The sequence below is a fragment of the Lactuca serriola genome, chromosome 4 (assembly GCF_051521515.1).
Source record: "Lactuca serriola cultivar US96UC23 chromosome 4, Lser_US96UC23_V15, whole genome shotgun sequence".
Lineage (NCBI taxonomy): Eukaryota > Viridiplantae > Streptophyta > Magnoliopsida > Asterales > Asteraceae > Lactuca > Lactuca serriola.
The window spans coordinates 349,879,266-349,951,354 of record NC_136411.1 but is presented as its reverse complement, the minus strand read 5'-3'; the positions used below and the strand labels follow the sequence as shown (position 1 = coordinate 349,951,354).

The 72,089-nt window shown below is 40.9% G+C and overlaps 1 protein-coding gene across 1 annotated transcript; it reads right to left on the bottom strand.

The window, feature by feature from the left end:
* Positions 1–29,596: 29,596 nt before the first annotated feature.
* LOC145099668 (UPF0481 protein At3g47200-like) lies at positions 29,597–30,961 on the bottom strand. Its single transcript, XM_079037200.1, has one exon. It carries the CDS (start codon positions 30,959–30,961, stop codon positions 29,597–29,599), a length of 1,365 nt encoding a protein of 454 aa, XP_078893326.1.
* Between the last annotated feature and the right edge of the window lie 41,128 nt (positions 30,962–72,089).

Sequence of the window (72,089 nt, the reverse complement as noted above, 5' to 3'; positions counted from 1 at the left end):
CAGCGTGTGCCTCCTCGGCTGTCACCCGTGCCGACGTTGGGGTCGGCACCGCCGTTGGCGCTGCTGCTGTCAATCTAGGGCAGTTGGCCTTTTTATGGCCCCTCTGATTGCAATGAAAGCAAATCATGTCTGATATATGAATCGTAGGAGCAGGGGCAGTACAATCCCTGCCAAAGTGTCCAATCTGACCGCACTTATAGCAACTGGAACCCGGCCTAGTGCAGCAAAATCCCTCATGTGATCGACTGCACCTTCCACAGCGGTCCCGCCCTTGTTGGCCCTTCGACCTCGCATCGAATCCCTTGGGTTTCTTCCCCGAAACCCCTGCAACTTGCGCATTCTCTGATTTCCTCTTCCTGAGGTGCTCTAAATCAATCTCCCTCTCCCGCGCCCTGGAAATCATGGAATCCAGGGTCAGGCAGGCTGAATAGCTGATATGCTCCCGGATATCAGCCCTCAACATATCATGTTAGCATGTCTTCCGCATCTCCTCATCCCCCGCATACTCGGGTACCAACAATGCTCTCTCTCGGAACGTGGCGGTAATCTCCGCCATAGTCTTTGTAGTCTGTCTCATATCCAATAACTCCCTGGCTAGCTACTGAAGCTCCATAGCTTGTGCAAACTCAGCCCTGAATCTAGTCACGAAATCTGACCAAGTCATAGCCTCGACGGCTGGGGATCCCAACGAATCACCAACTAACTCCCATCAATCTCTGGCTCTATCCCTCAGATATCCCGCAACAAAGAGGACCTTCGACCCATCTGGGTAGAATCTCGTCAACTGCTTAGAATCAATGTCTGCGATCCATCTCCTGGCAGCAATGAGGTCCTTCACCCCGTGGAAATCCAGCGCACCACTCCCTCGGAAGTCCTTGAAGGACAGTGTGCACATACCCGTCTGTCTAGATGCCAAATCACTCCTGAATGCCCGAAGGCGATCCTCCATCAACTCAAGAATCCCCTCCTTGATCGAACCGAATATGACTGGGGTCGCATCAAGGATACCCCTCGTGATCTCAGACGCGATGAACTCATGCAGCCCTCATCAACCTGCTCGGATCCTGCACCCGAGCCTAATCCTGATCCTGATCCTGAACTCAATCCTCCTGCTCCATGTCGCGTGATCGCCATACTAAAAATAAACATATAAACGTCAAGATCATGCATACCCCCGAGAGGTCTCACGCACTCTCCAAGTTTCCTGGTTCCATCTCGGCCCTCCTTGACTCGAGTACGGATCCTCTGCTTCCAGTAATACGGGCCCATACTACATTCCACATCTATCCATACTTTCCTCAAGGATTGCTTCAACTTCACCAATTCCCTTTATCGACACCCTTTCCTACTAATCTCGTCCTAGGCTTTCCTAGGGTACTCTCCGACCTACTCTCCTCCATCAGCTGCACTAGGAGTCCCTACTTCCCTTCCCTAACTTGCTTGTGAATACTGTTACATATACGCTCACTTGTTAGTTAAAGTTAGCCAGGACTCCTTAAGCACAAAGCAAGAAGCATTCGTGCATCGATTAACCACATCAGGCATAACCTAATCATGCTATCCTACTACTGACTAAACAGTCCTAACATACAGCTCATACAACAGGCAGTCAAGGCATCCTCTAGATCCTTAGCCCTACTCTAGCATGCAGTTCTCAAAATCATATATCATGCATACAAGCCATCTTTCTAGATCCCTAGCCCTAATCTAGCATGTAGTTCTCAAAATCATATATCATACACATACCACAACAATTATGGGTATCTTGGGGAAAACTTACTTGAGCTCGGCCGTTCACACGCATCACACACCTTGTCTGTCCTCAAAATTTCTTAACTTAAAATTTTAGAAACCATTTTCCCCCCAAAAAAATCTTTTAGTCCCTCGGTTTGAGTCCAAACACCCCCGAGGGTGTGTCTAAATCCCTCATACCAGGGCTCTGATACCAACTTGTAACATCCCAAAAATCGAGGCCAAAAATTTCATTTTTAATTAAGTAATTCATAACATAGTTTACCAAACATTTCCAATGTCATATCAATTTATAAAAAATATAACAACGTGTCTGAAAACCATATCATCGAAAGTAATAAAAATCAGAGTACAATCCCAGGAAAACTCCATGCGGGAATCTTGTGTGTGATGCGTTGCTACACCGCCGACTCCTTCCCCTTCAACGAAGAGGTACCTGAAACCACAACCAAAAAATGTAAGCACAAAGCTTAGTGAGTTCCCCCATCATACCGCATACCATATAATATCGTTGGTATCTTTCAACCGGTAACTACCATCGGTATCTTTCTGCTGGTAACTAGCATCGGTATCTTTCAACCGGTAACCGCCATCGGTATCTTTCAACTGGTAACTACCATCGGTATCTTTCAACCGATAACTGGGGACTACTTCACCCCTACCACTAACATACAATAGCAAGATATAAACATACAGTTAGACATATCGGGGTACTGACCTACCCATTGGTCCTAACGACCTATGCCAGGGAAAGACTATTCCCTGTCACTACCACTAACACAACATTCGTATTACGCAAGCATATCTCATGACCAAGTCACATAACCAAACCAATATAATTATAACAAAGACAACTATCTACTAAATACCTCTGTTGGTGGGTCGGCATTGTGGCCTTAGACCCACCTCTACTAGAAGGTAACTCACCTCGATGTCGTGTAGCGTCTGAATTGTTGACATGGGTCATTAAACAAAACATATGACCCTAACCATGGTTAATACCATAACCAGACAAAGTCAACCTTGGTCAAAGTCAACATCCAGTTGATCTGACTCGCCTAGTTGGCCCGCCAACTCACCGAGTCCACACTCCACTAATTTGATACAACCTCGACTCTACTCGTCGGGTCTAGCAAGAACTCGACGGGTTCTTCTTCCTTCAACTATCGGTACCATCTTCATCCGACTCGTTGAGTTCTTCCTTGAACTCGGAGAGTTCATCTCCATTATAAGAACATGTCCAGTCTACGACTCGCCGAGTTGTATGAACTACTCGTCGAGTCAATCTTCAAAGGTTGGGAGATTGCCTTGGACTCACCGAGTCTATTCATACACTCGTCGAGTCCCATGATTCTTAGGTCCTTTTTCGCATCTAAACATCTACGGGGATACCCTCCCTAACAACCGGTCCATTTGCGGAATGGATTTGGTGGTCATTACACCTCAACTCGGCGATTCGACTCCCAAGAACAACTCGGCGAGTCCATCCTTGACCATTACTATACAACCAATTGTAGTGGGTCTTAACACATCAAAACCATAGAACATGTCCAGTCTACGACTCGCCGAGTTGTATGAACTACTCGTCGAGTCAATCTTCAAAGGTTGGGAGATTGCCTTGGACTCACCGAGTCTATTCATACACTCGTCGAGTCCCATGATTCTTAGGTCCTTTTTCGCATCTAAACATCTACGGGGATACCCTCCCTAACAACCGGTCCATTTGCGGAATGGATTTGGTGGTCATTACACCTCGACTCGGCGAGTCGACTCCCAAGAACAACTCGGCGAGTCCATCCTTGACCATTACTATACAACCAATTGGAGTGGGTCTTAACACATCAAAACCATAGATCTGGCCTCCTAATGTCCATTTTATACGTAAAGTCCCAAACTTGGTGCACATGCATGGGGTTTTGGCTCAAAAATCCATAAAAGGTGCTCTACAATGTGCATGGGGCTCTCATGGCCACAAAGTTGGAACGTTTATGCCATGAGACTCCTCCAATTACTCATATCTCAAAGTAGAACCCCATGAATCACTTTACAAATCGGAAAATGGCTTAGCAAGCCCTAAATGCACCCAAAATCTAAGCCCTAAAGATGAACAACAAAATGGAAGACCAAAACAAGGGGCATTTACCTTGCTTTACAAGCTCCAACTCAAATTTCCAAGTGTTGGGAAGCGTAGCATTTTTGTATATTGCGTCTATTGGGCTCGGTTAATAGTCCATGTTTTGTTCTCCGGTTTTGGGCCTGTCTAACCGTGAGCTGATAGGGTTTAGTATATAATAATGTGCTTGCATGCATATTAGGTTAAAGATTGATAGCTATTTACGAGAGATCACAGATTTTCTTCATCGTTTTTGTAAACCCTAAATCCTCTACAGTAGAAGTTCTTTATCGAGCTCTTCTGAGGATTGTTTATTAATCATTCGACATCTTTGATCCATTCTTGTGTTCTTGCTGTTTACTCGTTTATTAATTTACCTGTTTTATAGATCTAATCAATCTTCAAGTTAGTTTTTAACTTATCAATTGGTATCAGAGCAGGAGGCTGTGTAATTGATACACTTCTTTTCTGTGAAAAAGGTTTCGATTAGGTTTATTCCTCATTTATTGATATTTATTGAGCCGTCATCTCATAATTGACGTATCTTGATATTTATTGTTTTGCCCTAATTTGATATATTACAAGTCTGATCTTTGAACCGGTTATTCGATCAATTATGGACGAGTCGCAATCCAATCCTATTAATATTTCGAACAGCATTGGATCAACAACGAAGATTCCCATCCTGTACACCCATGATTATGAAGTCTGGGCGCATCACTTTGAAGATTATGTTATAGGATCTGAGGATAATGGATACCTCATCTGGGAAGCAATCGTTTCTGGACCCTTTTCTCATTCAACAACTTCAAGGATTATTAAAACTTAAAAGGAATATAATGATCTTCTGAAAGATGTTAAAGATATTGCGCAAGACGAAAAGGATAAATTTCAGTGCAATATCAAAGCGTTAAGATTGATCAGATTCGCCCTTCAGTCCGATACTTTCAGGCTGGTAACTTCATGCACGACGGCAAAAGAAATATGGGACAGGTTACGAGAATTGTACTCTACAGATGAAGATCTTGAACACTCCATTCAAACCTTACTCTTGTCCGAGTTTGGTTAATTCAAGCAAGGAGCCGAAGAAACTGTGACTCAAACGTTGGATCGCTTCAATCATCTTCTTAGCAAGATGATCAAACACGACATCGAAAGGAAGCTTATTGAGCAGAAGGTTACATTTTTGAACGGTCTCAGATCAAACTGGTGGGCATCCTAAAATCTCAAGAAAAGATCGTGCTACAGGAGAAAAGTGTGGTTTCAAGCCTAGGTTCGTTGGCCCTCCTATCCAAAAGTAAAGCTGTGATGGATGAAGAAGACCTCAACTTGGAGGACTATGACCTCACTTCTGAGGACTTTGATATGATGGTGTCGAACCCCAAGAGGTTCATCAAGAAGAGATTCCCCACTAACAAGAACCGAAACTGGCAGGGAAGTTATAGCTCAGAAAAGGTCAAAGAAGAACCGAATCAAAGAAGGAACCGAAGGCTGAAGGAGATTCGGGAGTAAGCTGCTATTATTGTGGAGGAAAGAACCACTATGCAAAGGATTGTGTCCTCAAAAAGATGGCAGAAAAGGATGAGGAAAAGGATGAAGAAGCTTTGTTGCAGAAAAAGCTAGATGAAATCAGGAAGAAGAAATCTACTGCTAACCCTTCTATGAATGCGTTAATTGTGCAGGGTTCGGTAGCTGATGATGAGTTCGGTGGCGTGGAGGTCTGGTCAACCGACTCTGAAGATGATGAAGTGAGGAAGCCTTCTCATGGAAAGGCTTATGTGGCGAAAGAAGAGAGCAGTGGAGGAAGATGCTTGATGGTGTCCGACGTATCTCAGATGAGGGGATACAGCACTGATGGAGGAAATGATGACACGAAGGAGCAACAGAACTTGTGCTTTACAGCTAAACCGCTCAGCGTGCAGTTCAACGAGCTTGATGAACTGATCAAGAAGGTACAATTAGTTTTTGTCTCATTTAAAGTCCCATGATGCTCATATGAAAAAGAATTAAAAAGTGTTAATTCAAGAATCTCTCATCTAGATAGTAGTTTAACTCAAACTCGAGTCACCAATTCTAACCTAACTGACCAATTAAGCAGGGTGTCTTCGAAGAGTGAGGAACGGCGAATGTGGACCGAACTGAAGGAGTCGGAGTTAATCAAAACAAAAGATGAAAACATTTATTTACAAAGAGACAATTTAAAGCTTTTGAAACAGCGAAATGTTTTTTTGTCTAATTGCTAAACGTCTTTACACTAATATTACTCAGCTTCATTTGGATTGTGAAATAGGACAAAAGATTCATCGCATGATTTTACCCTTCCTTGAGTTTAAGGAGGATGAAATTGATGCTGAAGCGTATAATTGCGAAAGTGTTATTTCATCTGAGGATGTGAATCCGACGTACATGTATGGACTGGACAAAATCGAATCTTTCATTAAGTCCAAGGACCATAAGGACATGCTTAAAAACCTTTTGGATGAAAATGATAAACTGAAACTGAGAACCGAAACCATACAAAAATTTGACTCTTTAAACGCCAACTTGAGCTAAGAAAATAAAATTGATGTTGAAAATGCATCTGAGCTTAATGAGGACGACAATATGAGTGAAATTTTTGTAGAGGACACAGTTGACTGTTCAGAATTTGTCAAGAGCGAACCTGAAAACCACAAGAATCTAATTTCAGAAAATTCAGTGCAGTTCACTTGTATGTCCCAACAAAAGTCCCCGATTCTTGCAGAGAAGGCAGTAGTATATCAAAAAGTTAGAACCACTCCAAATCTAGTGTACAAGGTCACAGGCGTAACCGAACATCAGACTGCTGAACTCACAGCTATTGTAAATGAGGACAATGCTGATGGCTACGACGAGTTCTTCTGGTCAGCTCCAATCGATAACGCTGATGAAACGGTAGGTTTGTCTGAAAGGACCTCATGGAAAAGCAAAGGCAGATATGTGCTAGAACCATTGAATAAATCTGATAGCATTGATGTGCCAAGTACTAGAGGTACGAAAGATGTTCCTCAAGAAAAAGGAATTCCTGCAAAAGAAGACAATCCTTCTAGTGAAACTTCATCAGTTCAGAGTGAACCAGCCAAAGAAAACCAGAAACCGAAAGCTAATATCCATCATCAACCGAAGCAGATGAGAAATCAAAAACGGCAATGGAATCAGAGATACAGGAAGAATCTCTCTGAAAGAAAACAGTTTTGGCAATCTCAGAATGCCTATTTCTCACATTAAGACAAGAACTTAAAGTCAGAGAAAAATCCTGTTGAATCGCAAGAGAGCAACAACAACCGAAAGCAGGGGTTCGGTTCGGAGAAAAACATCAACCGAAAGCAAAGGTTCGGTTCAGATAATGATTCCAACCGAAAGCAAATGTTCGGTTCTGAGAATGACTCCAACCGAAAGCAGAAGTTCGGTTCAGAGAACTACATCAACCGAAAGCAAAGGTTCGGTTCTGAGAGCAAAAGAGATCAAAACTCTAAGGTCGGTCCCACCAATGATCAAAAGCAAAAGGGTCACCTAGAGTCTTCAACCAAGAAGTCATCTCAATCTAAGCCCTCTCATTCTAACTCCTCTAATTCTTCTAATTCTTCCAATTCTTCTCCACCTCGTTCCAAATTCCATTCTGTTCCTTGTCAAAAATCTCAAACATCAACTGAACAAAAAGGAAAACAGAAGGTTTCAGTGGCTAAACCAGAGTCTAAACCGAAAGCATCGAATCCCAATAAAATTAAAGTTTTTACCATCAAAAAGAAAGATGAAACAACACTAATAAAACGAACATATCTTGTTGACATCTCTCTAACGATTCCTGTTCCTGTGAAAGGCTCACGTGGACCCAAGAAACTTTGGGTTCCTAAATCTGCTTAATTTTTGCAGGTTATCAGTGACGAGCAGTTTGACGAAGAATGGTACATTGACAGTGGCAGCTCGCGTCACATGACAGAGAGGAAGGAAGAGCTAAGGGAATACAGATCTCTTTCAAACGGTGGAAACGTCAAGTTCGGGAACAACTCCTTCGGCACCATAAAAGGATATGGAATGATTACTAATGGTGATTTCACGATAAGGAAGGTTGCATACGTGGAAGGACTACAACACAACCTCATCAGTGTGTCTCAGCTTGTTGGAGGTACCGGTCTTAAAGTCTCATTCGACGATGAGGGTTCTGAAATAATTGAGAAGAAGACGAAAAGAGTTATTCTCAAATCCGAGCGTAAAGGTGAAATGTTTCCCCTAAATCTCAAACCCATCAAAGGAAACCCAGCTATATGCCTGTTATCCAAAGCACAATCTGACGAAAGCTGGTTGTGGCACCGAAGGCTCTCTCATCTTAACTTTAAGGACATCAACAAACTCATAACTGGTGGTCATGTTCGAGGTCTTCCATTACTCAAGTACGATAGAGATCATTTGTGTGCTGCATGTGAAATGGGGAAGCAGAGTCGTCAAAGTCATCCATCTATAATAAACACTAAAGTTGCTGAACCACTAGAATTACTTCATATTGATTTGTGTGGTCCATCATTTATCGAAAGCATCGGTGGTAGCAAGTACATTCTTATTATTGTTGATGACTTTTCGCGTTTTACATGGGTGTTCTTTCTGAAGCTTAAATCGTAAGCGACTCACAAGCTAAAGGTGTTCATCAAGCAGATTGAAGTACAACTGAAGAAGGTCGTTCGCAACATCAGGAGCGACAATGGATTGGAGTTCAAAAATAGAGAATTCGAAGAATTCCTGGCAGAAAAGGGAATTAGTCACAACTTCTCAGCTCCCTACACACCTCAACAGAACGGAATTGTCGAAAGACGAAACCGATCTTTGTGTGAAGCAGCCCGAACCATGCTAAGTTTCGCTTCCTTACCTTTATATTTTTGGGCTGATGCTATTTCTGCTGCTTGTTTTACATAGAACATGTCATATCTCAACAAGCGCTTCACTCTCACTCCTTATGAGATCATCAACAACAGGAAGCCAAATGTCAAATTCTTCCATGTGTTCGGTTCACGGTGTTTCATCTTTAATTCTAAAGAAAACCGCAACAAGTTCGATGTCAAAGCTGACGAAGGGATATTTCTGGGCTATTCTCTCACTTCTAAAGCGTACAGGGTATTAAACAAGCGTTCGAGGAAAATAGAAGAAACTTACTACGTGACTTTTGATGATAGCTATGTCAAAAAGCTAAAGGTCAACGAAGACACAGCTGGAGAAATTTTTCCTCAAACTGGCCAAGTCACTGCCTCGATCGCTAATCTATTCGAGAAGTTCATGGAGCTATTTGATGAACCAGAGAAGGCCACTCTCTCTGAAGCCAGTGCAGCAGACAATAAGGTAGATCATATGAAGCAAATTATTGAAGACGATGCAAGGAGAATGAATGAAGGAGGATCAAGTTCTGACGAACCTCCACCACACAATGCTTCAGTCGAGGGGGAGGATCCGCCATCATCATCTCCGCCGAGCTCACATGTTGAGGGGAAGCCAAGGTCTCAAACTGTTTCCGAAAGCACTTCACCAACTGAAAGTGCCTCACCATCCGAAGGTGCATCAACACCCGAAAGCTCAGCACCACAAGAAACCTCTGAAGCTCAAGATTCTCAAGACATTCCTGTAAGATCATCTATCGAGGGGGAGCAAGCTGATATGTCTTATGACTATGAAAGCCAATCCGAACCAGAAGAAATGATAAACGCTGAATTAGATCCAACCTTTGATCCAAACTACCCTCCTCTCACCAAATGGACCAGAGATCATCCTGTCTCTCAAGTTGTTGGTGATGTATCTGAAAAAGTTCTGACTCGATCACAACTCAAGGCAAAACAGACTTCCTTGTTTTCAAAAGTCGAATTCTGCATGTTTAACTCATTCGTATCAAAAGTTGAACCAAAGACAGTTAACATTGCTCTTGATCACTCCGATTGGGTTCAAGCTATGCAAGACGAACTGAATGAATTTGAAAGGAACAAAGTTTGGCGACTTATTCCAACTCCTCCAGATGCCTCTGTTGTTGGTCTCAAATGGGTCTTCAGGAATAAAATGGATAAGGAAGGAAACGTGAGTCGGAACAAAGCACGTCTGGTAGTGAAAGGATACTGTCAGGAGGAAGGCATTGACTATGAAGAGACTTTCGCTCCTATAGCTAGGCTGGAATTAGTTAGAATATTTCTAGCCTATGCTGCCCACAAAAACTTTGAGGTCTACGAAATGGACGTCAAGTGTGCATTTCTCAATGGAGAACTTGAAGAAACTGTGTATGTGGAGCAACCTCCTGGATTCGTGAATGAAAAGTATCCTAATCATTGTTACATTTTGGATAATGTCGTGTATGGACTAAAACAAGCTCCGAGAGCCTGGTATGAAACGCTGACTAAATTTTTAAAGATGTCCAAATTCAAACAAGGTTCGGTTGACCCAACCTTCTTTCGTAAGAAGGAAGGTAACCACCTTATGATTGTTCAAATTTACGTCGATGATATCATCTTTGGCTCAATGAATCCTAGCCTAACAGCTAAATTCAGAAAACTGATGGAGACTAAATTCGAAATGAGCTCAATGGGTCCTATTAACTTTTTCCTTGGTTTAAACATTAGACAGGGACCCGAAGGCATCTTTATTAATCAGGAAGCTTACACGAAGACTCTCCTTGCAAAATTTGGCATGATGGGAGACTCAAAAATCAAAGTTCCCATGGCGTTTGGCACCAAGCTCACTCCATCCCTAGATAAACCGGCTGTTGATATTACGCTTTATCGCCAGATGATCGGTTCTCTGATGTATCTTACTGCTAGCAGGCCTGACATTATGTTCTCTGTTTGTTACTGTGCTAGATTTCAGGCCAACCCACGCGAACCTCACATGCTTGCAGTGAAGAATATTCTACGATATCTCAAGCGGACTACCTCTTTAGGTCTATGGTATCCATCCAACTCAGGCTTCTTCATTCAAGCCTACTCAGATGCAGACCTTGGAGGATGTGGACTAGACAGGAAAAGCACCACTGGCGGCTGCCAATTCCTTGACGGGAAGTTGGTTAGCTGGCAATCAAAGAAACAAACGTGTGTGTCTTTGTCTTCAGCTGAAGCAGAATACATAGCAGCTGCATCCTGCACCTCTCAAGTGATATGGATCCAGAGTCAACTTCGAGACTATTGACTCAATATGAAAAAGATCCCACTATATTGTGACTCTGAAAGTGCAATTAGGATCTGTCATAACCCAGTGAAACACTCAAAGACTAAGCACATAGCACTGAGATATCACTTCATCAAAGATCATGTGGAAGATGGAAACGTTGAAGTACACTTTGTTAGAACCACTGATCAACTAGCTGATGTATTTACCAAAGCTCTTCCTGAAGCGTCATTCAACAAAATTCTACAAGGGCTAGGTATGATGGAATCAGAGTCAGTACCACAAACTACCTCTCAATCTCACAAGTAAGAAGCGAAATAGACCGAACGTTCGGGTTCGGTTTTTGTACTCATGTACCGAAATGAACCGAACGCTCAGGTTCAGCAAGATGATCTACACTTCGCTCATCAATTAAAGGTGGTTTTCTTGGTTGTAAATTTCATGTATAAATGTTTCTATTTTATTCCTTTTTGTCAAAAGTATTTCCTTTTTGAAAATCTAATTTCTTCGGTAACCGAAATAGACCGAACGTTCGGGTTCGGTTTTTCAAAAATTTTCTAAACCGAAACCAACTGAAGGTTCGGGTTCGGTTTTTCCAAATTTTTCAAAACCGAAACCAACCGAACGCTCGGGTTCGGTTTTCCAAAATTTTTCAAAACCGAAACTCACCGAAGGTTCGGGTTCGGTTTTTCAAAATTTTTCAAAACCGAAACCAACCGAAGGTTCGGGTTCGGTTTTTCAAAATTTTTCAAAACCGAAACCAACCGAATGCTCGGGTTCGGTTCCAAAGTTTTTTTTTCTTCTCAAAGTTTTTTTTTAAGTTTCTTTCTCAGTCTTATTTTTTTTATTTTATTTTATTTTTATTTTTTATACATCAAAAACTCCAAAAATATTTTTGTTCTCTATTTACTTTTTGTCATTAATTTTTATTTGTGTGTTCGTTCGTTTATGGGGAATTTGTAGAATTAGTTAAGTGTCCCTAGAAGCATGTTGTTGTATGTGCCCAAAGTCTCATCAGATTCTGAATAATAGCCTTAATGACTTGGTATACACAAACCTTGTCTTCCCAATTAGGCTACCACACTTATTCTAATCGTGAGCTACCTAACTCTCTTCTCACATGAGATAAGAGTTTTCTGCTTGGTCCTACTTTTCGCAGCAGAGGTACTTTGATTTCTTACACCATCTCTATTACATTTCTCCATTAAATTCGTTTCACCAACGTAACCCTTGAGACTCTCAGAAATTACCACTGAGGTTTATGGTTACTCAAAAACTGTGTTTATGATCTTAGTTTCATGCCACTACGAGCTGAGTGAAACCCAAAATTCAATACCAAATCTGAATTGACGGTGAACAATTAATTTGCTCAAGCTTTAACTAACGAATTGACGGACGTATCTTCATGAAATCTCAAGTTTTTATTTTGTGTGATTCCCATGAAATTGTTAAACACCATAACATTTCTTCCCTTGGGATCCAGTTTTCGATTTTTTTTGAGATTTTATATTTTTTCCAAGCCACTTTAAAATCATTTCCTACCTACTTGTTCAACAGACTACACCGGTCTCACAAGTACTTTGTTCACTTTCTATCTTATTTCAAGATTAGGACTGTTGAATCAAAGCTAAAGCCACCTTAAGAAGCCTAATTAAAAGAAACCTTTCAACACTTCTTAATAAGTGTTTGATCATTATTCAATGGGAAACCACACTAACACTTTAAGGTCTCTCTTGACTTTGAAGGAAGAGATTCATGCCCGGGATCATTTGTTTCGTGTCTTTATTGACATCACAATTATTCCTAAAAAGATTTGCTTTATTTCTTTTCTTTTTACACCCTTAGCACGAAAATCTTTGATTTTCCATAATTCTGGTACTAATAATTACAGGCTTTTTCTTTGGATTGGTAATTAATTATAAGATGTGGTCAAAATTAATCCACGTGGGCGTGTTATTCAAAAGATGTCGTTACACATTAAAGGGATAAGATGAAGAGTTGCTAACTCAGGCGGGAGATTAATTGATTTGATTTCAAACGGCGGAATAGGGAAAGCGTGCGAATTTGAAGCGTCTAATCTCTAATTGGCGTCGCAGACGCGTGTGCGAATTTGAAACGGTTCCTCTCTGGCACAGAAAGGCGCGTGTGAATTTAAAACGGTTTAACAGAAACGGCGCTTGATGGGAGGCGTGTTCTTCGGAATCTGACACTCTCTCTCATGCGTGATCATCGGTTTCACAATTGTCACGCATCAGTCACTCCGAAAAACTATTGGTATTTCGATAGAAGATTTGGGAAGATCCTTCTCTCTCCTTAAACCCCAGTATAAAAAGGCATTAGCATCTACCATTTACCTCTTTACTGCAATCAAAATTCCCAGAGCAAAAGAATTCCCTGAACCCTAACTGTTCCTCATCTTCTTCCCTCTCTTCAACAATGGCAGATTCATCCTCCGTTCACGCTACTTCTCATATCCTGCCCATTCGCCCTCAGCAATGTCTCATCATTGACTTAACCTCTCACGCATATGACTCCTACATGGTCCCAGTCATCGAATGTTTGAAGTATTCGCCCATCGCATCTGCACTTTCAAGGGCAGAATCAGTGCCAATGGAGTTCCTCTCACAGATCTACGCGACGGCGCATTACGACAAAGTCGTCGACAGGATCTTTTTCGAAGTTGCTCATCATAAAGCCTCTATCTCGAAGCAACGATTTGGCTCACTGTTGGGGTTTGAAGCTGACCCTTCAAGGGTTAATCCGGAGACTATTCCGATGGGGCGTCTCTTCAATATGTTCTATAATATGGGGTACATGGAGGCGCTCACCTCCGTCGCAAAGTTCAAAAATTCATGTTTACCGCCACAGTGGAACGGAATGTTCACTGTGCTTTTCAAGGGTCTTTCAGAACGGAGCTCAGGTTCAGATGGCTCCAGTCGACTATTCCTGTCCATTCTGTACGGAGTTTACAACGGCGTCAACGTCGACTATGGGTTGGTTCTCTGGCAACAACTCATCCAAAGCTTATCTTCTTCTTCAAGGCATTCTGAGGTGTCATACGCGAGGTTTTGGACGATCATAACGAAGTGGGTTATGGACAAGTACAACATTCCCACTGCCGCCGGCACACCGATGTCTTCGATTGGTACATTCCATACCACGAAGATCATCGTCTCCGATGCATCGAAATTCCCTTTTAATGGTTCCATTCCGGAGACCATGTACGCTGATGTTCCAGCTGACAGCAGGTTCATCCGGACCTACAAGGAGTTCAAGAAGTCTGGTCCGAGGAATCTTATGCCGGAGATGCTAAAGTCCATTCACGATGTCGATAAGCCTGCTCTGAGAGGCAAAAAGGCAGATAAAGGCAAACAAGTGGCAAAAGGGGCTAAAGCCCCTTCTCCTAAGAAGAGGAAGTCTACCAAAGCTACTCAGTCACCGCAGCAGAAGAGGCGAAAGACTCAACACAAGCGAAAGCTCATTATCGCTTCTTCTTCTAGTGAGTCAGAAGGTGAGAGTTCGGATTCGGACGACTCTCCAAGAGGCAACACCCCACCTAGATCACCTACCCCTGAAATGGAAATTCATACCTCTCCAATTCCCTCTCCTACTCAAACCATTCCTACTTCCATTCCCACCATAAACCCCTTTACCCACATACCAAAAACCTCATTCCCAATGCCACCACCCATCTTCACCGATGCAACCACAACATCCACAGCAAAGGTTACAACCAACGTATCTGATACGGGGGTTCATACCGATGCAACCGAACCACCACCAGCAACCAAACCCATACACACAACCGAACCTACCCCTACCCAAACTCAACCTGAACCCACCCATACCACTACACCACCAGCTTCACCACCACCACCATCTCCCGGTCATGCCTCTGACGGAGATAACCCTTTCCTTGGCGGGGAAAACATGACATTTGATTCGGTCTATTACAGTCCGTTTCAAGTGCAAAGTGACGATGATGAGGATGCTCGGGTAACAAAGAAGCACCTTAAGGAGCTACATGAGAAGGTCGACTTGCTCATTGCTTCTTCCTCCAATTCACAATCATCTCTCTCTGAAGCTTCTCTTCAGAAGATTGTTGATGCCTTCTCTAGGGCTCAGCAAGATTTGGTCGCTACAGCCACCGCTGCCATGGATGCCTCGACGAAAGCTTGTGAGGCTGCGACCGAAAAAGTCGATAAACTATTCTCTGACGCATCTACCCTGTTACAATCTTTGCAGGAGAGTGCCACTGCTACCAAGACGACGTTGGAACCAATTGTTCAACAGTTGGCCACGTTTGTCTCCACGGAGTTGAAGTCATTTGCCACACTTCGCCAATCGCTCAGTGATGGCAATTCAGCCCTCCGTACTTCCATTGACGAGCGTCTCTCTAAACTCCAAGAGGATCTGGCCGCTGAGAACTCATTGATGGACGTTCTCGCAAGGAAGACCACCGCCCTAAAGGTCAAGAGTGCTCAACTTTTCAATTCTCAACAACAAATTGATGCTCTTCGATCCGAACGGGAGGTCATCAAGACGTATGTTTCGGATGTACACTCCGCTATATCCAACATCCTCAAAGCGCACGATCCGATCCTGAATCACTCTATGAGGCGTACCCTTGCAGAGAAACTCGCTTCTGCCCTGGATCTGCTGAGTAAAATTGAAGGGCTACCTAGTTTCGTGTCCACTCCGAAACAAAGGGGAGAAAAGGAGTCCGGATCGCAACCACCTCACTCCTCGAAGGCAACTCACACAACTGAACCTCCTCCTGCAGGCCAAGCCTCTGGTTCGGGTGTGAAGGACAAAGGCAAGAAACTTGCAGAGGATGAAGAGGAAGATGATCAAGAAACCATTGCCGACTTGCTGAAACGCAAAAGTCGTCGCAATGTTGAAGATGATAATGTTCGTGTGGCGAGAGAAGCTGAAGAAGCTGAACGCAAGCAGAAAGAAGCCCACGAACTTCTCGAGAGCAGGAAGACTCTTTTCCCTGCTTGGACTCTCGAGAGGATGATAAAGGAGGCAATCGATACTCCGAGTATCTTATGGATTGAACTGGTAATCTCCTTTGACTGCTACAACTCCGTCGACTCTCTGTTCGACATGCCCTTAACCCGAAAGGCGTTCATCTTTCACGCCTTCGCCAACGTTGCTGAGTTCCCTCATCCTCATCCGGAGGTTGATCGGGAATTGATCGAGTTCTATCTGAAGGCTGCTCAACCCCAGTACCAAACCTGGAGCGCTCAGAAGATCATCAACGTTCGGGTTCTGAAGCCATATACTGAAGGGAGATTTATCAATGTTCGGTTCAAAGTGCTCAGAGGGTCTGCAAAAACCGAACATGCCATCTCTTTAGCAGATCTACCGAACCTTAACCCCCATGACTGGATCGTTCTGCACAACATCCTCCTGACTAATGAAGCTGAATATGGTCCGATCATTGACCATCTCAAGAGGATGTTAGTGTGCTATATCATGGAGGTAGCCCTGATGGATCAGGAGATTGCAAATGTCTTCAAGAAGAAACCGAAGATCTCTCATGTTGGCTCGGCCAGTGATCTGAACCAAATGAAGATGGGAAAAATTGACACAAGGCGAAACTCCATCATGTTCACTAGGAGTGAAGGATAGAAATGTCTCTTTGCCTTAGCTGATAAACATCTTTATACCACTGCTTGTCTTGAGCATGTGCTGGGGATCATCCACAGGTGTAAGGAAAATACAGCGGATGATATCAAATATTTTGACGATATGATACAATGGTATATCCGATTCAGACAGACAATCCTCGCGCTTATCTCTTGTCTGTTTGAGACTGTAAAGAAGAAGGTTCCTGCTGCCGCTGGCCCAAGTAAGAAGACAAAGTGATCTCGCTCCAATTGACGCAAAGGGGGAGATTGTTGGGAAGCGTAGCATTTTTGTATATTGCGTCTATTGGGCTCGGTTAATAGTCCATGTTTTGTTCTCTGGTTTTGGGCCTGTCCAACCGTGAGCTGATAGGGTTTAGTATATAATAATGTGCTTGCATGCATATTAGGTTAACGATTGATAGCTATTTACGAGAGATCACAGATTTTCTTCATCGTTTTTGTAAACCCTAAATCCTCTACAGTAGAAGTTCTTTATCGAGCTCTTCTGAGGATTGTTGATTAATCATTCGACATCTTTGATCCATTCTTGTGTTCTTGCTGTTTACTCGTTTATTAATTTACCTGTTTTATAGATCTAATCGATCTTCAAGTTAGTTTTTAACTTATCACCAAGCTTCTTCCTTCTTTTCAAGTTTCACAAACCAACTAAAAGCACAAAAATGGCCTTATATCACACAAAACGGCTAGGGTTTCGATATACAACTTCTTTCGAGAGATAGGGATGATGGAGGATGAGTTAAGTCATTTAAATAGGGTGCAAATCCTCAGATTTAGGGTTTCCCTCATACAACACCGACTCGCCAAGTCAGTCTCCTGTCTTGTCGAGTAGGTCACATAAAATGCCCACATATCACGACCCTACTCGACGAGTTGGGCCACCAACTCGTCAAGTTCTAGAGAAAATGCAGAAATGTTTAAATTAAATGCGTACCGGGAATCAGGTGCTACATTACTGCTTCCTTGATCCTTCTAGCTCCTTCTTCTTCTTCCTCTAGCTTCAAGATCACATAAACACTCTAAAAAATGACTCACACACTCATCAAAGCTCAAGGGTCATGAGTTAGGGTTTTCTAGACTAAGGGAGACGATGGGGGCTTCATGGGAGGCTAGTTAATATGTTTAAATATGGTGAAAACCCTAAAAATTAGGGTCTCACTTAGACAGCTCTACTCGTCATGTTGAGGCTTCCGACTCGTCGAGTAGAATTATCCATTCGCATCCATACTTGAACCCTACTCGACGAGTTTGGGTCTTCAACTCGTCGAGTCTCAGTATCAAAATGCATACATTATAAATTGAAATACATACCAGGAAATGGGTGTTACAAATCTCCCCCACTTATTTAAGACTTCGTCCTCGAAGTCTGCTGCTGAATCTGGAAAAAGCTCGGGCTAGTGCTCCCTCATCTCATCCTCCGGCTCCCATGTCCACTCCGATCCCTTGAGGTGTTTCCACCACACCTTCACCAGCTCCAACCTCTTTTTCCTCATATCCTTCGACTTCCTGTCGAGGATAGCCACTGGTCGCTCGATGTTGTTTAGGCTGTCATCCACCAGAATATCCTCTAGAAGCACCACTGCGGAGTCATCTACCAAGCACTTCAGCAATTGGGAAACATGAAAGGTATTGTGTATCTGACTAAGATCGGGTGATCTATCCAACCTGTATGCCACCTTGCCCACCCAGGCCAATACCCTGAACGGTTTGATATATATGGGGTTCAATTTGCCCTGCTTCCTGAATCGGATGACACCTTCAGGAGGACCATCTCCCCGACCTGTAACTGCAGGTCCAAACGGTGCTTGTCGGCATAACTTTTCTTCCGACTCTAAGAAGTCTAAAGCCTGCTCCGGACCTACTGGATTCTCTTTATAGTCCTGAGTACCACCTCAGTACTCCCCATGACCCTCTGTCCAACCTCACCCCAGCATATTGGGATTCTACACTTCCTCCCGTACAACATCTAAATGGGAGGACGATCAATACTCGCGTGATAGGTATTGTTTTAGGAAAACTCTGCCAAGGGAAGGTAGGTGTCCCAGCTACCACCAAAATCTAGAACGCATACCCGCAGCATGTCCTCCAAGGTCTGGATGGTCCGCTCGCTCTGACCATCCGTTTGTGGGTGAAAAACAGTACTGAAGTGCAAACGAGTACCCAACTTGTCGTGAAACTTCTTCCAGAATCTGGAAGTAAATCGCAAATCTCGATCTGAAATCACAGAAACTGGCACTCCGTGTCGAGCTACCACCTCTCGGATGTAAATTTCGACCAACTTCTCGGTCGAAATGCTCTCCTGGATTGGGATGAAACGGGCACTCTTGGTCAATCGATTCATGCTGACCCAAATCAAATCTACTCCCCGTGTGGTCTTAGGAGGCTTCATGATGAAATCCATTATAATATCCTCCCATTTCCACATAGGGATATCCAACGGCGGCGTCTTTCCATGAGGCCTATGGTGTTGTGCCTTGACCTTCCTGCAAGTCAAGCACCTCTCAACGTACCATGCTACATCCCACTTCATGCAGGGCCACCAATAGTCAGGGCAAAGATCTGTACATCTTCGTCACCCCGGGATGGATGAAAAATATGGACTTGTGGGTCTCGTCCATCAGAATCTGCCGTACTCCTCCCCAGTACGGAACCCAGACCCTCCCATATAGGGCCAGCAGCCCACGACTATCGTAGTCAAACATGTCCACCTGGCCTATGATCCGTTGCACTTCTGACGCTCCTCCTTCATACCCTTAACATGTGCCTCTCGAATCCGCTCTAAAAGTGGATTCACCACCGTCATCCTCAAGAAAATGTCTCTGATCGGGGCTGCCTTGCGGCTAAGCGCATCGTCCACAACATTGGCCTTCCCTGGGTGGTAGAGGATCTCATAGTCGTAATCCTTCACCACATCTAGCCACCGATGTTGCTTCCTATGCAGATTCGGCTGATCCATCAGGTACCTCAAACTCTTGTGGTTCGTGTAAATGGTATAATAGACCCCATAGAAGTAATGCCGCCAAATCTTGAGGGAGGAGACAATCGCCCCCAACTCCAGATCATGCATCGGGTAGTTCACCTTATGAGGCTTTAGCTGTCTCGAAGCGTACGCGATGACATGACCTCTCTGCATCAATACCGCGCCCAAGCCTGAAATGGACGCATCACAGTATACTACAAAATCCTCTACGCCTATGGCAGGGCTAGTATCGGCGCCTTGCACAACCTCTGTTTTCGTGACTCGAGCGTTTCCTGCCGCTTAGGTCCCTAGCAAAATAGTACAACCTTCTTCGTCAACCGGGTCAAGGGTACGACTATCTTGAAGAAGTCCTCAATGAATCTCCAGTACTAGCCTGCGAATCCAAGAAACCTCCGAATCTCAGACGGAGACTTAGGAACCTCCCATCGCATCACGACCTCCACTATGGCCAGGTCAATCAAAATCCTGTTATGGTTGACAAGGTGCCCTAGAAACTGCACCTCACGTAACCAGAACTCGCACTTGGAGAACTTGGCTTACAAGCTCTCCCTCCGCAGAGTATCCAACACCTCTTGCAAGTGCTCCTCATGCTGCTCCTACGTCTTGCAGTAAACCAAGATATCATCAATGAAAACTATCACAGACCAATCCAACATCAGTCTGCATACGTGATGTATATATAAATGCACTACTTTTAGTCCTACTTTTAAGATATAATTTAGACACACAATGTCAATGGACCTGGCAATTGGTGGTATAGTTGTATAAGCAGGGTATCGAACACAGGGAACAGTAATTAAACTAATATAGAATTAACAAAAACAAGTAATAAAAGTAAAAGGTTTTCTGTAGTTTTGCAAGATTAGAAACTTATCAACTTAACTAATACGCAAATTAAGTAACTAACAGCTTAGGCAAGTAAAAACCAACTAAATTCAATAATAAGAAGGCTTCTGTTTAGGTTCGATTCATTTACTACTATGGTTGATTTTATGGAAAGTGCAATGGATTAATTGTTACGGGTTATTGATTAAAGTGATTAGGTTCACAGTCGCTATTACCAATCCTTAGAAAACAGATTAATTTAAGCAGTGATCAAGTGATTAAACTAATGAATTTCCTAGTTTATTTATTCGGGTTAAATATAACTTGTAATTATCTAATCAAATTACTAATTCAATTAACGTCTTGTTGATAGTTTATCACACAATCTCATACATTAATTTACCCATTTTCTAGTTAACACTAGTTTCATGTTCGCTATTCCTAGGCACATAACAATGTTTTCACATAAATCATATGATATAAGCAATTAAGAGATGTTCATGTAACTTAATTACTTGTTAATTAACAGAAAATAGTTATGGTTAATGCATAAGGTTCTTTAATAAGCTTAATAAAACAAAATTCACCAATAAACAATTAATCCAACCACAAATCAATCCGTAGTTGTAAATTTATCTACCCTACACAGAAGATAATAAGTTTAGCTCATAATCACAGCAAATAGTGGCTCACAAACAATGCCTAATAATTCAAACATGGTTCAAATAAGAATTAAAGTGAAAAGTGAACTAAATTGCTTTTAATCTCCTTAAAAATGAAGGTTAGGGTTTTCTCCACGAACTCCAAAGCTTCAGCAGCACCCTTAGTCGAAAAATAACCCCCCAAGGATTCCATAGAGATGTTTGAATTCATCAATTGACTTCTATTTATAGACTTTAGAAAACAGGGGCTACTCGCCGAGTAGGTAACGACTCGCCGAATCCCCTTTGTAGAATTCGTATACGGCAAGGACTTTGTATTTGTTTCATGAACATTCATGTGGACTCGTCGAGTAGACGTCCAAATCGCCGAGGCCTTCAGGATTTTGACTCTTTTATTCTTTTTTTTTCTTTCCTCAATTCCCGAGTTCCCGATCACATTTCATGCTTCCTTTTGCTTCCGAGTTCATCTTTTAGACTAAAAATACAATTTAAACATAATTACGTACCTTTTGTCCATAAATTGCAATAAATTAGTCAAAACGTAATAAAATTCTAATCGAAATATATAGCTAAATAGGCACATATCAATATGCAGTTCATGAGATCCATGAACGCGACAGGAGCATTGGTGACCCCGAAGGGCATTACCACAAACTCATAGTGGCCATAGCGAGTCCAAAAAGCAGTATTCTGCACATCCTCATCTTTGACCGTCATCTGATGGTAGCTTGAATGTAAATCTATCTTATTGAACCAAGACGCCCCTTGAAGCTGGTCGAAGAGATCATCAATCATCAGGAGTGGGTAACGGTTCTCCACCGTTACCTTGTTCACCTCCCGATAGTCTATATACATTCGATGTGACCCATCCTTCTTCTTCACAAATAGAATCGGGGCTTCCCAGGGTGAACTACTCGGTCTGATGAACCCTTGTCTAACATCTCCTGCAACTGTGTAGACAACTCCTACATCTCAGGAGGAGCCAACCGATATGGTGCCTTGGCTATCGGAGTCGCACCAGTTACTAGGTCGATCCTAAACTCCACCTATCTCTTCATAAGTATCCCATGCAACTCCTTTGGAAACACATCTGGGTACTCTTGCACCACTGGCACATCACTCACAGTCACCTTACCCGCCTCCTGGGTATCCATGACGTAGGCGACATACCATACGCAGCCCAGCTAAAGGTAGCGCCTAGCCCTCGCTGTTAAGCATAAAGTTGGTCCATGTTATGGCCTCTCGCCCTGAATCACCAACTCTCCCCCACTTAGGGTCCTGACACGTACCAACACCTGCGTGTAGTCGATCACAGCCCCGTTAGGGCTCAACAAATCCATGCCAATGATAACTTTGTTCCCGCGAAATGGTATGGGAACCAAGTCTAAAAGGTAACGCTCTTCATACAACCACAAAACACAATCTCTGAAAACCTCTAACGCTCGGACAAATCGGTCGTCTGCAATTTTGACCTCTAAAGGGCAATCCAACATGCCCGAAGACTCAAAAAACTTCTCACTAAGAGCAAGAGAAACAAATGATCGGGTAGCCCCTGAATCAAATAACAATTGTACTGGGATGCCGTTCAGATGGAACAATCCTAAACAACACATAAACATAATACTTAAATATCATAACTGACAAGTAATATAAGTTGAGGAGAAGAAATCATACTCGTCACCACATCTAGTGCGACACGCGCCTCCTCGGAGGTCAGCTGGAAGGCTCGGCTCCTCGCTACTCGAGAATCTGTCTTGACCTGTCGGCCATCTATGATCCGCAGGGTCGAGGGAGCTGGCGTCGCCACTGGCGCTGCTGGTGCTAGTCTCGGGCAGTCAGCTATCTTATGGCCCTTCTGATTGCAATGGAAGCAAATCAGGTCTGATGTCTGAAAATTGAGAGTGGGGGCAGTACAATCATTACTAAAGTGCACGGTCTTACTGCACTTGTAGCAGCCCGAGCCCCTAGTTCTACAAACTCCCTCATGTACCCTGTCACATTTCCTACAGCGGCTCCGGACCGGCTGGCCCTTCGACCTAGTGTCGGATTCCTTGGGTTTCTTCTTTGAAACCCCAATGACCTGCCCAGTCTCTAACTTCCTCTTCCAGAGGTGCTCTATATCAATCTCCCTCTCCCTTTCCCTCGCAATCATGTCATCCAGCATCAGACATGCCGAGTAGCTGACATGTTTCCGAATGTCAGCTCTCAACATGTCGCAGTAGCAGGTCTTCCGCATCTCCTCATCCCCTGTATACTATGGCACCAGTAAGGCCATGCTCCCTAAACTTGGCAGTAATCTCCGCCACTGACTCTGTTATCTGTCTCATATCAGGAAACTCTCTGGCTAGCTGCTGAAGCTTCGCAGCCGACGCAAACTCAGCCCTAAACCTGGTCACAAAGTTCAACCAAGTCATATCCTTAATGGTTGGGGTTCCCAACGAATCATTGACTGCCTCCCACCAGTCTTTAGCTCTGTCACTCAAACAACCTGCAACATACCGGACCTTCGACCCCTCGGGGCAGAAGCTCGTTAACTGTGTAGACTCGATATCTACGATCCATCTCCTGGCAGAAATGGGTTCCTTCATCCCGTGAAAGTCTGGCACACCGCATCCCCAGAAGTCCTTAAAGGAGAGTGTGCGTGTCCCTGTCTAGCCAGATGTCATGTTGCTCCTGAACGCCCTGAGGCAATCCTCCAACAGGTCGATGATCCCTTCCTTGATCGACCTAAAAATAATCGGGGTCGCCTCAAGGATGCCTCTTGTAATCTCTAACGCGATGAACTCGCATAGTTCGTCATCAACCGACTTGGATCCTGCACCCGAGCCTGAACCTGATCCTGATCCAGACCCTGAACCTCCTACTTCGTGTCTTGTCACCACCATTCTGAAACAAAATGCATAATCATTAGGGTCTTACATAACCTCGAGAGGTCTCACACACTCTACAAGTTCTGTGGTTCTATCTCATCCCTCCTTGACTCGAGTACGGATCCTCTGCTTTCAGTAGTACGGGTCCATACTACCTTCCACATATATTCATACTTTCCTTAAGGATTGCTTTGACTTCACCAAGTCCCGTCTACTACTACTGCTCGATGCACTAATCTCATCCAAGGCTTACCCTATAGTAACTCTCTAACCCACTCTCCGCCATCAGCTGCATAAAAAGTCCTTGTCATCTCTCCCTAACTAGCTCACGAATATTATTACATATAACTAAGACCAGATAATTCTTCGAATTAAAGGTATCTCCCTATAACGGTTAGACTCAAACGAGAGTTGTGAAATAAGGCTAAACCTAACCTTCTGAAATTATTTAGTCCACGTAATATGTAACTTAAGGTATTCATTTACTAGTTAATTAAAGATAACTAGGACTCCTAATAGCACAATGCAAGCAGAATTCAGACATCGAGTAACCCGAACCATGCATATCCTATCCAGGTTATCATATCACTGACTAATCAGTACTATCATGCAGCTCAACAAGCACATATAACAGGAATATCAGGCATCTTCCTAGATCCTTAGCCCTAATCTAGCATACAATTCTCATACATATACAGTGGGCATATAAGGCATCCTTCCTAGATCCTTAGCCCTAATCTAGCATGTAGTTCTCATAATCATATCATATCGTAACATAACATGTATGGGTATCTTGGGGAAAACATACTTGAGCTTGTCCGATCGCACGCATCGCACATCTTTTTCTTTCTCAAAACTCTTTGCTTTAACTTTTGGAAAAACTATTTTCTTGTAAAATCGTTTCAAATCCTTGATTTGAGTCCAGACAACCCCGAAGGTGTGTCTGAATCCCTCAAACCAAGACTCTGATACCAACTTGAAACATCCCAGAAATACGGTCTAAAAATTTCATTTTTAATTTAATAAATTATGAAACGATTTACTGAAAATAATATCAATATCATCTCATATCATAAAATCCATAAGTAACAAATCTCTAAAACATGCCATAGACTAATAATGTTAGAGCACAATCCCAAGAGTCTCGTAATGTAGAAATCATGTGTGTGATGCGTTGCTACCAAGTCGGCTCCTTTCCCTTCGAAGAAGAAGGGCCTAAAACAAAAACTGAAAAACGTAAGCACGAAGCTTCATGAGTTCCCCCAACATACCACATACCATATCAAAATCATACTGTCGGGCCATTCTGGGGTGCCCGACCTACCCTACCAGGCAATTCTGGGGTGCCCGACCTACCCATGTCAAGCAATTCTAGGGTGCTTAACCTGCCATGCCAAGAAATTCTGGGGTCCCCGACCTGCCTATGTCAAGCATATCTGGGTGCTCGACCTACCCTCTGGTTTATTTCAACCGGTTACGGGGACTGTTTCACCCCTACCACTACCACATAATAACATAACGTAAACATACTGTCAAGCATATATGGGTGCCCGACCTACCCTGTCGATCCTTACAACCGATATTGGGGTCTATCCTACCCCTCCTACCACTATCACATAAAACATAACATACTAGCACATAACACATAACAGATAGTGGCATACCAGACAACTATCACAAAGGCAATCATCTCAATTATAATCAACTACTGGTGGGTCGGCATTGGTGCCTTCGACCCACATCTACTGGAAGGTAACTCACCTCAATGTCGTGTAGTAGCTTAACTGTCCTCGGTGCAGGGATATCTACTCCTCTCGAACTCCTACACATAACAATTTCTTTCAATTCCCCTTCCACACTCATAACCCCTTCAAGGCTCAACTAATGTCAAAGTCAAAGTCAAGATCAACACCCTGGTAAAACTCAACATCCAGGTCAAAGTCGACACCCTGGTTGATTCCACTCGCCGAGTTGGTCCATCAACTCATCGAGTTCCATAATTCAGAGAATCACGAATTCGTGATCTGACTCATCGAGTTGCCCTTCAACTCGCCGAGTTTCTCCTTATGACAGAATTGAGACTTTCCATTTGAACTCGTTGAGTCCTTCCTTGGACTCATCGATTTCATCTTCATCTCAGTTGGGACAGTTGCACTTAACTCGCTGAGTTCATCTTTGAACTCGTCGAGTTCCATGATCTTCAAGTCCATAAACGAGTCCAACTTGTTGAGTCATCTTCAAAACTCAACAAGTTGCTCAATGTCAGAAAATGGTTGGGGAAACTATGACCCAACTTGCCGAGTTGTATGAGCGACTCGCCAAGTCCTTCAATGTCCAAATCCATACAACCGGTTTCAATCGGGCTTAATGCATCCAAAACTTAGATCTGACCTCCTAGGGTCGATATTATACGTACAGTTACAAACTTTACGTGCATGCAAGGTGTTATGAGCCAAAAACAACATTTACCAGTCTAAAATGAAGTCTAGGCTAAAAGGAAGGGCTAACGCATGATAAATTCGTAAATTTTACGGCTATAGGGGCTGAAAGGGATTTGGATCTGAAGTTACAACTTCGAATCACACTCCATACTAAAAAAGGTTCACATAATTGCTAAAAGATGGCCCTAAACTCAAACATGGAGAGATCAAGTAATAGGGAAGTCAAGGAATAAACTTTATACCATAAAGGGACTGGAAATGGAGCTTAAACCCAGGATCTACTGCTTCCTTGATCCATCTAGCTCTTTCTTCTTCTTCTTCTTCCTCTAGCTTGAAGATCACACAAACACTCTCAAAAATGGCTCACACACTCATTAAAGCTCAAGGGTCACGAGTTAGGGTATTCTAGACAATGGGAGACGATGGGGGCTGCATGGGAGGCTGGTTAATGTGTTTAAATAGAGTATAAACCCTAAAAATTAGGGTTTTACTCAGACAGCTCTACTCATCGAGTCAGGGCTTCCGACTCGTCGAGTAGAATCATCCACCCACGTCTATACTCAAACCCTACTCTATGAGTTTGGGTCTCCAACTCGTCGACTCTCAATATAAAAATACATACTTTATAACTTGAAATACATACCAGGAACTGGGTGTTACAATATATATATATATATATATATATATATATATATATATATATATATATATATATATATATATATATGTATAAACACCCATTACGTAGGGGTCAACATTATTTGGTTTGAAACCGAAAAAAATGAAAACCAAACCAAAACGAAGTCGAATTTGGTGCACACCAAATTTCACATTCGGCATTTGGTTTATGGTTTGAGTTATGGTCCAGTTGAGCACGGAAAAAACCAAACCGAATTACCGAATTTAAGTAATTAATTTTTTATTACATTTTAAAAGCAAATAGATATTCATAATTGAAGCTAAGATTTTTTGTTTGAAGAATTTATATTTTGGATTTTATTTTTAAACTTCGAATTTTGTTGATTGAGTTTTCAAACCAAGATATAATTCCGTTTTTGGTTTGGTTTGGATTGAATTGAATTTGATTTTGTTTGGTTTTCAGTTTAGACCCACAAAATTTCAAACCTAAGAAACCATAAATTAACCGACTCCTTCCTCTATCTTTTAGCCCAATTATTGCACCCTTTTATTTTGATGGATGATGTAACTGCTTTAACACCTAATAACTACCAAATTATACAGAATTAACGGATATAACTTCCTAACCGGTAACCAGGTATTAACAAACTTTCATAATGACCCGATTAAACCAAGTCCTTGCTTATATATATATATATATATATATATATATATATATATATATATATATATATATATATATATATATATATATATATATATATATATATATATACTCTCTCTGTTCCAAAATTATTGTTCACGTTTGACTTTTGAAGTCTTTCCATGTCAACTTTGACCATAAATAACTTTATGTGTGTTATATAATTTTCGATTAAATTTATAACAATGAAAACACATTTAAAAAACAATCTATTCATATATATTGCATAAAAAAGTATATAACAAAAACTAAATTATTTGAGGTCAAAGTTGAATAAAAGAGACTTAAAAAGTCAAACGTGGATAATAATTTTGATATGGAGGGAATATATATATATATATATATATATATATATATATATATATATATATATATATATATATATATATATATATATATATATATATATATATATATATATATATATATATATGTATATATAACCTCTTTTCTCAAATTCGAGTCTAAAATATACTCCAATATATATTGTTTGATACTCATATTTCCAATATAAGATTGGCTTATGATTAACTTCATCTAATATATATCCAAAGATCTAAAAAGTGTTTGAGTTAGCTAGACGGTGACTAGGTTAACGGGTTAATAGTTTTGACGGATATTAATCCTGAAATTAAGCTTAGACTCTATTTTGTTAATTTGTTGAATTTTAAAAAATTAAGTATAACGAATATCTTGACAATGTTGATAAATATCATTAATTAATATCATAACAAAATATATTAATATAATTAATCCAATAGATAATAATCATTCATCAAATAGTTTTAGTTGAGATATACTTTTTTTCATTGAGTTAAAATTTCATCGTTTGTTACTGTTTTGCTTATTTTGTAGGCAAAGATTAATTGTTAGGCGGTTTCTAATCGGTCGGATAGTGCCTAAGGACAAATCTGAGATTAATCAAGAGCTAGTCGATGTTTTTACAAGATTGTCTTATATCTTACACTGCTTATAAGCGCTATAGTTGTGTGTTGTTTGTATTTTAAATCAAAATCAGTTTTCAATCTTGATAGACTAGATATATATAATGTGCAAATTCTAAGATGTCACTTTAATTCTATTTCTGTTTTTTTTTTCCGGATATGATTTTGTTTGATTGCCTTTGGCCGTATTACATAGTTCTTGACAAATATCAAAATTACGTTAAAATTGAGTTATACGTAGTTAACCAACACCAAAGTGATTTAGTACTGATGACGACTTGGAAATTAATCAGCTTTAGTCGGTTCGAAACTAACAGACTTCAACTTTGGGGTAATTTGTCGTTTTGAATAAACCTAGACATCACCTCGCTAACTATATTAGGAGGTGTTTGAGATTGCGATTGAAAAGTGCTTATTTGCTTATTGGCTTCTTGAAAAGCTAATAAGCCAAAAAAAAGTGTTTGGCAAATTCAAAAGCACTTTTGAGAATAGTTTTTTCATAAGTTCAATAAGCGCATTTTAATAAGCATGTAAAATGTGGTTTTTTGAAACTGTTTATGGCTTTTCAACAAATATAACTTCAAAAAGCACTTTTTAAGCTAAATACTTTTTAACTTATTAACTTTTTTACTATAAAAACTTACCCAAACAATTTTTAAAAAACTCCTTTTACACCACTATATGCAAATAACACTTTTATCTAAAAGCATTTTTCTAATTCAAAAAGCACTCCCCAAACACCCCCTTAATCGTCTATGACACTACCCCGCTTACATTACCCGCTTACATTATTAATAGTCCTATACACAACCAGCATCTAGAAAACACGACTATATATACATGCATATTTGTATCTACGTACAAGACTTAAGAAGTCGGTTTGTAATACGAGAAAACGTCATAAAACGCCTGTAGAACCGTGATCAGCAACAACACCACAGCAGCAATCACCGAGATCAAAGCCCATGGATTCCGAAAGTATTTGTGCCTGAAGTCTGCTCTCCAGGTGTTCCACCGCTTGTCACGGCATTTATTTATCTCATCAGTCAACCCCGAAAGATAACTATTATTAAGATCAGCTACAACCTCTTGACAAAGCCCATTGAAGAGATCAGCAACATCATCATCGTTACCAAGCCAATGCTCAATGATCCCTTTGTAATGCAGGAAACCCACGTCCTCACCAGAGTCAATCAAGTTGTTCATGAAAACCAAGTAAGCTGTGATCTCGTTGCTGCATTCTGGATGACACTCTTCAAATGCGACAAGGTTACGGAAAATGGATTTAGTTCCGTCGTGAATCAAGATCCGAGGTATTTCAAGAATCGAATTCTTGTATTTTATATCCCAAAACTGATCAGTTTGACGTTTTCTAAACCTTACCCCACTTTCTCTTAGTTGCGATACACAATAGGTGACTTGTGTGGTTGGCTTTCCCACAACATTACGAGTCAACCTTCTTTTCCATAACTTTTTCGTTCGTTTTGGTAAGATTAACCCTTTGCTGACCAGATTCTCTCTGAAAAGCTGGAGACAGTGAAGGGGCTGTCGATCGAAGCTGCTAAAGCCTCCACCTTTCTTCATGGGTTCATCCGTTGGGATCAATGGTGCGAAGAATGGGATCGCCATATTTGCTAGTGCGTCTGTGTTTTGACCATCGGGGTTTTGAAGGGCTAACAGTTCATCGAGTATGAAAAGTGGAATCTGGTTCTCGAGCTTAATCATATCTCTTCGGATAGAATCTAACGAGCCACAAATTGAGAAAACAGGATCGCCTTTTGAGTATCCCAGCTCTTCGAATCCATCGTTTATGCCTCTAAATAGCTCGAGGATGAAGCAACCATCAAGAACCATCATTTTAACGAAGTCGTCGCTGTTGAGATTAATCTCACCCTCGTAGGAGCCACGTGCTTTTGCTTCAAGGTCTTTGATGGCGTCAAGATAGAGCTTGAAGTTATGGTTATGGCGATTTAAGGTTTGGTAAAAGGCACGCCATTTATGGCGTTCCATTGGGTGGAGATGGCGGTTTTGGTAGTGGTAAGGGCCGATGGAAACTACGCTTGGGGTGTAGGATTTCTTGTCGGCATCACGTAAGTACCTTGGGACTTTGTAAATGCATGGTTTTCTGGCGAAAATCACTTCGTTGTCTAGACGTGCTTTCTGGAGCTCCTCTGCGATTGTGATCAGCCATTCCGATTGGATATGTTGGTTTTCGTTCAGATTGTCGTCCATTTTTCCAACGATTTTGAAAGCAAAAAACTTGTCGTGGGGTAGATAATTGAAACGAGGGACGACTTGTTGAAGTAGAGGTGCCTAAGTGTCTTGGTTTGCACGTCTTATACTTGGACTGGGTAAATATCGACATGCTAGCTAGAGAAGAAAAGTCGAACCAATTATTTGTTAAACTTCCCAACTGGTCTGATTCGTTAAAGAAAATTTCCTGGAGCGTACACGTGTAATTGAACGCTTCTTTTAAGAGTATATTAAAGTTTTGGTCATTTGCATTACACACATTTGCAGTTCAACGTTTGAAATGTTTACATGGCCCGTACCTATGGTTTCCAAAAGTTAAATGTGTGATCCCTAAGGCTTTAACCATTAATACCACTCCGTTATATACATAATAAATGACCAGATTACCGCTCTATTTGTCCTTTCACTGCAAGAGTTATTGTTTATAGCAGCGACACAGAATATTTGTGTTTTGTGTCCCCGCTAATAACATTTTTCGCCCCTATTGTTTCTAAATCACAATCTATGTGAGTTGTCCTCCATTTACCCTAATCATTGATAGTGAGATAGATCCAGTGGCCAACATCGTGTATGTTCCATAGCTTTAGCGATGACGATATTAGCAGCAACACACTATTGCCACTAAAACCCTTAAAATATTTTGTCATCCGTGTTAATTTAGTAATTTTGATGTTCTTTGATTATTTGTTATAATCTTTGCTAGTTGGAAGTTTGTTTGTGTGATTTATGTTCTTACTTTGGTATTTTATAGTTTATGTTAGTTTGGTATTCTGATTTATTTGGTAATTGGAAGTTTGACATGTAGTTTTCTATTTTTGTATGTTGATAGTTTTGGTAATTGGAAGTTTGGTATATAGTTTGGTTTATGGTAATTTGGTATTTTTGTATATTGATAACTTGGTGGTTTGGTATGTTGGTAGTTTTGTGTAACGACGTAAAATTTTATCTAAATTTGAAATTTCAAAACACATTGTTTTTAATAAATAATTATAAAATGCCATAATATCAATTCACCCAAAACTCATGTTCAAAAGAAATCAATATATCAAACTCAAGGATCCCCTAAATCATAAAACAATCTCTGTTGTGTGTGTACAATCAAGTCGGCGCCTTCTCGTGATCCTGAAAAGTACCTGAAACACATAACACATACACGGTAAGCACAAAGCTTAGTGAGTTGTCCAAAATACCACACACAACACATTAGCCACTCGAAGTCATAACTCTGTAAGACCCTCCGGTCAATGTGTCTCAGTGGGACCCTCTGGTCCCAACTCAGCAAGCTCAATAATAACAATACTCATCATAAATCACAAAGACATAATGTGGAATATCAAATACATAGATAATTACAATAAGCAACTCAATCACACAAGGAACCACTCAAGGCACCACTCAATGTAGGGGATACGCGACCCCTACACTGTGCGTACTAGAATTATGCCCGACGTACGCTCCAGTTTCACCATTCTTACTTGTTTGGTCTTAAACAGTTAAGACCTTGGCTCATATCTCAGATCTAGACTCTCTAATAGCTCTTAACCCATAAAGTCAAGGACTTTAAGCCTTTGCATGGCTGGAAAGGTCACAAACACACAAAAAAATAACCCTCTTATGATAAAAAGCACATATCTCATGCACGGCTTGTTCCCAACGCCGAAGATAAGATTTTTATGACTCTACACCACTGAATATACTCAAAGGGGGTGGATCATGGTCTCTGGAGTACAATATCGCATAAAGTCTCCAACTTTTGGGACAAAACCCTAGAATACTCTACCAAGATGCAAAAACCAAAAGAGTAAAAAAGTTCTAAGCTTTTATCCCTCAAAATGAAGCTCCACACTAAGATAAGCCCAGATCCAAGGCCTGAAATCTCACTCCTTCTTCAAGACTCCTTCTTCACTCCAAAGTAACTCAAGAATGCTCCCAAGTCTCTCTAATTCACTCACAAGCTATAAGAACGGAAACTAGGGTTTAAGAGGGTTGGTGACTGAGAATGGTGGCCAGGAATGAGGCCATCATATCCTTTAAATAGGGGTCCCACCCTAAATTAGGGTTTTCACTCTGAGCCTAGTACATCCAGTGTACCCTCTAGTACGCCCAGCATATTAGGTGGCTTTCGCATCAAATGCACGTATATGAGTATGCTGAGCATACACTCGAGTACGCCTCGTGTACTCATTCACCACATTTTTCTCATAAAAGGACTAAAATGGTTAAATACTCAAAAGACCAAGGGTCACGAGGTATACCTGATCTCGAGATGTTACAATTCTCCCCCACTAGGATCAGACTTCACCCTCGAAGTCATGCTCCGGAAATAAATCGGGATATTGCTCTCGCATCTCTGACTCCGGCTCCCAATTCGACTCGGACCCTCTACGATGTTGTCACAACTAGGAATTCTATACCATGTAACAACAAAATTGATAATATTTGTGAACCAAAAATGTGAAAGCAGGTATGATGCTTATTCAATAACAATAAAATCCCCATCAAACACTCTATACAAGCACTTCAAATAGTCCACAAAGAATTGGAAACCCTAGAAATCCCGGTTTAAGTCTATTATGGGCTAGGATTTCCTTATTGGGCCAATATGCTTCCAATTTGACTATTTTGGGCTTAGAACTCTTAAATGGGCTCTAATTAGACCCACTTTCATTTATTTTAACATTTTGGGCCATAATGGACCTAGAATGAAATAAAATACCCTAATGGACCTTATTGGGCCATAACTAACCTAATTAGCTTTAATGGGCTACGAAACCCATTATTCTTGACAAATTGGGCCGTAAACCATCATAGGAGCCCAATGGGCCGAAAATCATCAAAATGGGCACATGATATGGAATTAAGCACCAAAGGGCCAAAATTCTATTCTTTCTTCACCCTCTCTCGGGCCAAGTTAAAAAAAAACAGAGAAAGATACAAAATGGGGAGGGTTGACTTTAGGAGGTGTCACCTCCTTATTGCACACCATGTACCCATGCATGGACCAACATACATCTATAATGGTCACCTCACCCTCCCTCTTTTCTCCTTCTTCTACTCACGGCCGAGGTTCACCAAACACACACACACACACATCTTCAAACTCTCTTCCCAAAAACTCTCAAGAACACTCTTATTCCTCCATCAAAGTTTTCGAGATCTAGGGCTTTTCAGGGAGGTTTTTCCACAAAAATCATCATCTTAGGTAAGTTGATGCTTGGATCCAAAATCTAGACTCTTTGTTGTATCAAAAATCTCTTCTTAACTCATATAAACTCATGATCATCATCTTAGAATCCTCTAAGTTCGATATCCACCCAAGAGAGCTTGCTAGGGCCGAAAATAGCATCAAACTTCTTCCCTTTCTTCTTGAAATCGAAATCAACAAGCAATGGTGATTTCATACCCCTCTATTTACGGTTTTCATATGTTTTATGGGGGATAATACAAGTAAAATGTGTAGATCTATGTGTATGTGTATGTTATGTGTGATTTCATGTGTTTATATGATAAATATGTAACAAAAAGAATGGAAATATTGAGATCTATGGATCTAAGAGGAAGATAAACATGATCTAGAACACCTTACACTAAACAAGTTAAGAAAATTACCCTCTAAGATTAAAGTATACATGTTGCAACATAAAACTCACTTTTGGGCTAAAATTGTTAAACAAACGAAAGTTGGGTTGAAAAATTGCTATTCATGGTTTTCTCAAGGATTAAAAGAGTCAAAACAGTAAAAATAAGTGTTTTTATGAACATCATACTCTTTTAAAGGTTAGAAATGAAATTTATGGCTTAATGGGCCAAATTTTGGGCTTTTTGGCCCAATGAGCCAAAACTTGCGAAAATTACAACTTTCATGGGGTTGAAATGATAAACTTCTCAAAGCAGGGGGTAAAAGGATGAATAAAACTAATTCAGGGGTTAAAATGATGTATTTTCCAAACAAGGATCAAAATTGTTAACTTTGTGGATTTTGGGTCAAAATTGTAAAAGTTGCAAAAAGTTTGGGCTTTAACCAAAAATTACTTTTCTGGAAGGGCTGAAACTGCCAAAGAATAACTTTTGAGCTAAAAATATCACTTGAACATGTCTTGGGGTCAAAGGTGTCAAGAAAATGGTTTAAGGGCTTAAAATGTCTTTTTATATATAAAAGGACTAAAATTGTCAATTTTACCAAAGAAGGGTTGAAAGGGGTTCAAACCAAGATTTTTGAGTCAATTACTTTATTTTATGATATTTGAGTTAAAATAAAAATACCAAACTACAATTCATGAAAATGGAAAAATGAAAATACGTATAACTCCAAAATCGTTAAAAATAACCGACCGACCTTGTTCCCATGCGAAATTAACGATCACCCAATCAAACTTTCCAACAATTAAACAATACCTAAAACAAGTAAACATTTAATTCTTTGGGCTTGAAAGTTCCAATCATGCTTGTTGGGCATTTGTGACCCATTAACATGACTTTTGGGCCCAAGGGATAATAATGAATGTTATTAGGCCTTCAATGACCCAATTTCATATTTAAGGGACCCTCAATGGCTTTTAAGTGCTATTGGGCCTTAATGGCCCACTAGCATTGCTAGTAAGATCCAAGTGAATCAAATGCAAAATGGGCCAGCGTGTCCTTCGCATATCCAATAGCCATAAATAATACGTAGGATTAGTAGGATTGTATAATCCTCTTCTCCTCGTTTATTAGGCCTATCGTCAATCCAAGTAAACAAATACGGGTCGACAATCAAAAGTAATCAAAGTCAATTGGGATTTAGTGAGTAATAACGGGTGGCACCAACGTATGTCAGTCGTAGTCTGTAGTTATAATCACAGTCTCCGGGAGGGAGGGCGGGAGTTTGTGCATAGATCTATACGAGGGTGACTCCCCCACACCTCAGCTGTTCGCTACAGTTAGACTCGGCCAGTCTAGGATGACAAAATCTTAAGATCAATTCCGGCGTTCACCAGAGTGCCAAGACAAACGAATTAGTCATTATCATGCATGGTTATAACGACTCTCATAAATAAACCCAATAATAATCAAGTAATCAAGGCAAATCAAAAATCGTTTAAGCGATGGAATAACAATTCGAACAGTTATATTATATTTTTTTTATTGTCGGAAAACATTGGGTTTTCCGGGGGAGTTCAACAGTTTTCACTGGTACTTTTAATACGAAGTTTTTCAACTATACACGTTTGGAAATCATCATGCATATATTTAAGGATCTTCACACTTTTATATAAACAATGGTCTTTTTAGAAAATATCAGATTTTCAGGGTTGTTTTCTTTCAAACTACACAAAACATTTTTCATATCAAACCTGCTTATGAACTCACCAACATTCCATATGTTGACCGTTTTCAAAATAACTTGTATTCTCAGGTAACAGGTAAGCTGAAGAGTAGTACCAAGAATGTTAGGGTGTTGTGCTTTTGAAAACTATCAAACTCTTTATGTTATGGATTTGTAATGTTAAAACAATGTACTTGATGTGAACAATGTTAGTTGTAAAATATTGATGCATGGTGATGTTTATGTTATGATTCATGTATATTCATTGTGATGATATTCATTTTAAGTCACGTGAGCCCTCGGACGTTTCCGCCGTCTGGTTTGGGGGTGTGACAAGTTGGTATCAGAGCAGTGTTTATAGTGAACTAGCATATCTAACCACATATTGATATGCAACTACAAACCAAAGAGGGACCAAAAACAACTCTGAACAAAACAAAACAAATGAAACACAACGATAAAACAACTCTACTTGTGCGATATAGGAAAAATAACATAATACCAAATCAAATAAGATAATGCTAGCATCTCGGTTAAGCTGGGACTATTCATAGTCGTATTAAGGAGTGAATGTAGCCTGATCAACTACATTTCCTCCGAGGTACAACTATCACATGCCCCGAGGAAATCGCGATGGTCGGTAAACCTTAAAACATACCCCTTTGTTACCAAGAAGAGAACATGAACTCAACTTATACAATAATTAAAACATCTTAGGAGTAATAATAGTTTATTCGTATACCTTTTCTCAGTCACCATGGAAGGGAAGCACCAAAGCATTCAGTTTCATCATGCCTTAGTGGCCCACAGGATGATCAAGGACGAGCCCGAGGGAGATCAAGGGGGAGTACACGACGTTAGACCTGATGTGGAACAGGACGAATATGTGATAATTAATTTTGAATATGATGAGTCTGACCAGGAGGTAGACGAAGAGAAGGGCGTAGAGGGAGCACGTAGTGAACCCCACCTGTCTAAAGCCACGTCAGATCCCCGCACAGTTCAAAGGGTTGATACAAACTATCTACGCTCTCTCGAGGAGGCAATTATTAGCCTCAAGCTTCAACTTATTACGGCCGAGGCAAGGGCTGTACGAGCCGAGCAAAGGGTAGAGGTAATCACCCAAGAGGCGGATGAACTGGATGAACTCCTGATACGTCAGCATGACGATTGAGTGCCACCGTCAACACTACCAATGGGACTTGCTCTATAACTTGCTATTATATAGGTTCAGCAGTATGTAGAAACAGTTGTACCTCCTACTAGTATTGTGTTTCTATGGATATTATGTCGTAATACTGTCGGATCGTACATTTTCTTATGAAATGTTTGTCATTTAGGCAAATTTTCGTGTATTAAAAATGGCTATTTCTAGCAGAAATGCTATAGGTTTTAATATGAGGTTTCACTTATGTGTACAAACAAACATAAACACACCATAGGGATATAGATCGAAACATTGTGAACCATACGACAAAACGCGAAAATTACAGAGCACCACCAGAAATGGTCGTCGTTACTTACAGTCCTGCTTATCATCATGCAGTAGAAGATGCCATTCCATAGAAATAACGAGCACACCCATGAAGCACCACTCTTGCAAATGGACCTTACTACATTCCAAGTTATTGTCACCGCTACCGTAACTGTTGCTATGGCACAACTCAACGCAAACAACACCAACAGAGGAGGAAATAGCGTCGACAACACCAGTCGAAGTAACGACCACGGAAACCAACGAGTGATCGCATATCAAGGCACTCCAAACCCCAAGCTTAAGAGCAGTAAGCGAGCGTCAGGGAATAAGAGAAAAGGACAGCCAACTCAAGGATCCTCGAAGAAACAACATGTTATTACTGTCAATGCTGCCATGACAACTACTACACCAACACTAGGGAGAACATATGCTGGAAGTCTTCCAAAATGCAACAAATGCAATTTCCATCATCATGGAATATGTAGAGAGATGCACTGTACCAGTTGCAATAGAAAAGGTCACACGGCAAGATATTGTAGGACTCATCCCCAACAATACCAGCTGCTGACCAACAACAACAACAACAACAACAACAACAACAACAACAACAATGGAAACAACGTTGGACCAAGCCACACCCCCCATGGATGTGGAAAGACTGGGCATTTCCGTCGAAACTGCCCCAACAACGACAATCCTAGGAACGGAGGAACAGGAAGAGTGCTAACCATGGGTCAGGGAGAAGTGGTTCAGGATCCTGCTGTTGTCACCAGTACGTTTCTCCTAAACCACACTTATGCATGCATCCTGTTTGACACCGGAGCAGAACGAAGCTTTGTGATCAATAGATTTAAACATTTGTTAAAACAGCAACCCCAGAAGCTTAATGAAACCTTTACGGTGGAAATGGCCAATGGGAAAACAGAATCCACTGGGGAAATCTATATCGGATGTACCCTAACCTTGAACCAACATGTCTTTCAAATAAACTTAATGCATGTTTCCATTAGGAGTTTTGATGCAATTATTGGCATGGATTGGTTAAGCCCCCACCATGCTGAAATTATGTGTCACAAGAAGGTCGTTCGCCTTCACCTTCCAAATCACGAAACCCTGATTGTATACAGAGACAAACCCAGCATAAACCTTCGTCTTATCTCGTGCATTAAGGCACAGAAGTATCTACGAAAGAAAGACTTGACGTTTCTGGCTCATATAATGGATAAATCCAAGGAAGAGGTCAATATTCGAGACATTCCAGTAGCTTGTGAGTTCCCAGATGTCTTTTCTGAAGATCTTCCAGGGATACCCCCAAAAAGACAAGTCGAGTTTCGAATTGACCTTGTGCCAGGAGCTACTCCCATCGCCAAATCGCCCTACAGATTGGCTCCTATGGAGATGCAAGAATTGTCCAGCCAACTCAGTGAGCTTTTGGACAAAGGATTCATCCGACCCAGTTTCTCACCCTGGGGAGCTCCAGTTCTCTTTGTTAAGAAGAAAGACGAATCCTTTAGGATGTGCATTGACTACAGGGAACTAAATAAGCTCACTGTCAAAAATCGCTATCCACTTCCGTGAATTGACGATCTATTTGACCAACTTCAAGGCGCAAGATATTTCTCCAAGATAGATCTGTGATTTGGATACCATCAACTCTAGGTCTGGGAAGAGGATATCCCCAAAACCGCTTTCCGAACTCGTTATGGACATTATGAATTTGTCATAATGACCTTCGGTCTAACGAATGCCCCTTCCGCATTCATGGACCGAATGAATCGAATCTGTCGACCATTCCTCGAAAACTTTGTCATCGTTTTCATTGACGGCATTCTAGTTTACTCTAGAAGCGAAGAGGAGCATGGCCAACATATCCGACAAATCCTGGAAACCCTGCGAACCGAAAAGCTATATGCAAAACTCTCTAAGTGTGAGTTCTGGCTCCGTAGTGTGAACTTTTTGGGTCATGTTGTTAGTCAAGAAGCGATACACGTGGATCCTTCTAAGGTCAAAGCCATTGAAGGATGGGCGATCCTAACGACACCCATAGAAATTCGTCAATTTTTAGGTCTCGTGGGCTATTACAGGAGGTTCATCCAGAACTTCTCTAAGACCGCCAAGCCACTTACCATGCTTACACAAAAAGGGTGTACCCTTTTAATGGACAGATAAGCAAGAAACTACATTCCGAACTCTGAAGCAAGCACTCTGCAGTGCACTGGTACTATCGCTACCAGAGGGAACAGAAGACTTCGTAGTTTACTGCGACGCGTCGAATTAGGGTTGAGGCTGTGTACTCATGCAACGTGGGAAGGTGATAGATTATGCATCCCGACAACTAAAGACACATGAGGTGAACTATACGACCCATGATCTAGAATTGGGAGTTGTGGACTTCGCCTTAAAATTTTGGAGGCACTACCTTTATGGTACAAAGTGCACCATTTTCACGGAGCACAAGAGCCTCCAACACATCCTTAATCAAAAAGAGTTGAACATGAGGCAACGAAGGTGGGTTGAACTACTAAACGATTATGAGTGTGAAATCAAGTACCACCCAGGCAAGGCTAACGTGGTAGTTGATGCCTTGAGTCAGAAAGAATACTCGAATCGTTGTGTAAAGACTCTCTCCATCGAAGGATGGGCAATTCCAACAACACCCATGGAAATTCACCAATTTCTGGGTCTCGCAGGCTATTACAAGAGATTCATCCAGAACTTCTCTAAGACGGCCAAACTGCTTACCATGCTTACACAGAAGGGTGTACCCTTCGTATGGACAAACAAGCAGTAAGCCCCATTTCGATCTCTGAAGCAAGCACTCTGCAATGCGCTGATGCTATCTCTACCTGAAGGAACGAAAGGCTTTATAGTCTACTGGGATGCGTCAAATCAGGGTTTAGGCTGTGTACTCATGCAGCGTGGAAAGGTGATAGCTTACGCGCCCCGGCACCTAAAGACGCACGAGGTGAATTACACCACTCATGATCTGGAACTGGGAGCAGTGGTTTTCGCGCCTGAAGATTTGGAGGCACTACCTTTACGGTACTAAGTGCACCATCTTCACCGACCACAAGAGTCTCCAATATATCTTGAATCAAAAATAGCTAAACATGAGGCAACAAAGATGGGTCGAGCTACTAAACGACTACAAGTGCGAAATCAAGTACCACCCAGGCAAGGCTACCGTGGTAGCTGATGCCTTGAGTCGAAAGGAATACTCAAATCGTCGTATGAAAACTCTCTCGATAACCATCCAATCCCACCTGAGCTCGCAAATCAGAACAACCCAGTCAGATGCCATGAAGGTAGAAAACAGAACAAGTGAAGCGTTACGTGGAATGGAAAAGAATCTCGAAGTGAAAGAGGACGGAGCATATTATTTCATGAACCGTATTTGGGTCCCTAAACTTGGAGGATTCAGAGAGGTAGTCATGAATGAAGCCCACAAGACGCGATACTCGGTTCAGACTAAATGTACTTGGATATTAAGCAACACTATTGGTAGCTTAACATGAAGGCAGAGATTGCCACCTTTGTTAGCAAATGCCTTACTTGCACTAAAGTAAAGGTGGAATATCAGAAGCCCTTGGGATTACTACAACAACCTGTAATTCCAAAGTGGAAATGGGAAAGGATTACCATGGATTTTGTGACCAAACTACCCAAGTCGACGGATGGTTTGGACACAATCTGGGTAATAGTTGATAGATTAACGAAATCCGCACATTTCCTACCAATAAAAGAATCACAAAAGATGAAGCGCCTGACAAGAATCTATATCAAGGAAATCGTGAGACTCCATGGAGTACCCATATCTATCATCTGTAAAGTCCCTAATTTGCCTGTGTATCAGTCAGATCCGTTTGATGGTGCGGAATCCCAATCAAACGGATGATGCCAGATAAAACAGAAGAGAAGGAGAAGAAGAATAATATAAATCTTGTTTTATTTGATGATTCGAATGTAGATCCAAATACAAGATTCATACACACTCGTTTCTCTCTTGCTAGGCCGTAAACTCTCTTCTAGTTCATCAATCTCTACTCCTCACCCTAACACCTCTATTTATACTTGGAATATGGGCCGGATAACACATGGGTCGTAAATGAGTTTACGGCCGTAAGGTGTTTACGGCCGTAAACTCAGCCGTAAACTAGACCATAAATTCATAAAATATTACACAAAAATACAACTGCCTAGAAAAGTAAAGTATAAACCATATTTTGACCCAACAATCTCCCCCTTGGTTTATAGCTTTCTTTTCTTAAAGACCCAACAAGCTCCCCCTAAAAATTAGCTAGCTTTTCTTGTCAATATTAAATGAGAAATTGGCTTCAGCATTTATCTTTAATGAATGACTTCATCTTGAGCAGTTGGGCATTTCTTCAGAATTTGGCATTGAACACACATTGGGTGAGGAGGCTTGACGTACTGATTCTTGAAAGATGACGCCTTCAGCTTGAGAACTTCAGAGAGAACAAATCTTCTGGATCACTTCAGCAGGTACAAAGATAGCAGCAGACTAATTGAGGAGGCTTCAATGCAATCCGTCATATAATCTTCAATTGCAGCTTTACCTTGCTTCTGGGGTTGAAGGATTGAATGTTGAAAGAATAATCTTCATTTCTTGCTCCTTCGAATGTGAATTCTTCGATGCTCACGGACGAGGCTTTGGCTCAGAAATCTTCAACACAAACTCCATGAGTCTTATCTATACCTGAAATCACTTTTCAAGACAGAACAAAACTAAAAGAAAACTTAGCACACAAATTAAAATAGAAACAAAAATATTTTTGGATTTTTGATTTTTCTGAACAAGAAATAGAACAGAATAACACTATTTTTGGATTTTAATTTTTCTGATTTTTCTTTGATTTTTGAATTTTTTTTTTTATATTTTCATTATTTTTAATTTTTAATTCTCCCCTATTATTTAAATTAGAAGAAACTATGACAAATTTAACAAAAACAAAAATGATATCTAACTTTAAGAGTGATTTGGGATCAAAGTTTTTAGATAGCCTTTATCCACTTGTCGGTACCTTCCATATTCACATCTTTGTCTGGTTGATCGTCGGTATTGTGGTCCACTTAAACATGAAAAATTTGTGACAGATTTAGGACATACTATTTGTTACAAGACATGATGAACTTAAAAACCTAAAATTTATATCTGATCCTAATTTCTTAGATACTATATCTTAAGGTCCATTCAGCTGACGACGACCAGGGATATTGTTGTCCACCTAAATTGAGCAGTGAGATCTACAGACAATCTGTATGAGTTCAATTTTAAGTGTACTGGAACGTGTTTCCCGCTTCCTGATATGCCCCAGCCATCAAGAACTTCCAGAGTACTCCTTACACCAGGTGAGCAGACAACCATTCAGAGAGAGAAGAGATTCAGAATTCTATTGCTAACTACTTCAGAAGGGTTGAGAAGAAGAAGGTTGCATATGCTGTGTACCAGGTCGGATTAGAAGTCGCGCAAAGGAGACAGCATATGGCTAACAGATAAAAAGTATTTCACACATTTATATATAGCCTGCAGAGAAATAGAGTTGCATATGTTGTGTACCATGTCGGATTAGAAGTCACGCAAAGGAGACAACATATGACTAACAGACGGAAAGAAAGAAAATGATATTCTACAGACCTAATTTATCGAAATTTACCAGTCACCCCATCCAACCGGAATTAAGGATAGAATCAGCACATCGAGGAAAAGTTAAACCACGGTTCCAAGTACGGGTTCATTTAATGTGACGAGTAGATTCCCATATATATCTCCCTGCTCAACCTATCCGAGCGTCGTATTGTCAGGATGGTCGTATCTAACTAGGTCAAGATTTGTCAAGTCTATAAATTTCCTAAGTTCAACTCTCCCTAGTCAAGTCCATTTAAAATTTTTCATGCCTACCGACGCATCAAACCAAAGCATAGACCCTTCAACTTTGGGTACGTTACGCAGACTCAGATTGCCTGTTATCGCTTGATAATATCACTTCCCAAAACATCTCCCTCAAGCACACTTCATACCAACATATTTTTTATTTTTTTGAAAATTTTCTAATTTTTGTTTTGTTTTTATTTCTCCCCCTAAATTTGTGCATAGGAGAGAAACGAAAATAAATGCGCAAATTTAAACTATCCTAAAACTAAATTTTGTCTTTAAAGCGAATCAGCTTAAGAAAAACTCAGGAGTATAGAGAAGAAAACACAAACCGTAATTCACCGATTGAATCTGCATTCAGAAGGACTGAGAACAGCAAGCATAATCTCATAACAGATCCGAAAATTCTTCATGTCATTAAGCACAAACCCCATTTGTGATCTCTTCCTTTCTTCCTTTCCCGCAAAGGACACATACTCTCAACAAAGGTCTGAATGTTGTACAGTTGAGAGATGTCTCCTATCATGTGCCTGGAACAGCCAATACCAACAAACCGAAGTCTGATGATATGCCTCCATAGTTGCTCCGACACAGAGCGAGATCAGTTGGTCTTTGGAACCCAGTCCATTTTGAAACTGGGCCGACCTTTGTCATCAATGCAGGGTACTCTCTCCCATGACATATCCTGTTTATCACAAACAGAAGATATAGAAATATTAGAATCGTTAGAAGATTTGGGAGATTGAGCCTTCGGAACCCATTTGTAGTTGGGTTTAACCCATTTCTTTTTCGATATGATGGGTGGCTCAGTGCTTGCTTTTGATCTTGATGTCGGTTGTTGAGATGACTTTGACCTAACCGGTCTTTGTTTTACTGGATCATCTCTTGGATTGGGCTTGTTGGCTGACATATCCTTCTTGCCCTTGGGATTCGGATGCTTGGCCTTGGGAGTTGAATTCTTGGCCTTCTGTGCGTTCCAGTTATCATTGTCTGAACGTGATCTGGAATGGTTTCTTTTGAAGTGTCTCCTTCTTGGCGCGTTCTGCCAGAATTGTGCATAGTAAGGAACGTATGCGCAATTTGGACAATTTCAGGCAATGTGACCAGGTGTTCCACAGTGAAAACAAGTCATTTTCTTCATTGGGAAATAATTTCTTCCTACCCCCGGTGGCATATCCTTGCCTTGTCTCTTGTTTTTCCCATATGCATAGTTGCAACAGGCACTCTGTTTAGCTTGAAATGGTGGTCTGTATTTACCAACTGCAAGTTGATTAGAAGCAACAGATTCAGAGTTCAAGGGGTCATTTGTTTGTTCAGAAGAACTCCCCTTGTTCTCATCCTCTGTTACTTTACCTACACATGTAACAGAAGCATCAGTATTTTCAACATTAATAACTCCTCCTGACACAAATCCAACTCGTTTTTCATATTGAAGATGTGCCTCCCTGTCAATTTCTTTCTTTGTCATGGGGATGGATGTATAGTTATGACTGAAAGGAGGAGGAACACTATCATACCCTAGACCCTTGCTTTGATTTTCTTTGAACTTTAACTAGGTTTCATATAAGGACTCGACTGTCTGACTTGACGCAGTATAATTTTTGAAACTGACATCAGTTTTTCCACACTTAATTTTTACAGCGTCAAGTTCTTCAGTTACAGAAGCAAGTTGTCTCTTAACATAATCATAATTTTCACAATTGCTGCTATACTCTTCCTGAAGTTTCCTAAAGTCCTTGGTTTTAGCTTCTAATTCAGCCTTCAGGGGTTTCTGTCCTTTCCTGAGTTGATATCTTTCATATCTCAGGTCCTTAACTTCTCTTTTAAATACATCAATTTGTTCCCGAAGAAATTTAATCGTGGCTTCACAAGCTGGATAACATGTAACTTCAGTGACCGGAATGTTTTCAGAACTCATTGTTTCTCTACACTTCAAAGCATCAAGTTCTTGAATTACATCAGCAAGACTAAGATGATTGAGATCGTTTGTCTTCTTGATGATAGCCACGTTCATATCTCATGATTTCGGAAGTGAATTCAATAGCCTTTTGTTTATCTCAGATTTGGTCAAAAAGATCCCAACAATATTCATCTCGGTAGTGAGTGTGGTAAATCGCTGCAACTGAGCTTCTAGGGTTTCTCCAGCGATATAATAGAACATGTTGAAATTTTGTCTTAAGATATCCTGACGACACTCTTTCATGTTTTAACCTCCCTCATAGATCTTAAAATCAATTAAAAAAAACACAACTAGAAGCTAAGATAAAAATTAAACGTCAAATTTAAAATGCCTTTTTTTTAAGTCAACCTTAAAAGTCAAATTTAAAAAATCAAACTCAAAGGTCAAACTTAAAAGTCAAACCGAAAAGCTAAATTTGAAATTTTAAAAGTTAAATGAAAAAGTCAAAGTTTAAAATCAAAGGTCAAACATGAAAGTCAAAATCAAATTTTGAAATAAAAAGTCAAAATAAAAGAAAAAATAAAAACAATTTATTATTATTACTATTATTATTATTTTTTATTATTTTATTATTTTATTATATATATATATATATATATATATATATATATATATATATATATATTATTTTGAATGAAAATAGAATTTAAAAATAAAAGAAATTGAGTTTTTGGGTTAAAAGTGTCAAAATTCGAAATTTGGTGCGAAAAAAACGGGTTATATTTTAATTTTCGAAGGAATGTAACACGTTATCAGCTAGCCGAGTTGGATAAGATGCTGACTGAATACTTTGAGGTCCCGGGTTCGGTTCCGGGCACCCTCAGTTCGCGTGTTGTATTTTTGTTGAAGCGCTAATGCAAGCCGGCTCCTGAGCCGAGCCGTCTTCCAAGCCGTGATCCACCGAGCCGAGCCGCAAGTCGCAAACTCCGTAAACCGCCGCCGTAAGCTGTTTCCGGCCAAGAACTCCGATCGGCCTTAAAATCCGGTGAACCCTAGCCGTAAACGTGAACCCCGCCGCCGGCCGTGAACAGTTTCCGGCCGTAAACTCCGGCAGTAAGCTCCGGCCGAAAACCCTTCAACGATTACGTGAAAAACAGCGATTTTTCGACTTTGAAGCTCCAAAACTCGATCAAAAACTTTTTTTTATGAAAAACACAAAGAACAAACCCCCCCCCCCCTTATTTTTGCGAGATCTATCCAAAAACGCAAGAATACTTCGAAAATAAGATCAAATAAAGCCCCAAATCTGACAAAATTGACTGATACAACTTGGCTCTGATACCAATTGTAAAGTCCCTAATTTGCCTGTGTATCAGTCAGATCCGTTTGATGGTGCGGAATCCCAATCAAACGGATGATGCCAGATAAAACAGAAGAGAAGGAGAAGAAGAATAATATAAATCTTGTTTTATTTGATGATTAGAATGTAGATCCAAATACAAGATTCATACACACTCGTTTCTCTCTTGCTAGGCCGTAAACTCTCTTCTAGTTCATCAATCTCTACTCCTCACCATAACACCTCTATTTATACTTGGAATATGGGCCGGATAACACATGGGCCGTAAATGAGTTTACGGCCGTAAGGTGTTTACGGCCGTAAACTCAGCCGTAAACTAGACCATAAATTCATAAAATATTACACAAAAATACAGCTGCCTAGAAAAGTAAAGTATAAACCATATTTTGACCCAACATCATCTCAGATAGAGATAGTAGATTTACTTCACGCTTTTGGCAATCGCTTCAGAAAGCTATGGGAACACAACTTGACATGAGCATTGCCTACCACCTACAAACGGATGGTCAAAGCGAGCGAACCATCCAAACGCTAGAAGATATGTTTCGCGCGTGTGTAATAGACTTTGGAAAATCTTGGGATACCCACTTGCCTTTGATCGAGTTCTCATACAACAACAGTTATCACTCGAGTATCAAAGTTGCTCCTTTCGAAGCATTATACAGGCGTAAATGTAGATCACCGCTGTGCTGGGCGGAGGAAAGAGACACCCAGCTAGCAAGAGGGCAAACGCCAAATAATGCCTTAACGGGAATGGAAATCATACGCGAGACGACCGAGAAGATAATTCAGATCAGGGCCCGACTGCAATCATCATGAGACAGACAAAAGAGCTACGCCGATAAACGACGAAAGCCCTTGGAATTCAGAGTCGGAGATAGGGTGTTACTAAAAGTATCTCCTTGGAAAGGAGTGATTCGTTTTGGGAAGCGGGGTAAGCTAAACCCTCGATACATTGGACCCTTCGAGATTCTTGCCCGAATCGGTCCAGTGGCTTATAAACTGCAACTACCCGCTGAGCTCCGCAGTGTACACCCTGTGTTCCACGTTTCCAATTTGAAAAAGTGATTATCCGACGAGACTCTCGTCATCCCATTAGAAGAAATCGAAATCAATGAGAATCTTCGGTTCATCGAGGAACCAATTGAAATCATGGACAGAGAGGTGAAGCGTACCAAGCAGAGCCGCATTCCGATTGTGAAAGTTCGATGGAACGCAAGACGCGGACCAGAATTCACATGGGAATGCGAAGATCAAATGAAACAGAAATACCCTCACATATTCTCGCATTCTCAAATCTAGCTTTCAAAAGAATTTCGGGACGAAATTCCCTCTAACAGGGGGATGATGTCACAACTAGGAAATTTTGATGCCTTGTAACTACAACAATTATGTTAACTATAAACCAACAATGTGAAAGCATGTATGATGCTTATCCAATAACAACAAAACTTCATCAAATACTTCATTCAAGCACAACAAATAGTCCACAAAGAGTTGGAAACCCTTGAAATCCCGGTTTAAGTCCATTTTGGACTAGGATTTCCTTATTTGGGCCTAATAGACCAATAAATTTCCAATTTAACTATCTTGAACCTAGAACTCTCAAATGGGCCCTAATTGGACCCATATACATGAAACTTAATATTTTGGGCCTTATAAGCCTAAAGTGAACTAGGTTATCTTTAATGGGCCTTATTGGACCATAACAAATCTAATTAGCCCTAATATGTCATAAAAATCATTCTTTGATTTTTGTTGGGCCAAAAATCATCTAACTTAACCATAAAATTGGCTTAAGCATACAAGTTCCAATTATTTTTCCTTCCCCTCTCCATTCTCGGCCCAACAACCCAAGAAGAAAGAGTTGACTTTAGTATTGCCACCTCACTTTTACCCATAGGACTTCCATGCTTATAACTCATATTCCCATGCAACCATCTCATCAAAGTATCTCTTTCTATCCTCGGCCGAAGACACAAAGGAACACACACACACACACCTCACAAAAATTCTCTCTAAACCACTCTCAAGATCATCTTCTTCTCCTTTTGAAGATCTCGAAATTTTGGCTTGAAATATAAGGATTTCCATCAAGTAGTTCACATCTTTGGTATGTTATTTCTTTGATTCATAACATATCTTCTTCATTTTACCAACAATATCCATTATCTCATATAAAATCATGATCACTCTCTTAGAAATCATCTAAGTTCGAGATTTGCCAAGAGGACTTGCTAGGATCGAAACTTTCTTCATTTCTCTCTTCAAAACCGAAACCACAACTCAAGGTGAGCTTTATGCCCCTCTCTTTTCGGTTTTCATGTGTTTTATGGGGGGAAATACAAGAAAATATGTAGATCTATGTGTATGTGTATGCTATGTATGATTTTATGCATCTATGTATAGTTTTATGTGTTTTGTGATAAACATGTAACTAAAAAGGGGTGATACTCGAGATCTATGATATGAGAAAGGAAAAACATAATATAATTTATTTTACACTAAACAAGTCAATAATAATAACTTATAAGATTATGATAAACATATTTCAACATAAAAACCCATTTTTGGGCTTAAAATGTCAAAATATTCAAAACTAGGGTTAAAAATGGCCAAGTCACGGTTTCTTAAGGGCCAGAAGAGTCAAAACAGTTTCCATAATTGTTTCTCTGAATAATAAAATTTTCAAAGGACTTGAAATGTAAATTTTTAGCTTAATGGGCTAATTTTGGGCTTTTTGGCCCAATTAGCCCAAAATTGCGAAAAATGACAATTTAAGGGGCTGAAATGAAACTTTCTTCAAAACAGGGGATAAATACCGTAATAAAACTATTTCATGGGTCAAAAATGCTTTTCACTACCAAAAAGGATAAAAAATGTAAAGTTTTTGGATTTTGGGCCAAAACTGTAAAAGTTCCGAAAAATAGGTTTTAACCGAGAAATACCATTCTGGAAGGGCTGAATCTGTTAACAAAATAAATTTTGGGTTAAAACTATCTTTTCAACAAATTTATGATGCAAGAGTGTCAAGAAAATGTTTTAAGGACTAAAAATGAAATTCTTTTATATAAAGGACTAAAATTGTCATTTTTATAAAAAGAAAGGTAGTGAAAAGGTCAAACTTCTACTTTTAAACAAATAAATTCATTAAGTCGAAATACAAAACCACGACTACCGACAGAACGGAAAACGAATACACGTTTAACTCCAAATATCGTGATACACGAATCGATCGGTCTCGAATCGATACAAAATAACAAACGTTAAATCAAACCCTTCAATAGATATGCGATACCTACGATGAGAAAACTTACAAACATTGGGCTTGAGAGTTTCAAATCATGCCTGTTGGATCTTGCAAGTCAATCAAAATGATATCTGGGCCCAAAGGGATAACGCTTATATGTTATTGGGCCTCCTATGACCCAATTCCGTGTAAAAGGACTTTCAATGGCTTTTATGTGCTATTGGGCCCTAGTGGCCCATTAGTAAGGCTAGTAAGGTCAAATTAATCAAGTGCGAGTTGGACCATCATGTCTTTCACATCCCCGACAGCCTAAGGTACTTACGATAGTAGCACGACACGGTGCTCCTCTTCTCTTCGTTCGCTAAGGCTTATGAGAAATCAAAATAGACGGAATTAGGACAATATTCAAGGTGGAGTAATCAATATTCATTCGATATGACGACACAAAAATTAGTAATCACAAATACCTTTCGACATCGGAAAACATCGGGTTTTTCGGGGAATTCAATACTACTCGCTCGAAATTTCTATAACTATAATACAAAATACCCTTCATATATATGTTTTCGAAATCATTCATGCATCAACTTATGGATCTTCACACTTTGATAAAAAAAAGTCTTTTCAGAAAATATCGGATTTTTGGGTTTTACAAACTACACAAATCATTTTATTACAACATTGCTTATGAACTCACCAACATTTCATATGTTGACGTTTTTTTCCGAAATAACTTGTATTCTCAGGTAACAGGTAAGCGGAAGGTTAATATGAAGTAATGTTAGGATGTTATGTTGTTGAGAACTCTCAAACAATTTATGTTATGAATGTGTAGTGATAAAACAATGTACTTGATGTGAACAATTCCAGTTGTAATATATTGATGCATGGTGATGTTTATGTTATGATTCATGTATATTCATGGTGATGATATTCAATTAAAGTCACGCGAGCCCTCGGATGTTTCTACCGTCTGGTTCAGGGTGTGACAGAAGTGTTAGAGTCGTGTCCTTCTATGTTACTTTTGATATGGATAAAACTATGTATTAAACTATGTAAACTTTTTTTCATATATGTATTCAATGTCTGGTTGTGTTTACTATGATTGCTATACAAATGTTGTGATACTACGCATGACGTCAGCCACCCCCGAACGTTTCCGCCGTTCCAGTTTAGGGTGTGACAAGTTGTTAAACAACTATCAAAAACATTCTCAGGTTTTTTCAACGGATTTGTTGCTTATGGAAAGTCGAAAGTATAGTATTATAATGGACGAACCATATTGACATAATTTTGGGTGGAGGTGATTCTTAACCACAATGAATGGTCATATGGGGATATGGAAATGTTTCCATAATAAGAGTTGATTATTGAAATCTACGTGTGAGTTAGAAACTTTAATGCTAGGAAGGTGTTCAAGGAATGTATCTTGAATATGAGACTTCGTTACCATGGAATTGTTTTAAGTAACAAAGTTTCAATGGAACATTTTGTAATATCATTGGCAAAGTCTCTGTGACTTTGAAGCCTCGACATAACAAAAGGGATATTGCATGTAAGGTTGAACTCTAACAAATTTAGTAGTAACAAGAATTTGAAATTGTGAAATGAGTATCATTGGAATAGTGTCCAATCGATCTGTTCACAAAGGAAGGAACATAAAGAAACATAGTATGCATGTTTATAACATGGCATGACTGATGTTTAATTCAAGTATTCAGTTGATTACTCGAAACATTATACAATGAATAAAGTCTAATTAATATGGTGATTAGATAATAAGAGTTTTATTTCTATTCAATAGTTTTGAGACCATAGTTAGTTAGGTTATTATTGTGTTTCACTTTGCATGTTTTACTTCCTGAATAAGTGGATTATTCAAACATCCACAGTCGTTCGTAGTTTTGGAAGTGAGTAGCGAATTATTACAATCATGAATTGAATTGTAGATCGTCTATGGGGATTAGACATAGCAATTGTTTATTGCAATGTTCATGAGTACTTGGGAAATAGGTATTTTGAGTATTTGATAAACCAATGCTCAGAGAATTACATCATGGATTTTATCACGAGTAATTCTGAGACGATAATATCTTATATTCTTGAAACGTAGATATATGAGTTGTTGTTTACAGTTCAGTTATGCATTGATTATACGTAAACGCATCAATAACTTGTTGTTATAAAATGTATTGTTGTGCGTGATTTGATGAGTGAATAGTGCATGAATATAACTCAAAGTTTATACTTTCCTTTTTCCCTAACGGGAAAAGCAATATATTTGGTCCCCTCGATGATTTGATGTCAACATCTAAAGCGCTTGGTCAAACCTGGACTGAATTGATGTGCTCAATTACTTGTCTGATTTTAGTCGTCATAAATCAGGAAATCGGGAAACAAAGCTTGGACAGAGAGATTGATTATAATCCATGTCTCATGTCTATACGATATCTTGTAGAATAGAGGAATATTTGATCACTTATCTTAGGAAACATAACTGACTGGGTCAGAGTTCGACAACAACTTTGAGAGCTACAATTTTCTAATCAGTTTTAGAAGTTATACCGGCAACTATAGTTATTAGACATATCTAAGTGGGAGACTGTTAGATTAGGTGTCTAAGCCCATAATTATAATTGGTATACACTTAAATTGATAGTAGCACAGTTCTTTTGGGTTGCCCTCAAAACTAGCAACTAGACAAATGTTTTTGGAGAATGAGGTTAATTTATTAGTTGATTAATAAATTGAAATAAATGATTTATTAATATATTATTAGAATAATATATTAATTTGAAATAGTAACATTTAAATAATATTTAATTTGAAATTTATTGGAATTAATTTCAAGATTAAAAGAATTAATTAAAAGTGCAGGGACTAAATTGTAATTGTTTAATAGTTGAGCAAGAGGCAATCTAGAACCATCCATATGGTGGGGACGTTTTCTTGGAGCCCATGAGTTTCTAGAATAATCCCTAGTGGATAAACAGGAAAGTGGGTAATTACCCAGTTTAAGATTATCTTGGATTTGAGTTTATCTAAGGTTTCCTGACTACACTAAAAATAGGATATAACCATATGATTTTCGGCCAACCTTTTTTAGAAGAGATCCACACAAAAATTTCATCCTTTCTCCTCCTTCTCAATCATTCTTCTATTGCTAGTGTAGGGTGTGAACCATTAGAGGCGTGACATTTGTGACGGTTGCTCTCAAGGCTTCAACAACATAAGGATTTCAATTGCTAATACTATATAGTGATCAAGGTATGATTATTCTAACCCTACTTTTGAATTTCGAATATTATAGGAACATGATAGGGTTTTCTATTTTGTTTTTCAAGTTGTGTGTTCAATTAGAGAAAACGTATATCAAATTATTTAGGGTTGCATGCACACATAGGATTGTTTGTTATGCTCAAAACCCATCAATAGATCCAACGATGAAAGCATATGGAACTCTACTCATTTCTATTATCTCTACATATGTACTCACACTCTAAGCCTTACATAGTTTGGTATTACTCTCGATAGGAAGTTTTTCTTTCTTGGAATTTTCTATAGTAAAACGTTTTAGTACCTTTTCCAAGTATGTACTTTGACTAAGTCCAATTAGTCTTTTTCTCCTGTCTCTCAGAATCCTTATCCCTATTAATATAAGTAGCCTTTCCTAGATCCTTCATAGTGAAACACTTTCCAAGCCAAGACTTAACCTCTTGCAAAGTTGAAATGTCGTTTCCTATAAGAAGTATGTCATCAACATACAATACTAGGAAAGTCACTATACTCCCACTGGCTTTGACTTAAACACGAGACTCATCTTCACTTCTAGAGAAGCCAAATTGCTTGACCTTCTCGTCAAAACAAAGATTCCATGAGCGAGATGCGTATTTCAATCCATAGATTGATTTCTCAAGCTTACACACTCTATTTGGATACTTTGCATCTACAAAACCCTCTGGCTGACACATGTAAACATCCTCAGCTAACTTCCCATTAAGGAAAGCGGTTTTGACATCCATCTGACGAATTTCATAGTCATGAAATGCCACTGGTGAGAAGGTCTCATCATATTTAATCCTTCGGCTTTGAGTAAAGCCCTTCGCCACCAGTTGAGCCTTGAAAGTGTGTATCTTTCCATCCATATCAGTCTTCTTTTTGAAGATCCATTTGCACCCAACTGTCTTTCGAACTAGTACACTATCAACCGAATTTCAAACATGGTTGTCATACATGGACTTGATCTCGCTGTCCATTGTCTCTTGCCATTTGGCTGCCTCAGGGCCTACCATTGCTTCTTGTAGTTAGTTGGTTCATCCAAATTTACCAGTGTATTGTCACTGAAAAACATATCACCATCTATAGTACTATGGAGACCATAGAACTTAGGTAGCCTTCTAACTCTACTAGAATGCCTAAAAGGTAATATGTCGACAACTGGTTCAATTGGAATCTCTTCCTTTGGTTGAACCCCAGTGTCCTCAAAGGTTCCTTCATCGTTTGATTTTTGAATCTCTTCAAGATCAATGGTACTCCCACTTTCCACTTCACATATGAGCTCTCTTTTGTGAAAGATTCTTCCACGTGCTACAAAGACCACGTTCTCACTAGGTTTGTAGAACAAATATCCAAAGGACTTTCATGGGTAGCCGATGAAAATACATCTCTCACTTCGAGGTTCAAGCTTGTCGTGAGTTTCTCGTCTCACGAAAGTTTCACAACCCCAAACCTTGATATGTGCCAATGAGGGAACCTTTCGTATCCACATCTCGTAAGGTTTTCTGGCAACCTTTTTAGTTGGGACAAGATTAAGAATGTGGGCGGAATTCTCCAAGGCATACTCCCAGAAAGAAAATGGAACAGAAGGTTGACTCATCATGAAACGAACCATGTCTAACAAGGTTTGATTGCGCCTCTCAGCCACACCATTAAGTTGTGGTGTCCTAGGAGGTGTCAATTGTGAAACTATTTCACATTCCTTTAGTTAGTCGTGAAACTCGATACTCAGATACTCTCCGCCTCTATTTAATCGGAGCATCTTTATCTTCCTGCCTAATTGATTCTCGACTTCTTGCTTGAACTCTTTGAACTTTTCAAAGGTTGCTGACTTATTCATGATTAAGTATACATAAACATATTTGTTATAATCATCAGTAAAAGTGTGACAACCCGAAGTTCGTTCCGTCATTAAAAATTTGTCGCTTTGAATTGTTTCCATTTCGTTTCTAAATTAAGTCATTATTTTAAGGCTTCTATTTTGACTTAATTGGTATCCAAACACGTTAGAAACTCATGAAAACATCCCAAATTATTATTTAGAAAATTATTAGTTACGACCACGTTGAGTTACAGCAAATTAATCGGGTACGACCAAAAGCTCCGTTTAACGTCGGTATCGGGTAGAATTTCTCTGGGCCATAAACTCAACCTCTATATAAGGGATTGAGTGACATCATTTTGAAGCTTTTTCTCCTTCTTAAAACACTTTCTCTCACTACTCTCTCTCTCTAAAAACTCAAGTTTGATCCAAAAAACTCCTTTCAAGCTTCAATTTGGTACGTAATCTATCCTAGCTTGTTCTTAAGCTTTCTTATCATGCAAATCTATGTTTGAATCACCGAAAACACTCAAGAACATGTGTTTATGGTTTAAGAACCCTTCCGAAACCGTGAACACCCCTAAAGAGGGTTTTGAAGCCCCAAAACCCTTCCAAATCACTCCTAGTGCTTAGATATGGCTTAGAAACTTGCATGCATGAGCTTAGGACCCCAAAATCTCACCAATTGAGGTATGGACATGAGTTTACGGCCCAAGAAAATTCTTGTACCGTAAACCCTAATTCATGGACCATAAACACCTTTTTAAGGTGTTAAATTGCCCTTAAACACCTCTAAAGGCTTTTATGAACTTCCATGAGTGCATAGAACCTTATAATCCTTCAAGAGATGCACCAAAACATACTCAAATGGGCCAAACTTGAGTTTACGGCCCAAGAACATTCTTGGACCGTAAACACCCCTTCTTAGACCATAAACTCCTCCAATGGGTGTTAAAGTGCCCTTAACACCTTGTATAACTTAGAAATGGGTCTAGAACTTTGTATGCTTAACCTACAACCACCAAAACCCATGTATCATGGACAAACATGAGTTTATGGTTGTAAAATCATGTATTTAAGGTAGTAAACTCCCCAAGAACATCTTCATAAACCGTAAACTCCTTTTCCAAGGCCATTTCAAGTCCTGGTCACTTCCTAAGCCTTGAAATCAACCCTAGAGCCTTCCCTTGTGCATTGTTTGACCATTTAGCATCAAAGAATACACCACCAATGAGTTTACGGCCGTAAACTCATGGGGATATGGTCAATGGGCCATAAAATCCTCAAGGATTTTACTCTTGAAGAGTAAACTCCAAATTTAGGCCCTACACGCCCTTAGATGCCACCCGGGTCACTCCGAACACTTGGAATGAAGTGTTTTCGCGTCTCGGAGTGTATATTCTCACTTAATTAGTAGTACAAGGTCTAATTGGATACAAATGTGTATCTCTTCATATTACATAGGAACCTCACACATTCTCAAGCCCCGAACTGACACATAGCATCCAACCGACACACTTCCCGACTGGTGAGTTCATACCCCTACACCTTTTTCCGCGTTTTTCAATGTTTTCACGGGGGAATACAAGCAAAAGTACAAGGATAGCTTGTACTCAAACTTATTATTTCATTTGAAATGTTTCATATTCCACATGCTTTTAATAATGAAAACTGTATTAACCAACAATTTGACTTGCAGAGTTAGTTTTCAAATCTTATTATATATTGTTATAATATATGTTTCCCACATGATTTTTCCACTTTATTATTGTTAAAAGCATTAGATTAGTACATTTGTTTTGTCCTCGGTAACACTCCACAGAGATACGCGAGTGGAGGATCACTGTTGTAACAAGATTATTTCGTACTATTACTTGTAAATTCGTTAATCTTAATAATTGGAGACAGGTCCTCTATAAACACTCCACTGAGATACGCGAGTGGAGGACCACCCCCGTAACCAGAATCTCCTGGAGGGAGAGTGTGACTTGAGCGTATAGATCTATACGGGGCTAACTACCCCGCACCTGGCTGCTAGCTACAGCCGAACCGAAAGGTTCAAGGGTGACGAAAGTCATAACTGGATAATGGACTACTTATTGCCATTTTTAGTCTATCGTATGGTTATGGAACTCGCAATTTAGATTACGGAGATTTACTTGTTGTAATAATGAACTTAGTAAGCTAATAACCTGAAGAATTAGTTTACTTTCCACTCAAGAGTTTTATATATGTGTTAAAATTATCATACATTTCAAGGATAACCAGGCTTTCAGGAAACTTCACACAAACATTTGAAGTATGGTAGATACTTGTACATTATATTTGGATTCGATAACTGAACTTTACTTTTAGGAAAATAAGGGTTTTTCCTGGGATAACTGAATTGTTCTTAACTAGACCGTGTAACTAATGGATAACTCAACTTTACTTTTAAGGAAAATAAGGGTTTTTCCTGGGATAACAAACTATACATAACCGGATCGTATAACAATCGGATAACTAAACTATACTTATAAGCAAATATGGGATTTTCTTGGATAACAAACTTTTTCGAAAAACCAAAGGAAACTTGTACATTATCAGAAAACAAACCTCTTATGAACTCACCAGCTTTATGCTGATTTTCAAACTGCTTGTATTCTCAGGTCCACATTAGACAGGTACCCGCGATCTTTTGGAGAAGACGGAGCGTTTATCAAACTCGTCTTAACTTTTGTTCATATGATATATATATATATATATATATATATATATATATATATATATGTATGTATAACACTTGTAACACTTTGATTTCAAACAAATGTAATAATTCTATGTAATGTATTGGTTGCGATATTCATGACGTCCTGCCCCCCCCCCCCCCCCCGGAACGTTCCCGCCTTCGGTTTCAGGGTGTGACAGATTGGTATCAGAGCCCTTGTTTATAGTGAACTAGTATACCAAACCTTACATGGTATAAGACTATAAACACTAAGGGGCCTAAGTGCTCTGAACTAAAAGTATATCTTAAAATATAAGTATTTTCAAAAGTATACAAGTATACCTAACCGTCGAAATCCGTAACTACAAGTAGAACAAAACATAAGTAAATGGGTGTTGTACGCTGCGGTTACACCTGCGCAGTTATGTAGTCGTGTCTAGGATCAATATAGTCTGGCCAACTATATTCATTTGAGACACGGCCAACATGTGCTTGGGAGTGACTGCGGTATGCGGCATGCCTAAAACTTACCCAATACCCAAACAACGAGCCGTCGTCACAGCGAATAATGAAATACTATGGGAGTATTTCTCGAGCCAAATCCGTTATAGAAATTCTCATCCTAGCGTTGTTCCTCAATCACTCCTTAGCGATAGTTTATCTGCTTTGATAACTCTTTCCTGCTTTATCGCTTAATAGAATTCTATATCTGTCATAATGAGATATCCATTGTATCGTATCTCTTGATTCAATTCAGAGGACTTACCATCCTCTCTTTCCTGATCTTTTTAGATCAAGATGCCTCCAAGAAAGAGACCCAGTTCAAAGAACAACAACAACCCTCCGCCACCACCTCCTCCCCAATTTGATCCCGTAATGTTCTAGGCAGCTGTTGTTACCACTGTGACAGCCGCCATGTCTCAAATAAACCCCGGTGGCCTCGGTGGTCCAGGAGGTGGTCCCCAGCCCCAAAACCAAGAAGGTAGCCAGGGACACCAGAAGGAGTGTTCCTATAAAGACTTTATGAACGTGAAACCCACATCTTTCAATGGCACTGGAGGTGTCATTGCCCTAACCCGATGGTTCGAGAAAATCGAATCTATTTTCGAAATATGTGCCTGCTCTGAATCGGATAAGGTGAAGTTCGCTGCCTGCACGTTCACCGATAAATCCCTAACTTGGTGGAACGGCCGAGTCAAATCCCTAACCCTACCTATAGCTAATGTCATGGGTTGGGAGGCCATGAAGGAACTTCTGCTTGCAGAGTACTGCCCTCGGGGCGAAATGCAGAAGCTAGAACATGAACTCTGGAACCTGAAGATGAAGGCGCTACTCTGTCTGGGAAAGGTTACCCCGGAGAGTAAGAAAATTGAGAGATTTATTTGGGGGTTGACCCAGCCAACCAAGGGAAATGTCTTGGCTGCGAAGCCAGACACCTACGACAGCGTTAAATGCTAAGCACAAACCCTGATCGACCATAGTGAGGACTTAGAGGAAGCAGCCACCACTCCTGAGCCGACAGAGAGGAACGGTGAGAAAAGAAAGTTTTGGAGGAAGAAGAAGAGTCAGCCTTCTCAGGAGTCCTCGAAGAAGAAGCAAACTGTAGCAGTCCGTGCTGTTACTATCCCTGTTGCTGTTGCTTTTGTAGTAGGATCCACAGCTCAAGCACCTACCAGTAGGTATGTTGGTAACCTTCCCTTATGCGACAAGTGTAAATACCACCATAACCCCGGCCCCTTCCGTGAACTGTCATGCTCCAACTGTGGTAAAAAGGGGCATACGATTCGATTCTGCAAGGTGCCAGCCCAATCAACCAGCCAAGCTTCTGAAGCAGGTATCGGTCAGACCTGTTATGGTTGTGGTGAAGTTGGTCATTACAAAAGAAACTGCCCCAAAATAGCAACAACTGGCAACAGCGGGAGAGTCCTAGCTATTGGACAAAATGAGGCAGCCGCCGACCCCACCGTTGCCACAGGTATATTCCTCCTCGATAAATCTTATGCCTGTAATCGTTTTCAATTCTAGTGTTGAAAGAAAATTTGTTAGTATTCATTCAAACACCTTCTTAAACTTAGTACTTCGTTAGTAACCGAAATGTTTACCGTCGAGATAGCTAACGGTGCGAAATAGAACGTTAACGACATATCCATAGGTTGTATCCTTACTCCGGGTGACTATTCCTTTCCATTCGACATAATGCCAATTTTTCATGAAGAGCTTTGATATTATCATTGGCATGGATTGACTGAGTCCAATCATACTGATATTCTTGGTTTCGAAAAGGTCATCCGTCTCAATCTCTCCTCTGACCCGACTCTCAATATTTACGGCGACAAACCTAATTTGAGCAGTATGTCATCCACATATAATACTAGAAAGCTAACTATACTCCCACTAGCATTGACATATACTCAGGACTCATCCTCACTTCTCCAAAAACCAAAATCTTTGACTTTCTCATCAAAACAAAGATTCCATTTGTGAGATGCTTGCTTTAATCCATAAATGGATTTCTCAAGCTTACACACTCTATTAAGGTACTTTGCATCTACAAAACCCTCTGGCTGACTCATGTAAACATCTTCAGCCAACTTCCCATTAAGGAAAGCGGTTTTGACCTCCATCTACCATATTTCATAATCATGAAACGTAGCTATGGCTAGCATAATCCTTATAGATTTGATCTTCGCTACTGGTGAGAAGGTATCGTCATAGTCAACTCCAGGAGTTTGAGTAAAGCCCTTCGCAGCCAATCATGCCTTATATGTGTGAACTTTCCCATCCATCTAGGTCTTCTTCTTGAAGATCCACTTGCACCCGACCGTCTTATGACCTGGTATATTTTCAACCAAGTTCCAAACTTGATTGTCATACATGGACTGAATCTCACTATCCATAGCCTCTCTCCACTTTGCAGACTCTTGGCCTGCCAAGGCTTCCTTGTAGTTGTTAGGTTCATCCAAATTTATCTGTGTACTATCACTGATAAATGTATCACCTGCAGTTGTTATATGAAAACTGTAACAACGTAAATTTAAAACAAAATTTTCATTTTTCATCCACCAAGTTCATATAAAAACATTCTCAAATATTTCCAATTTTAGTTTTTGAAACATAACATATCCCAAGATCATAAAATCAAGCTCTCTCTCTATAGTGTACGAGTCACGTCGGCGCCTTCCCACGGTCCTCGCTAGTACCTGAAACACATAACACAACAACTGTAAACATAAATGCTTAGTAAGTTCCCCAAAATACCGCATACAACACATATGCAACTCTAGGCTATAATACGACCCTCCGGTCGGTGTGTCTTAGTGGGACCCTCCAATTATGTAGCTCGTTGGACCCTCCGGTCCGGTCTATAACATCATATAACATACATATATCACAAAGCACATAATCTCATACGTAACACATAAGACCCTCTGGTCAACACATAATACCACTCTAGGTAACGTATAGTGAGAAGACTCACCTCATGTGTCTCGGTAAGTCTCTAACTCGGTAGAAATGTGATCTAGCCTCCACCTAATCACATAAAGTAAATACTCTCATAAATATAACTATACTCAAACCTTTTCTAACACCCTCAGAAGGGTAAAAGACCATTTTACCCATCTCTTGGCTTAAAGGCCTCACTGTTGACCAAACCCTAAAAGTCAACAAAAGTCAACATTCAAACTTTGACCCGACTCGTCGAGTGTACTTGGGCGACTCGGCGAGTCTACATGTGTCCACTGACTCTCTTAGTCCCTCTTGGCACGTCGAGTCTTTCCCCTTACTCGACGAGTCACACCTGGCATGAATCGCGGGGCCACCTCAACTCAACTAGCCGAGTCTCAAGAACAACTCGGCGAGTTCTGCCTTGAACTCCAGTCCCCTAACTCTCCCTGACTCACCGAGATATCTCCCCAACTCGACAAGTCTACTCACTGAGTGATTTACAGGAAACCCTCATCCTACTCGCCAAGTCTGATCTTTGGACTCGGCGAGTTCATGCCATGCACAAACTCCACAGACCTCCTGAGGTCAGATCTGTTCCTTTAATTCATAGATCTGGCCTTCCTAAGCATGATACTCACGTAAAGTTCAGACCTTGACACTCACATATCATCTAAATGGTCTAACTTGGTGATTTAGCCCCAAAAATGACATCCTAAGCTCATGGCTCCCAAAATAACTTATAAAGCTCCAAGGGTTAAGGTCTCTGGACCTCTTTGGGTCCAGATCCAAAGCATAGACTCGAGAAGGGACCAATTGCTCCACTTATCCATCCTCTAAAGGAGGTTAGAAAACCCTATCTCTAAGTACCACAATATGGACTCTATGAACTCTGAAGTCACCATAATCACACCTCCTTCAGCCTCCCCTTGCCTTGGTCACCTTCTTCTTGCAAAAACACCCACAAAAAGATCAAGAATGGCCTCTCCTTCCTCACAAGCGCTCTAGATCTCTTAGGGTTTCTCTCTAGGGTTTGGTAGCCGCAAATGACGGCCTTAAGGGCCTTTAAATAGGTCCCAAACCCCGGAAATTAGGGTTTCATTAAACAGAATGGACTCGCCGAGTCCGGCTGTGAACCCGGATACGAATCCGCGACCATACTCGGCGAGTTTAAACACCAACTCGCCGAGTCTCCTCACAACTTCCAAAAATAAAAGAATAAAAAATTATACCTGGGAATCCGGATGTTACAATTCTCCCCCACTAGAATTAGACTTCGCCCTCAAAGTCTCACTCTACAAACAACTCTGGATGCTGCTCCCGCATCTCACGCTCCGGCTCCCAAGTCAACTCTGACCCTTTCCGATATTGCCATTGGACCTGCATCAGAGGCACCTCCTTGTTTCTCAAAACCTTGATCTTCCGATCCCTAATCGCCACCGGTCTCTCAACATAATTTAGGCTCACATCCACCTGAATATCTTCTAACGGCACCACTACCGACTCGTCGGCAATACACTTTCGCAGCTGCGACACGTGGAATGTGTCATGAATCTGACCCAACTTCGCAGGTAACTCCAAACGGTAGGCTACCCTACCTACCCTCGCGATCACCCTGAAAGGACCAATATATCGGGGCCCCAACTTGCCCCTCTTCCTGAATCGAATCACTCCTTTCCAAGGAGAGACCTTCTGGAGCACGAAGTTGCCGACCTGAAACTCGAGCTCGGACCGGCGTCTATCCGCATAACTCTTCTGACGACTCTGAGCGGTCAACAACCTCTGTCTGACCTGCTGAATCTGCTTTGTCATCTGAAGCACGATCTCGGTACTACCCATCACACGCTGTCCTACTTCTCCCCAGCAAATGGGGGCCCGACACCTCCTCCTATACAACAGCTCAAAGGGCGGCATACCAATGCTCGAATGATGGTTGTTGTTGTAGGAAAACTCTGCCAAGGGCAAATATGTGTCCCAAGTCCCGCCGAAATCCAACACACATGCTCGGAGCATGTCCTCGAGCGTCTGAATCGTCCGCTCACTCTGCCCGTCAGTCTGTGGGTGGTATGCGGTACTAAAATGCAGTTTCGTACCCAATTCCTCATGAAACTTCTTCCAGAACCTGGAAGTGAAACGTACATCTCGATCTGAGACAATCGAGATCAGCACTCCATGCCGCGATACCACCTCTCTCATGTACATCTCTGCCAACCTCTCCGCGGAAGAGCTCTCACTAATAGCCAGGAAGTGAGCGATCTTCGTCAATCTCTCCATGATCACCCAAATTGCATCGACACCCCTCGCAGTCCTTGGTAATTTGGTGATGAAATCCATGGTAATTTGTTCCCATTTCTACTCAGGAATATCTAACGGCTGCAACTTACCATGTGGACGCTGGTGCTCGGCCTTAACCCTGCGACAGGTCAAGCATCTCTCTACAAACCATGCGACATCCCTCTTCATACAGGGCCACCAATACTCCCTTTTCAGGTCCAAATACATCTTAGTGGCCCCGGGATGGATCGAGAACTTCGATCGATGAGCCTCTTCCATCAATATGGTATGCGTTCCGCCCACCCACGGTACCCATATCCAACCCTGAAATGTTATAAGCCCCCGGCTATCGGTAATGAATTCCGATACTAGCCCGACAACTCGTTCTCTCTTCTGGCTTCCTGGCCTCACGGCCTCAGCCTGGTCCCCACGAATAGCATCCAACACCGGGGTCATCACTGTCAATCTCAAACAAACATCTCGCATCGGGGCGCCCTCCGCCCTACAGCTCAGTGCATCGACTACAACATTAGTCTTGCCCGGGTGGTACAGGATCTCACAATCATAATCCTTGACCACATCCAACCACCTCCTATGGCGCATATTCAGGTTGGGCTGATCCATCAAATACTTCAAGCTCTTGTGGTCCGTGTATATCGTACACCGAACCACATACAGAAAATGTCACCAGATCTTGAGGGTGAACACTACCGCTCCCAATTCCAGATCATGAGTGGGATACCTCGACTCATGAGGCTTAAGCTGACTTGATGCATATGCTATCACATGCCCCCTCTGCATAAGCACCGCTCCCAATCCGGATATCGATGCATCACAATATACCACAAAATCCTCCATCCCTTCCGGAAGGGCCAATACTGGGGCTTCGCATAATTTCTGGCGAAGTGTCTCGAACAAGGTCTGCTGCTCCGGACCCCAAGAAAATGTAGCACCCTTCCGGGTCAACTTGGTGAGTGGCACGGCGATCTTGGAGAAATCCTTAATAAATCTCCGATAATAGTCGGCCAAACCCAGAAAGCTCCTGATCTCGGTGGGTGATCTCGGCACCTCCCACCTCATGACCGCCTCAATCTTGGCCGGATCGACTAATATCCCATTTTGGTTGACGAGATGCCCCAAAAACTGAACCTCTCGTAACCAGAACTCACATTTGGAGAACTTGGCATAAAGCCTCTCCAATCTCAGAACTCCGAGGATCTCCCTCAAATGCTCCTCATACTGCTCTCTGGATCTCGAATACACCAATATGTCGTCGATGAACACGATCACCGAGCGATCCAACATCGGTCTGCACACTCTGTTCATGAGATCCATGAACACCGCCGGTGCGTTGGTGAGTCCGAAAGGCATCACCACGAACTCGTAATGCCCATAACGAGTCTGGAATGTTGTCTTCTGGACGTCCTCATCTCGCACCCTCACCTGATGATACCCAGACCTCAAATCGATCTTGGAGAACCAAGATGCTCCCTGCAACTAATCAAACAAATTGTCGATCCTCGGCAACGGGTAACGGTTCTTGACCGTTAGCTTGTTCAACTCCAGGTAATCAATGCACATCCGGTGTGAACCATCCTTCTTCTTGACAAAAAGAATAGGCGCCCCCCATGGCGAACTCCTCGGCCGAATAAACCCCTTCCCCAACAGCTCCTGGAGCTGCGAGGATACCTCTTGCATCTATGGAGGCACAAGGCGATAAGGCGCCTTGGCGATAGGCGCAGCTCCCGGAACCAAATCGATACTGAACTCTACCTGCCTCTCCGGAGGCACACCCGGCAACTCCTCTGGAAACACATCCAGAAACTCGCGCACTATCAGGACTTCATCAACTGACTTCGGTCTCTCTGAATCAACCCTCGCATCCATCACATATGCCATAAATCCTCTACAGCCCCGCTGTAGACTCTGTCTCACTCTAGCGGCCGAACAAAATGCTGACCCAGCACGTGTACCCTCGCCGTAGACCGTAAGAACTCCCCCACTAGGGACTCGAATCGTCACCAATTGATGCTCGTAGTCTATCACAGCTCCATATCGGCTCAACCAATCCATACCCACTATAACACACACATCCCTCATCGCAATCGGGACCAGATCTATCGGAAACTCCACAACGAAGATCTCAAGGACACATCCTCGAATCACATCTGAAGCATACATTGCTCGCTCATCAGTTATGGAAACTCGCAGAGTTCGATCCAATGCCTCTCGTCGGATACTAATGTGCTGACTAAATGCTACAGAAAACAAACGACCGACTCGCACCCGAGTCAAATAATACCAAAGCAGGCACAGAATTCACAAGAAAAGTACCTACGCACATCATCATATAAGCATAATAACTCAACTCAAATAAAAGATGAATATAGAATACATACCAGCCACAACATCGGGCGCCGCGCAGACCTCCTCCACAGTCAACTGGAAAGCTCTCCCACGAGCCTTTGGTGCCTCGGCCTTCACCGGCCGAACCTCGGTAGCCCTAGCAACAGGCACAGATCCCTGTGCTGATCCCTGAAGTAGCTGAGGGCACTCGGCCTTCCGATGGCCGGTCTGGTTGCAGAGAAAGCAAACCGAAAATCCCTTAGGGCAATCCCTCGCGATATGCCCCTCCTTCCCGCACTTGTAACATACTCCAGCCCTGCACGACCCCTCGTGACTCTTTCCGCACTTCCCACAAGTGCGGCCCTTCACGCCTCCAGATCTCGAATCAGCGGGTCTAGCCCGCTTGGCTGCCGGCTGAGACTGAGCCGGTCGCCGATCTGCCCTCTGTAACTCGGCCTCCTCCCTGGCCTGAGTCTCCAACTCAATCTCCCTTTTCTGGGCATTTTCCTGGAGCTCAGCAAATGTCCGGTAAGTCGAGTTCGCCACGAACTCCCGAATATCTCTCCTCAGAACACTTAGATAACGGCTCATACGAGCCTGCTCAGAGGACACCTGCTCGGGGCAAAACATTGCCCTCTCATGAAACTTCCTGGTGATCACTGCCACAGAATCAGTACCCTGCTTGAGGGTCAAGAACTCCTGAATCAACCGTTCCCTCTCTACCGTGGGAACATACTCGTCTTTGAACATAGCGGTGAACCTCTCCCAGGTCACCTCAGAAATCTCTGCCAAAGTGAAGTTCGCCGTCATGAACTTCCACCAAACCTTCGCTCCCAAGCGGAGCTGGTTAAGAGTGAACCGTACCCTCAAGTGCTCTGGATAAGAACACGTATAGAAACATCCCTCAATGTCAGAGATCCATCTCATCGCAGCAATCGGGTCCTGCGTTCCATCGAACTCTGGTGGCTTCGTGTTGCTGAACTCCCGAAACAACAACAAGTCACCTCCCTGAGGTCTGGCAGCAGCAGTAGTTGCAGCTGCCGTAGCCTCAGTCAGTGCTGCATACCGCTCATCAAAGGTCTCAATCAATGTGGTCTTGATGTCCCAAAACATCTCAGAAGGGTAAAAGACCATTTTACCCCTCTCTTGGCTTAAAGGCCTCACTGTTGACCAAACCCTAAAAGTCAACAAAAGTCAACGGTCAAACTTTGACCCGACTCGGCGAGTCTACATGTGTCCACTGACTCTCTTAGTCCCTCTTGGCACGTCGAGTCTTTCCCCTTACTCGACGAGTCACACCTGGCATGAATCGCGGGGCCACCCCGACTCAACTCGGCGAGTTCCGCCTTGAACTCCAGTCCCCTAACTCTCCCTGACTCACCGAGATATCTCCCCAACTCGACAAGTCTACTCACTGAGTGATTTACAGGAAACCCTCATCCTACTCGCCAAGTTTGATCTTCGGACTCGGCGAGTTCATGCCATGCACAAACTCCATAGACCTCCTAAGGTCAGATTTGTTCCTTTAATTCATAGATATGGCCTTCCCAAGTATGATAATCACGTAAAGTTCAGACCTTGACACTCATATATCATCTAAATGGTCTAACTTGGTGATTTAGCCCCAAAAATGACATCCTAAGCTCATGGCTCCCAAAATAACTTATAAAGCTCCAAGGGTTAAGGTCTCTGGGCCTCTTTGGGTCCAGATCCAAAGCATAGACTCGAGAAGGGACCAATTTCTCCACTTATCCATCCTCTAAAGGAGGTTAGAAAACCCTATCTCTAAGAATCAACACCAAAACTGAAGAAGGTCTGAATAAGTACCTCAATATGGACACTATGAACTCTGAAGTCACCATAATCACACCTCCTTCAGCCTCCTCTTGCCTTGGTCACCTTCTTCTTGCAAAAACACCCACAAAAAGATCAAGAATGGCCTCTCCTTCCTCACAGGCGCTCTAGATCTCTTAGGGTTTCTCTCTGGGGTTTGGTAGCCGCAAATGACGGCCTTAAGGGCCTTTAAATAGGTCCCAAACCCCGAAAATTAGAGTTTTATTAAACAGCGTGGACTTGCTGAGTCCGCTCATGAACTCGACGAGTCCGGCTGTGAACCCGGATATGAATCCGCGACCATACTCGGCAAGTTTAAACACCAACTCGCCGAGTCTCCTCACAACTTCCAAAAATGAAAGAATAAAATATTATACCTGGGAATCCGGATGTTACAAAAACCATATAACACAAGTGGAACACTCACTCTACTGGAACGTCTCAGAGGTACGAACTATTCAACTGGTTCCACAGGAGTCTCATCCTCAATTTGATTGCTAGTGTTATAGGTTCCTTCATCACTTAAATTTTGAAGCTCTTCAAGGTCAATTTGCCTCCCACTATCCTCTTGGCATATGAGTTCTCTTTCACAAAAGACACCCATCCGCGCAACGAAGAACACGTTCTCACTAGGTATATAGAACAAATATCCAAAGGATTTCTATGGGTAGCCGATGAAAATACAACACTCACCACGAGGTTCGAGCTTATCGTGATTCTCTTGTCTTACAAAAGCCTCGCAACCCCAAACCTTGATATGTACTAACTAGGGAACCTTCCCTGTCCACATTTCGTGAGGTGTATTGGCAACCTTCTTAGTTGGTACTAGATTAACGATATGGGCGGCAGTCTCTAAGGCATACCCCCAGAACGAGATAGGTAATGAAGCTCGACTCATCATGGAACGAACCATGTCCAACAAGGTACGATTGCGCCTCTCAGCCACACTATTAAGTTGCGGTGTCCTAGGTGGCGTCAATTGTGAAACCATTCCACATTCTTTATGATAGTCATGAAACTCAATACTAAGATACTCACCACCACGATCAGACCGGAGCATCTTTATCTTCTTGCCCAATTGATTCTCCACTTCTTGCTTAAACTCTTTGAACTTTTCAAAGGTTTCCGACTTGTGCTTGATTATGTAGATATATCCATATCTGCTATAATCGTCAGTAAAGGTTACATAGAATAGGTTAGCATCCCTTATGGTGGATCTGAAGGGTCCACACACATCGGTGTGTATGAGATCCAACAAACCCTCACCTCTTTCAAAAGTACTAATGAAAGGTAACTTCGTTATCTTTCTAAGCAAAAAAGATTTGCATGTGTCATCTAACTATAAGTCAAATGAATTTAACACTCCATCCTTTTGGAGTTGGGCTATGCGCTCCTTGTTGACATGTCCAAGATGACAATGCCACAAGCATGCCTTGTCCAAACCATTGGACGAATCAATATGCAATACATTATTTCCTAAGTTGTCTACAACCATCACAGTTTCATATATACCATTACAAGGCAATGCTTCAAAATAAAATTTACCATTACAAAAAGCATTAATAGAACCAATTTCATTATTAAATTAAAATCTAAAACCTTGTTTATACAAACCATGAAAAGAAATAATGTTTCTCGCCATATCTGACAAGTAGCAACAATTATTCAACTCTAAACCTAACCCACTACTAAGCATTAAAGAATAAACTCTAATCTTGGTGACAGGCGACGCTTTCCTATTCCCCATGATCAAGTTTAACTTTCCATGCTCCACATCCCTACTTCTTTTTAGACCCTGCAAATCAGAAAAAATGCGAAAACCACATCATGTATCAAGGACCAAAGAACTAGCATGTGATGAGTTGTTAGATTGAATAGTGTAAATACCTGCGAAGGTGGGCTTTATCTTCCCATCCTTAATGTCCTGCAAGTATTTAGGGCAGCTTCGTTTCCAGTGCCCTTTTTCATGACAATGGAAGCACTCTGCTATCTTTGGATTGGATGAGGGAGCAGCAGAACCACCTTTCGACCCACTAGAAGAGGATCTATCATGAGACTTTCCCTTGTAATTCTTTGAGGAAGCTTTCATCTTCTTTCCCTTCCCATGTCCAATTACCAGGACTGGGGCAGCAATAGGAGTGGATACAACAAACTTGCCTTTCAAACTAGTTTCAACAGTTCTCAGTAGGCCTTAAAGCTTGCTTAGAGTGACTTCCTCCTTGTTCACATGATAACTCATTCTGAACTGATCATAACAAGGAGGAAAGGATTGTAGGATAATTTCAATAGCCAAATCTTCGTCGAAATTGACATTCAACTTTAGCAAGCGGTCCACATATCTTTGTATCTTTTGCAAGTGGGTCGTGATGGACTCTCCATCCTTCATTTTTGTTGTTATCATGGAGGAAATGATTTCATACCTTTCATGTCGAGCACTCTGATGGTACCTTTCCATCAAGTTTTGGTGCATCTCGAAAGGCCAGAAGTCCTCGTAGGACTTCTGAAGCTTAGAAGTCATAGTGGCTAGCATGATGCACGACACCTTTGTCGTGTCCTTCTCATGAGCCCTATACTCAGCCAGTTGCTCGGGATTATCAGTTTCTTCATCAATCTCCTTTAGCTCTTTGTCGTGGACATATTCCTTTTCCACGTATCGAATGGCCATGCGAATGTTTTGAATCCAGTCATTGAAATTCAACCCATCGAAAATGACCCTCCCACATAAGTTCATGAGGGAGAAAGAGCCAGAAGCATTTGAGTTTGAAGCATTGTTTGAAGTAGACATCTGATAAGAGAGATAAGTTTCATTAGATAGAAATTCCTTAATATAACAACCAAATGAAATATTAAGGCTAGGGCCCAAACACAATATTTCACAATTTGGAAGAGGGATGCCGTAATCCAATTGCAAAATATTTGAATGTAGGTAAATGACGATTTACCAATTTCACCACCCATAACTAAAATTTTAAAGAATTAAGTTCTATGAAATTCCTAGTTCTTTGAGATTCATTGAACTTTTCAATGGCATGTTTAAATCTCGATTATGTCCTTCAAGTTTGTGACTGGGATGCCGAGGATCACAAACAAAGTGTGAATAACCATGCAAATATGCGTGAACCACACACGCTCCCTTGATTTATGAAAAACATCGAGCTACCCTTTGCCAACCTTTTTAGTCCAAATTAGTGTGTCGGTTAACCACACACGCTCCACTAACGACTTGGCAAGGTGCAAAGTGTAATTTCATAGAATATCACCATTTTCACATTTTTCCTAAAATAACTAAGATTAGGAATTTATGAAAAACATTTAGTTACTTGTATAATTACCATTATACTTTTTAATGAGAATTAATGTCCAATCATACCCATTTGGCTAACGACCCTCCACTAGTCAAAGGAGAGGCGGGTGAGAGTGGACACCCATTCAATCGTCATTTTATAGACAATTTCCTTACCCCCCCCCCCCCCTTATAGACCAACTTCGTGAATGAGGCCTGCAAATGGTAAGATTGATTGTCTTATATATATATATATATATATATATATATATATATATATATATATATATATATATATAAGTATTAAGTTATTAATATTATAATAGTATAACGGTTGAATTTTACACTTTTAAAACTCTAGGGTTTAGAATTTAAATATTTCAAAATTAAAACTTTTTAATCACTTTTTAACTTCCAAAACTTGAGGGAAAATTTTGAAACTACTCAAAACTGTCTTGGATCAATTTGAAACCAATTAAATTCAGCATATAATTAACTATATCACAAATTTGACCTAATCTAATTTCATATAGCAAGATGATTCAAATCAAATTTTACAAATAATTAATTTTTTTCACAAAATCAAGTAATTATCTTAAAATTTGACAATCATCATTCAATTGGATGAGGATAATCATTACCTTATCAGAAAAATTGAATTTTATCAGTCAAAACAGTTTAAGTGGCCCTACTCGTCAAGTTCCTTCATAGGACTCGTCGAGTCCAGCAGTCAGAGGCAAAAAATGAAAATTTTCTAGCTTTGAAAATAATACAAGTGCATCAATATAACAGAAAACACCCTACGCTCTGATACCACTGAAGGGTTTTGAGCACTATAACAATCCTATGGTGCACATACAACCCTAATGCTTTGGATCTAAGTTTTCTCAAGTTATACATGCAATTTTTATTTATCCAAAGCATGAACCCTAACTAG

Bases quoted from the DNA above. Each gene is read 5' to 3' on its own strand.
- LOC145099668 (XM_079037200.1), bottom strand. From the start codon at position 30,961: ATGGACGACAATCTGAACGAAAACCAACATATCCAATCGGAATGGCTG.